Source organism: Lolium perenne, chromosome 4 (assembly GCF_019359855.2).
Source record: "Lolium perenne isolate Kyuss_39 chromosome 4, Kyuss_2.0, whole genome shotgun sequence".
Taxonomy (NCBI): domain Eukaryota; kingdom Viridiplantae; phylum Streptophyta; class Magnoliopsida; order Poales; family Poaceae; genus Lolium; species Lolium perenne.
This window is the reverse complement of record NC_067247.2, coordinates 169,269,790-169,341,878: the sequence shown is the minus strand read 5'-3', so window position 1 is coordinate 169,341,878 and position 72,089 is coordinate 169,269,790. Positions and strand designations below refer to the sequence as shown.

General features: G+C 42.8%; 2 protein-coding genes, 1 long non-coding RNA gene and 1 pseudogene across 3 annotated transcripts; 3 read left to right on the top strand and 1 right to left on the bottom strand.

Moving 5' to 3' along the window:
* The first annotated feature begins 12,349 nt into the window (after nt 1-12,349).
* LOC127347441 (protein STRICTOSIDINE SYNTHASE-LIKE 10-like) lies at nt 12,350-13,404 on the top strand. Its single transcript, XM_051373629.2, has one exon. It carries the CDS (start codon nt 12,367-12,369, stop codon nt 13,402-13,404), a length of 1,038 nt encoding a protein of 345 aa, XP_051229589.1. The 5' UTR covers nt 12,350-12,366.
* Nucleotides 13,405-23,564: 10,160 nt separating this feature from the next.
* On the bottom strand, nt 23,565-25,931 carry LOC127294745 (ubiquitin-like protein 5). Its single transcript, XM_051324627.2, has 2 exons — nt 25,536-25,931; nt 23,565-23,831 (listed from the first exon to the last, which is right to left on the bottom strand). The coding sequence occupies exon 1, from the start codon at nt 25,778-25,780 to the stop codon at nt 25,559-25,561; it is 222 nt and encodes a 73-aa protein (XP_051180587.1). The 5' UTR covers nt 25,781-25,931; the 3' UTR covers nt 23,565-23,831; nt 25,536-25,558.
* Nucleotides 25,932-26,386: 455 nt separating this feature from the next.
* LOC127347442 (uncharacterized) lies at nt 26,387-27,932 on the top strand (annotated as a pseudogene).
* A 4,165-nt stretch (nt 27,933-32,097) lies between these two features.
* On the top strand, nt 32,098-33,798 carry LOC127348799 (uncharacterized). Its single transcript, XR_011756618.1, has 3 exons — nt 32,098-32,668; nt 32,767-32,842; nt 33,685-33,798. It is a non-coding gene; the product is annotated as an uncharacterized lncRNA (long non-coding RNA).
* The last annotated feature ends 38,291 nt before the right edge of the window (nt 33,799-72,089 follow it).

The following is a 72,089-nucleotide window of genomic DNA, read 5'->3' as shown; positions in this document are numbered from 1 at the left end:
GATGTTTGGCAAATAATCAGTGGTGCATCAATTACCCTAGTACAAAAGTTTACAACATGCCACTGTTGACGCGTAAAGCACACGCCCGTTGGGAACCCCAAGTGGAAGGTGTGATGCGTACAGCAGCAAGTTTCCCTCAGTAAGAAACCAAGGTTTATCGAACCAGTAGGAGTCAAGGAGCACGTGAAGGTTGTTGGTGACGGAGTGTAGTGCGGCGCAACACCAGGGATTCCGGTGCCAACGTGGAACCTGCACAACACAATCCAAATACTTTGCCCCAACTTAACAGTGAGTTTGTCAATCTCACCGGCTTGCTGTAAACAAAGGATTAAATGTATGGTGTGGAAAATAATGTTTGTTTGCGAAGAGCAGTAAAGAACAATGTTTGCAGTAGATTGTATTCAGATGTAAAAGAATGGACAGGGGTCCACAGTTTACTAGTGGTGTCTCTCCAATAAGAAATAGCATGTTGGGTGAACAAATTACAGTTGGGCAATTGACAAATAAATAGGGCATAACAATGCACATACATATCATGATGAGTAGAGTGATATTTAATCGGGCATTACGACAAAGTACATAGACCGCTATCCAGCATGCATCTATGCCTAAAAAGTCCACCTTCGGGTTAGCATCCGCACCCCTTCCAGTATTAACTTGCAAACAACAGACAATTGCATTAAGTATGGTGCATAATGTAATCAACACAAATATCCTTAGACAAAGCATTGATGTTTTATCCCTAGTGGCAACAACACATCCACAACCTTAGAACTTTCTGTCACTGTCCCAGATTTAATGGAGGCATGAACCCACTATCGAGCATAAATACTCCCTCTTGGAGTCACAAGTATCAACTTGGCCAGAGCCTCTACTAGCAACGGAGAGCATGCAAGATCATAAACAACACATATATGATAGATTGATAATAAACTTGACATAGTATTCCATATTCATCGGATCCCAACAAACACAACATGTAGCATTACAAATAGATGATCTTGATCATGATAGGCAGCTCACAAGATCTAACATGATAGCACAATGAGGAGAAGACAACCATCTAGCTACTGCTATGGACCCATAGTCCAGGGGTGAACTACTCACACATCAATCCGGAGGCGATCATGGCGATGAAGAGCCCTCCGGGAGATGATTCCCCTCTCCGGTAGGGTGCCGGAGGCGATCTCCTGAATCCCCCGAGATGGGATTGGCGGCGGCGGCGTCTCTGGAAGGTTTTCCGTATCGTGGCTCTCGGTAAAAGGGTTTTCGCGATGGAGGGAATAAATAGGCGGAAGGGCAGCGTCGGTGGAGGCACAGGGGCCCCACACCATAGGCCGGCACAGGCCCCATGCTGGCCGCGCCACCCTATGGGTACGGGACCTCGTGGCCCCACTTCGTATCCCCTTCGGTCTTCTGGAAGCTCCGTGGAAAAATAAGACCCTGGGCATTGATTTCGTCAAATTCCGAGAATATTTCCTTTGTAGGATTTCTGAAACCAAAAACAGCAGAAAACAGCAACTGGCTCTTCGGCATCTCGTCAATAGGTTAGTGCCGGAAAATGCATAATAATGACATAAAGTGTGTAGAAAGTTTTGAAGCAACACAAAGGAAGATATAAGTTTCAGCAGTTGCTTTCAACTTCAACATGTATATCTCATGGATAATTGTCAACACAAAGTAATATGATGAATGCAAATAAGCAAGTATGTAGGAATAAATGCACACAGTTGACACAAGTGTTTGCTTCTAAGAGAGAAAGAATTAGGTAAACTGACTCAACATAAAAGTAAAAGAAAGGCCCTTCGCAGAGGGAAGCATGGATTGCTATATTTGTGCTAGAGCTTTTATTTTGAAAACATAGAAACAATTTTGTCAACGGTAGTAATAATTCATATGCGTTATGCATAAGACATCCTATAAGTTGCAAGCCTCATGCATAGAATACCAATAGTGCCCGCACCTTGTCCTAATTAGCTTGGATTTACATGGATTATCATTGCATAGCATATGTTTCAACCAAGTGTCACAAAGGGGTACCTCTATGCCGCCTGTACAAAGGTCTAAGGAGAAAGTTCACATTGGATTTCTCGTTTTTGATTATTCTCAACTTAGACATCCATACCGGGACAACATAGACAACAGATAATGGACTCGTCTTTAATGCATAAGCATTCGACAACAGATAATATTCTCATAAGAGATTGAGGATTAATGTCCAAACTGAAACTTCCACCATGATTCATGGCTTTAGTTAGCGGCCCAATGTTCTTCTCTAACAATATGCATACTCAAACCATTTGATCATGATAAATCACCCTTACTTCAGACAAGACGAACATGCATAGCAACTCACATGATATTCAACAAAGGTGTAATAGTTGATGGCATCCCCAGAAACATGGTTACCGCTCAACAAGCAACTTATAAGAAATAAGATACATAAGCGACATATTCTTCATCACAATAGTTTTTAAGCTATTTTTCCCATGAGCTATATATTGCAAAGACAAATAATGGAATTTTAAAGGTAGCACTCAAACAATTTACTTTGGAATGGCAGAGAAATACCATGTAGTAGGTAGGTATGGTGGACACAAATGGCATAGTTTTTGGCTCAAGGATTTGGATGCACGAGAAGTAATCCCTCTCAATACAAGGCTTAGGCTAGCAAAGTTGTTTGAAGCAAACACAAGTATGAACTGGTACAGCCAAACTTACATAAGAACATATTGCAAGCATTATAAGACTCTACACTGTCTTCCTTGTTGTTCAAACACCTCACCAGAAAATATCTAGAATTTAGAGAGACCAATCATGCAAACCAAATTTCAACAAGCTCTATGGTAGTTCTTCATTAATAGGTGCAAAGTACATGATGCAAGAGCTTAAACATGATCTATTTGAGCAAAACAATTGCAAAGTATCAAATTATTCAAGACATTATACCAATTGCCACATGAAGCATTTTCTGTTTCCAACCATATAACAATGAACGAAGCAGTTTCAACCTTCGCCATGAACATTAAGAGTAAAGCTAAGAACACATGTGTTCATATGCAACAACGGAGCGTCTCTCTCTCCCACACAAAGAATGCTAGGATCCGATTTTATTCAAACAAAAAAAACATACGGACGCTCCAAGTAAAGCACATAAGATGTGACGGAATAAAAATATAGTTTCACTAGAGGTGACCTGATAAGTTGTCGATGAAGAAGGGGATGCCTTGGGCATCCCCAAGCTTAGATGCTTGAGTCTTCTTGAAATATGCAGGGATGAACCACGGGGGCATCCCCAAGCTTAGAGTTTTCACTCTCCTTGATCATATTGTATCATCCTCCTCTCTTGATCCTTGAAAACTTCCTTCACACCAAACTCAAAACAAACTCATTAGAGGGTTAGTGCATAATAAAAAATTCACATATTCAGAAGTGACATAATCATTCTTAACACTTATGGACATTGCACAAAGCTACTGAAAGTTAATGGAACAAAGAAATCCATCGAACATAGCAAAACAGACAATGCGAAATAAAAGGCAGAATCTGTCAAAACAGAACAGTCCGTAAAGAAGAATTTTTCTGGGGCACTAAACTTGCTCAGATGAAAATGCTCAAATTGAATGAAAGTTGCGTACATATCTGAGGATCACGCACGTAAATTGCCAGATTTTTCTGAGTTACGTACAGACGGGTCGGCTCAATTTCGTGACAGTAAGAAATCTGTTTCTGCGCAGTAATCCAAATCTAGTATCATCTTTACTATCAAAGACTTTACTTGGCACAACAATGCAATAAAATAAAGATAAGGAGAGGTTGCTACAGTAGTAACAACTTCCAAGACTCAAATATAAAACAAAAGTGCAGAAGTAAAATAATGGGTTGTCTCCCATAAGCGCTTTTCTTTAACGCCTTTCAGCTAGGCGCAGAAAGTGTGAATCAAGTATTATCAAGAGATGAAGCATCAACATCATAATTTGTTCTAATAATAGAATCAAAAGGTAACTTCATTCTCTTTCTAGGGAAGTGTTCCATACCTTTCTTGAGAGGAAATTGATATTTAATATTATCTTCCTTCATATCAATAATAGCACCAACAGTTCGAAGAAAAGGTCTTCCCAAAGTAATGGGACAAGATGCATTGCACTCAATATCCAAGACAACAAAATCAACGGGGACAAGGTTATTGTTAACCGTAATGCGAACATTATCAATCCTCCCCAAAGGTTTTTTTGTATAATTATCAGCAAGATTAACATCCAAATAACAATTTTTTAATGGTGGCAAGACAAGCATATTATAGATTTTCTTAGTCATAACAGAAATACTTGCACCAAGATCACATAAAGCATTATAATCAAAATCATTGACCTTCATCTTAATGATGGGATCCCAACCATCTTCTAACTTCCTAGGAATAGAAGTTTCAAGTTTTAATTTATCTTCTCTAGCTTTAATGAGAGCATTTGTAATATGTTTTGTCAAGGCCAAATTTATAGCACTAGCATTAGGACTTCTAGCAAGTTTTTGTAAGAACTTTATAACTTCAGAGATGTGACAATCATCAAAATCTAAACCATTATGATCTAAAGCAATGGGATCATTGTCCCCAATATTTTGAAAAAATTTAGCAGTTTTATCACAAGCAGTTTCAGCAGTTTTAGCAGTTTCGGGCAGTTTTGTACGCTTTGCATTAGGAGTAGAAACATTGCCAACACCAATTATTTTACCATTGATAGTAGGAGGTGTAGCAACATGTGAAGCATCAACATTACTAGTGGTGGTAATAGTCCAAACTTTAGCTACATTATTCTCTTTAGCATTTTCTTCTCTTTCCCACCTAGCACGCAATTCAGCCATCAATCTAATATTTTCATTAATTTGAACTTGTATAGCGTTTTCTATAGCAAATGACTTAATATCTTTAGTTTCATTAGGCATAGCTTTCAATTTTAAAAGATCAACATCAGCAGCAAGACTATCAACTTTAGAAGCAAGAATATCAATTTTACCAAGCTTTTCTTCAACAGTTTTGTTAAAAGCAGTTTGTGTACTAATAAATTCTTTAAGCATAGCTTCAAGACCAGGGGGTACACTCCTATTATTGTTGTAAGAATTACCATAAGAATTACCATAACCATTACCATTATTAGAAGGATATGGCCAATAGTTGTTACTAGAATTATTCTTATAAGCATTGTTGTTGAAATTATTATTTTTGATGAAGTTCACATCAACATGCTCTTCTTGAGCAACCAATGAAGCTAAAGGAACGTTATTAGGATCAACATTAGATCTACCATTCACAAGCATAGACATAATAGCATCAATCTTATCACTCAAGGAGGAGGTTTCTTCAACAGAATTTACCTTCTTACCTTGTGGAGCTCTTTCCGTGTGCCATTCAGAGTAATTAATCATCATATCATCAAGAAGCTTTGTTGCGGCGCCTAGAGTGATGGACATAAAAGTACCTCCAGCAGCTGAATACAATAGGTTCCGCGAAGAAAAAATCAATCCTACATAAAAGGTTTGGATGATCATCCAAGTAGTCAATCCATGGGTAGGACAATTTTTCACCAAAGATTTCATTCTTTCCCATGCTTGAGCAACATGCTCATTATCCAATTGCTTAAAATTCATTATGCTACTTCTCAAAGATATAATTTTAGCAGGAGGATAATATCTACCAATGAAAGCATCCTTACATTTAGTCCATGAATCAATACTATTCTTAGGCAAAGATAGCAACCAATCTTTAGCTCTTCCTCTTAAGGAGAAAGGAAACAATTTTAATTTTATAATGTCACCATCTACATCCTTATACGTTTGCATTTCACAGAGTTCAACAAAATTATTAAGATGGGCAGCAGCATCATCAGAACTAACACCAGAAAATTGCTCTCTCATAACAAGATTCAGTAAAGCAGGTTTAATTTCAAAAAATTCTGCTGTAGTAGCAGGTGGAGCAATAGGTGTGCATAGGAAATCATTATTATTTGTGCTAGTAAAGTCACACAACTTAGTATTCTCAGGAGTACCCATTTTAGCAATAGTAAATAAAGCAAACTAAATAAAGTAAATGCAAGTAACTAATTTTTTGTGTGTTTTTAATATGAGGAAAACAAACAAGACAGTAAATAAAGTAAATGCAAGTAACTAATTTTTTTGTATTTTGATATAAGAAAGCAAACAAAGCAGTAAATAAAATAAAGTAAAGCAAGTCAAAAACAAAGTAAAGAGATTGGAAGTGGGAGACTCCCCTTGCAGCGTGTCTTGATCTCCCCGGCAACGGCGCCAGAAATTTAGCTTGTTGACGCGTAAAGCACACGCCCGTTGGGAACCCCAAATGGAAGGTGTGATGCGTACAACAGCAAGTTTCCCTCAGTAAGAAACCAAGGTTTATCGAACCAGTAGGAGTCAAGGAGCACGTGAAGGTTGTTGGTGACGGAGTGTAGTGCGGCGCAACACTAGGGATTCCGGCGCCAACGTGGAACCTGCACAACACAATCCAAATACTTTGCCCCAACTTAATAGTGAGGTTGTCAATCTCACCGGCTTGCTGTAAACAAAGGATTAAATGTATGGTGTGGAAAATAATGTTTGTTTGCGAAGAGCAGTAAAGAACAATGTTTGCAGTAGATTGTATTCAGATGTAAAAGAATGGACCGGGGTCCACAGTTCACTAGTGGTGTCTCTCCAATAAGAAATAGCATGTTGGGTGAACAAATTACAGTTGGGCAATTGACAAATAAAGAGGGCATAACAATGCACATAAATATCATGATGAGTAGAGTGAGATTTAATCGGGCATTACAACAAAGTACATAGACCGCTATCCAGCATGCATCTATGCCTAAAAAGTCCACCTTCGGGTTAGCATCCGCACCCCTTCTAGTATTAAGTTGCGAACAACAGACAATTGCATTAAGTATGGTGCGTAATGTAATCAACACAAATATCCTTAGACAAAGCATTGATGTTTTATCCCTAGTGGCAACAGCACATCCACAACCTTAGAACTTTCTCACACCTTGTCCTGCATTTAATGGAGGCATGAACCCACTATCGAGCATAAATACTCTCTCTTGGAGTCACAAGTATCAACTTGGCCAGAGCCTCTACTAGCAACGGAGAGCATGCAAGATCATAAACAACACATATATGATAGATTGATAATCAACTTGACATAGTATTCCATATTCATCGGATCCCAACAAACACAACATGTAGCATTACAAATAGATGATCTTGATCATGATAGGCAGCTCACAAGATCTAACATGATAGCACAATGAGGAGAAGACAACCATCTAGCTACTGCTATGGACCCATAGTCCAGGGGTGAACTACTCACACATCAATCCGGAGGCGATCATGGCGATGAAGAGCCCGCCGGGAGATGATTCCCCTCTCAGGCAGGGTGCCGGAGGCGATCTCCTGAATCCCCCGAGATGGGATTGGCGGCGGCGGCGTCTCTGGAAGGTTTTCCGTATCGTCGCTCTCGGTAAAAAGGTTTTCGCGACGGAGGGAATAAATAGGCGGAAGGGCAGCATCGGTGGAGGCACAGGGGCCCCACACCATAGGCCGGCGCGGGCCCCATGCTGGCCGCGCCGCCCTATCGGTACGGGCCCTCGTGGCCCCACTTCGTATCCCCTTTGGTCTTCTGGAAGCTCCATGGAAAAATAAGACCCTGGGCGTTGATTTCGTCGAATTCCAAGAATATTTCCTTTGTAGGATTTCTGAAACCAAAAACAGCAGAAAACAACAACTGGCTCTTCGACATCTCGTCAATAGGTTAGTGCCAGAAAATGCATAATAATGACATAAAGTGTGTATAAAACATGTGAGTATCATCATAAAAGTAGCATGGAACATAAGAAATTATAGATACGTTTGAGACGTATCAGCCACTAATCTACAATTTCAGTGATCATGCTCCCATTTTGCTCTCAACAAATGGTAAAGCAAATAACATCAAATCTCATTTCAAATTTGAAAATTGGTGGCTCAAAGAAGAGGATTTTCAATCTTATGCAAAAAATACACATGGCAGCAGTCTGCTGGAAAATCTTATCAGTGTAGAACCAGTAAATTGGCTAACTCTTTGAAAATATGGTGCAAAAAGAAAAAACCTTTGCAGGTAGAATTAAAGGAGCTGGAAGAAGATATATTAAAGTCGCAAAGTGCTCCACTGAACCAACAAGATCTTGCTAAGGAACAACAACTTGCTACCAGGTATGAACAAACAATTACTAAGCTAAATGACTTCTATGTGCAGAGAGCAAAGAAAAGTTGGGCCAAAGATGGAGATAGAAATACTGCTTTCTTTCATAGAGCAGTTGCAAGAAGAAGAAGAAATTCAATCATGTTTATACGAGATGAACAAAATGTTACTCATTTCATGCCTCACCAGATAGCAAACACTTTTGTTCTCTATTTCAGATCCATTTTTTCTTCTCAAACAGTCCAACAAGATGCCCAACGAATTCACACCTCACCTCCCCAAAGCAATGATTTCACGGATTCAATTCCGACAAAAGAAGAAATTTGGGAGACTCTCAAAGGTATGAAAAGGAATGCTTCACCTGGTCCTGATGGTTTTAATGTAGAATTTTACCTGGCTACTTGGGATTGGATAGGAGATGATGTGCATGCTATTATCCAAAATTTCTTTCACACAGGTGTTCTACCTCCTCATTCAAATAAAACTCATATTGCTCTTATTCCTAAAAAACTTATCTCTCAGGTGCCAACAGATTATAGACCTATAAGCCTTTGCAATGTTATTTATAAAATCATCACAAAATGTCTAGCTAATAGGCTTAAACATCATTTACCAGATCATATTCATCCTTCTCAGCAAGCTTTCATTGAAGGAAGAAGAATCAGTGACAACATTATAATAGCGCAGGAAATCACTCACTCTTTCCAGCTTTCTTCCTGGAACCAAAAGGCCTTCATGTTAAAAATTGACCTAGCCAAAGCTTTTGATAGATTGGAATGGAACTTCATTCTGTTAGCTCTTGCTCGTAAAGGGCTGCATGGTCATTTCATAAATCTCATCCAAACTTGCATTTCAACCCCCTCTTTCTCGGTTATTATTAATGGACAGTCTTATGACAATTTCATCAGCTCGAGAGGGGTCAGGCAGGGCTGCCCCATTTCTCCTTACATGTTTGTCCTAGCCATTAACGAATTATCGATTCAGCTCCAACATAGTCTTGCTCAAACAAATTTACATGGCATAATCCTTGGACCAAACTTTCCACCAATTCACTCTCTTTTATTTGCAGATGATTTATTAATTTGTGGTAATGCAACTCAGCAGGAAGGGTTAGCAATCAAACACATTCTCCAAAGCTTCTGTCAGCAATCAGGACAAATTCCAAATTGGGCAAAATCAGGTATTGTCTTTAGTAAATCAGTTGACACTAATACTCAGACCCAATTGAAAACAATCTTCCTTGTCCCTGATATTAATGAAAGTTTTATCCACCTTGGTCATCCTCTGATTCTTCCATCAAAAAATAGATCCGAGGCTTACAATTTTGTTCTAGCTAAATTCAAATCAAAACTTTCAACTTATAAAGCTAAATCTCTCTCACATGCTGCAAGGCTAGAACTTATTAAATCAGTTTTCTCCTCCATCTCGGTCTACTATATGTCCAATATCATTTTCTCAAAGAAATTCCATAATAAGCTTACAGCCATTGTGAGGAATTTTTGGTGGACTGGAATCAATACTGACCCTGATCATAAACTCAATACTGACCCTGATCATAAACCCTTATGCCTTGCTGCTTGGAAAAATATTTGTGCTCCAATTAAAGATGGTGGCCTGGGAATCAGAAACCTTAATGCTGTTAATCATGCACTCATTCTCACTTCTATCTGGAGAAAAGCACAAAACTCCCAGAGCCAAACTTTTCAAATTCTCAAGTCCAAATATTTCCATGACACTTCTATTTGGAGAGCAAAATCAAATGTTCCAAAATCAGCTTATTGGACCTCAGCCTTAAAAACTCTGCCAATTCTTCAGAAAATTCCTTCTATCAAATTTCCCAAGGAAACATTTCTATCTGGAGCTCTCCTTGGTGTAGCTCTTGGGAAAATATTTATGATGATCTTATCATACAAGACTCTCATTTCACTTACCCGGCAAAAGTTCAAGATCTTTGGATTCCCCAAACTAAAAGTTGGAATATTCAGCTCATTGACTCTCTTTTTCAAAGACGTACTGCAGATGCTATCAAGGAAGTCAAAATTATCCCTTACGATGAACCAGACATTCTATGCTGGAAACTTACCCCAAATGGGAAATGTAATACGAAATCTGCTTATAAAGCATGTCTGCAGGTTCTGTTTGATGCAGGGACTCCTAAGCCAGTACCACCTGATGACGCAGCGCTAAACCTTCTAAGCAAAGTTTGGGACAATAAGGAGATGTTGCCTCGAATCAAAACTTTCGCTTGGAGAATCATAAGGCGAGCCATTCCCACAGGAGAAAGAGCATCAAAGTATTCTAGGCATATTTCTAACATTTGCTGCAGATGTGGTCTTCAAGAAAATGATATTCACTTATTTTTTACATGCACCTTTGCTAGAGCTGCTTGGTTTCAATCACCTTGGTATCTTAGGATGGATTTAATAACCCATAATTCTCAGAATTTCCATACCACTGTCTTGCAGTTTCTAGCTTTAAATCACCCTCACATAAACTTAACAAATATCTTTACTTTCTTATGGTGCCTTTGGAAAATGAGAAATGAAAAATTGTTTAACAATTTGGAAGGACAACCTAGCCAAGTAATCATAAGAACAAATGCTTTACTAAACAGCTTGCAAATTCATAAGCATCCAACAGTGCCTCAAAAAACACATGAAACTCCCTCACAGCTGTTATACTCTGGCCCAAGAATTTTTGTTGATGCAGCCTGGAAGAAAAGACCAAATGGACAACCATCTAAAGCTGGAATTGGAATACACATCATTTGGAAGCAAGGACAACATTTCACTGATGTTTTCATTTCAGCTAAGACTGCACCAGTTTCGACACCACTGCAGGCGGAAGCAGAAGGACTTCTTATTGCGGCTAGAATTTCTTCTTCACTTCTTTTGCAGGATCCATATTTCTTCACAGACAATTTGGGGCTTGCAAAAGCAGTTCAGGCACGTGGAGGAGCAGATCCAAATGTTCTGTGGGAGATTAGGAGACAAGCTATCCAATTTCAGGAAATCATGCAACCACTTAGACCGAAGATCTTCCATATAAACAGAACTCTGAATGCTTTTGCTCATAGCTGTGCTCATCAGGTGAAAACTATACCTAGAGCTTCGCCTCTTTGCTCTTGTAGCAACTCTACTCATGCAGCTTTCTCGTGCCCTGTCTCTGTAGCAATAAACAGACTAAGATTGGCAGGACCAATGATTGTAACAGCTCAATGTCTATGAGTAACGAAAATCTAGGGTGCTCTGCACCCTAACCTTGTTCAAAAAAAAAGGTAGCTCTAGCTTCGTAACGCATTTCTCTGTCGCTTAATGAAATCAAGAACAACTGACTTTTTCTTCAAAACAACTAAAGGAATGTCCAGATCATAACTGAGTTAGATTTAACTAAATCTCAGTCAAGTGGCAGTCATCCAATTTTTGGTTACAACTTACAAACTAGCTGCAAGTTGCAACTCATGTGTAACTCATAAGTCTACACGAATCTCGAGGCAAATTTAACAGTCTGGACATTTTCTCAATTACAACCTAGGTGTTACTATGGAAATGTAATTACAACACACTTGCAAACGTCATATCAGGGCGCATGATCACGCGGCAAATCCAATGGCTAAGGAGTCATCTAAGATTTATTAAATCTGCGAATTAGCAATCCTGAAAAATAAAAGAGTGTTTCTAGTCCATGATGCACTAGGATTCTGATTATGCGGCAAATCTTACTCGTGTGTGGGTTGAACTCGGAGAATTAGCAATTCCAAAAAATAAAGAGTGTTCCTAATTCATGATGCACTAGGATTCTGATTGTGCGGCAAATCGTACTTGTGTGTGAGTTGAACTTGGAGAATTAGCAACTCCAAAAGTTATGCACTATGTTTCTGGTTGTGCGGCAAATCGTACTCGTGTGTGAGTTAGACTTGGAGGAGACTCGGTAGAAGGGAATAAACCGGACACCTCCACCGAGTCGGGTATGAGAAGCACCCATGGCTACGTACGGGCGGCGTGTATAAGAGCACGGCGCCTGCAGTGCTTCCGCCCCAAAACAAGCCATCGCAAGATCCCTCAGCCAAAACACTAGCGAGACTTTCTTCCAACAAAAAGAGATCGAGACCGGCTGAAGAGAAAACAGGTTAGCCAAACATGGGGTGCGCGATGAGCCGTCTCGTCAAGGCTACGATCGCCGTAGTTATCCTGGCGATGCTGTTCATGCCCGCTGCCATGGCGGCAACCGTCGCGAGCTTTGACGCCACCCAGAGCCAGCGGATACCGCTACCGGACGGATCCGTTAGAGGACCAGAGAGCGTTGCGTTCGACGGCAAAGGCCAGGGTCCGTATAGCAGCGTTTCCGACGGCCGTGTCCTGAAGTGGAACGGCGACGAGCTCGGCTGGACAACATACACCTCCAGCCCGGACTACAACAGCGATGCCTGCAGGTTTGCCAAGCTCCGCCCGGCGACCAACCCGGAGACCCTCTGCGGCAGGCCGCTCGGCCTGCAATTCCATCACAAGTCCGGGAATCTATACGTGGCCGACGCCTACAAGGGGCTCATGCGAGTCGGACCTGGTGGAGGGGAGGCCACGGTGCTGGTCAGCGAGATTGATGGTCTACCTCTCCGCTTCACCAACGGGATTGATATCGATCAAATCACCGGCCAAGTCTATTTCACAGATAGTTCCATGAACTACGACAGGTCGCAGCACGAACTGGTTACAAACACACACGACGCAACAGGCCGTCTATTGGTGTACGATCCCCAAACGGGAGATGTCCAGACTCTCCAAGCTGGGATGGCATACCCCAACGGCGTTGCTATTAGCTACGACCGGACACACCTCGTGGTCGCGTCTACTGGACCGTGCAAGTTACTTCGGCACTGGATCAGAGGCTCCAAGGCAGGCACAACAGAGCCCTTTGCCGACCTTCCGGGCTACCCTGATAATGTGAGGCCGGATAGGAAAGGTGGGTACTGGGTGGCGTTACATGGCGAGAAGAATGAGCGGCCCTTTGGCGTCGACAATCATCTGCTCGCTGTGAGGGTTGGACGCGACGGGAAGATAGTTGAAGAGATGAGAGGCCCCAAAAGAGTTAAACCATCCGAGATAATGGAAAGAGCCGATGGCAAATTATACATAGGAACTATGGATGGGCCGTACGTCGGTGTAGCTACACGGACATAGGAGTTGGCTGTCTAGTTTTTTTTTTTTTTTGAGAACACAGTACAACGCAGACGCTCACAAACACGCACGTACAAACACCCCTATGAACGCACGCACGCACACCCTACCCCTATGAGCACCTCCGAGGGACTGAGCCGGCATATCTTGAGGTTGACGAAGTCGTTACCCACAAATAGGAGTTTTCACTATATATCTTTTGTTCTTAGGCATTTTTTTAGCTTTTCTTGTGTAATCCTCACCTTTCTTAAGTGTATTTCAAGGCTTTTTCTTATGTGTAATGTCCACCGAATATGAATTAATTATATGTTATAATCGTCGGGCAGTGAATTCCCCACAATGGTACTTTGTCTTTGATCATCGTCCGAGCCCGAAGTGCCTCTACGTCAAATCCGCCCGCAAATAGAAGTTTTCACTATATATCTTTTGTTCTTAGGCATTATTTTTAGCTTTTCTTATGTGCAATCCTCACCTTTCTTAAGTGTATGTTAAGGCTTTTCTTATGTGCAATGTCCACCAAATATGAATTAATTATGTTATAATCGTCGGGCACTGAATTCCCCACAATGATACTTTGTCTTCGATCATCGTCCGAGCCCGAAGTGCCTCTATGTCAAATCCGGCCCGGTCTTTTGCCCGTCAACCAGCTCAAGCTTGATGTTCACCTCCAGGTCGCCAGCCACGCCCACCTCTGCCTGCGTCCCCTCTACCGGCAATATAGGGTCCTCACTTCTAAACAGTTTAGCCATGTTCGTTGTATAAAAATCAATCAATAGGCACACATTGCCTACCCTTTGGTGCCACAAAGTAGCAAGGAGAAACCAAGAGTTGTTCATGAAGAGATACAGAGATTGGAAGTGAATGATTGCTTTCCATTGTTGTGGACTGCGGGTATTTATATTACCTCAACAGTCGGGAGTACATGTCGGTTACAATAATTGTGTCTCTTTGGAAAGGACACAATTGTTCGCTTTACACAGCGATTGGACAAAACTCTAATATGCTAACTGCTATAGGGAATATTCTAAGGAATCTGCTAACTGCTAGATTAGCCTAAATCTAAAGCTAATTTATTCCTAACACTCCCCCTTGGACAACGCTGTCTTCAAAATCCATAGCGTCTTGAGTGCGAACGTCATGATAGTCCTTAATCTTGTAAAAACTTGATTTTCTTCAATCCAAGTATGTCCTCCAAAAATCCTGTGAAAAAATAAAAGGAGAATATAGGAATCCGATATACCGTTGGTATAATAATTGTATCATTAAAACCTATATGAGAAATCCGTTGGAGAACTCATAAGGAAAAATACAATTTATTGTTATCGGATCATAAATACTAAGTTCAGTCCTGGGAAATTTCTCCCCCTGAACTTTGCAAATTTCTAAATCGTCTCATACCAATACCATAAATGCATTTTTGAAATGCAGCTGCTGGTAAAGACTTAGTGAACAAATCTGCAAGATTGTCACATGATTTTGTTTGCAAAATATCAACTTCTCCATTTTTCTGTAATTCATGAGGAAAGAACAGATTTGGAGCAATATGTTTTGTGATATTACTTTTAATATATCCCATATGCATTTGAGCAACACATGCAGCATTATCTTCATATATAATAGTTGGTGATTCTAATGAACCTATACCGCATGAGGTCTGGATATGGTTAATCACTCTGCGAAGCCATACACACTCACGTGAAGCTTCATATAATGCAATTATTTCAGAGTGGTTAGTGGAAGTTGCTACTAGAGTCTGTTTAGTTGACTTCCATGAGATAGCAGTTCCACCGAATAAAAATACAAATCCAGTTTGTGATCTAGCATTATGGGGATCAGAAAGATAGCCGGCATCAGTATAGCCAGTCAAAGTCATATCTTGATTCTTCTTATAGAATAAACCAAGATCTTTGGTACCTTGTAAATACCTGAAGATATTCTTCACTCCAGCCCAATGGCGTTTTGTTGGAGCTGCACTATGTCTTGCCAGTAAATTTACTGCGAAGGCAATATCTGGCCTAGTACAATTAGCAAGGTACATTAGTGCTCCTATCGCACTAAGGTATGGAAACTCAGGTCCCAATACATCTTCGTTATCATCCCTAGGTCTAAAAGGATCCTTTTCCATATCAAGGGATCTAACGACCATGGGTGTTTTGGATGGATATGATTTATCCATATTGAATTTTTCCAAAACTTTCTGAATATATGCGGGCTGATAAACGAGTATTCCTGAGGGAAGATGCTCAAGTTGTAAACCTAAGCAGAATTTGGTTTTTCCCAAATCCTTCATCTCAAACTCCGTCATTAAATGATTGCGTGCTACGTATATATCCTGTCGCGTTACCAATGATGTTGAGGTCATCAACATAAACTGAGATGATACAAAATCCTTTTGAGGATTTCTTTATGAAAACGCATGGGCAATCATCATTATTTGAGTATCCTTTCTGAAGAAGGAACTCACTAAGCCGGTTATACCACATTTTACCCGACTGCTTTAAGCCATAGAGTGACTTTTGTAATTTTACACAATACATGTTGCGATTTATATTTGGATTAGGGATTTTAAGTCCATCAGGGACTTTCATATAAATATCCGCATCGAGTGACCCATATAGATATGCGGTCACTACATCCATTAACTGCATTGATAAATTCATTTGTACTGCCAATGATATTAAGTATCGAAACGTAATTCCACTCATTACAGGAGAATATGTATCGTCGTAGTCGATACCGGGTCTCTGCGTAAACCCTTGTGCTACTAGTCTCGCTTTATATCTCACCACCTCATTATTTTCGTTTCTTTTTCGAACGAAAACCCATTTAGCTCCCACAGGGAAGACTTTTTGAGGAGTAGGTATTACTTTAGAGAATACCTCTCTTTTATTAAGCGAGCGCAGTTCTGCCTCAATTGCCTCCTTCCATTTAGGCCAATCCGAGCGCTTCAGGCACTCTTTCATAGATTTTGGCTCTGGATCCAGTTGAAGGGTTTTAGCAATTTTAGAGGAGAAATATGTGTCGACAAGTGTAGTCTTTCTATTGTATGATTCTCCCGAATCGATATAGTTTATGGAAATTTCATTGATTTCTCCAGGCACCGTGTGATTTCCCATAACAACGGTGTCTGGTTGTTTCGATGTCCTAGCATTAGAATTTGCGTGCACAATTATGCTAGGTTCTTGATGTTAAACATCATCTTGGTGTCTATCAACTTCAGGTTGATTTGCATTTACCGTCATAGATTTCTTTTGTTTCCGCGGTGGCTTTGGAGAAGCCTTTTCCCTTGAGACCAGATTTCTCCCCCTTTTATTTGCAATTGGGAGTTGAGTAGTTTTATTTGGTACCTCTACTCGTTCTGGTGCATTGACTGCAGGGATATATGATTTAGTGACACCTTTGTGATCAGTAAATGCGTCTGGCAAGTTATTTGCAAAGTGTTGCAAATCTATTATTCTCTGAACTTCAGATTCAGATTCTTTAGTACGTGGATCTAAGGATTGGATGCCTGTTACATTCCAATCTATTTCCTGGCATTTTTTATGGTTTGTTTCTCCCCCTAATGCCGGGAAATGATCCTCATCAAAAATTGAATCAGCGTACCGGGCTGTAAACAGGTCCCCTGTTAGGGGTTCTAAATATTTTATAATTGACGGAGATTTATATCCCACATAGATTCCAATTTTTCTATGGGGGCCCATGGAGGTACGCTGCGGTGGTGATATCGGTACGTATACAGCACAACCGAATTTTCGCAGGTGGGAAATACTTGGATGATTGCCTCGTACTATTTGAAATGGGGAAGTTTCATGATATGCAGTTGGTCTGATTTGCATCAGATCTGCGGCGTGTAAAACCGCATGTCCCCAACAAGAGGTTGGTAAATTGCAATTCTGCAATAATGGTCTAGCAATTAATTTTACTCTTTTGATTAAAGATTCAGCCAATCCATTTTGAGTATGAACATAAGGTACAGAATGTTCTAGATGAATGCCTAAGGCAATACAATAATCATTGAATGCGCGTGAACTGAATTCAGCCGCATTATCCATTCTTATTGTTTTAATCCTGTGTTCAGGATGATTTGCTCTTAATTTGATAATTTGAGATATTAATTTGGCAAAGGCATGGTTACGTGTTGATAATAAACACACATGTGACCATCTCGTAGATGCATCAATGAGCACCATAAAGTACCTAAATGGTCCAGATAAAGGTTGTATTGGACCACATATATCTCCTTGAATTCTTTCAAGAAAATTAAGTGACTCATTTTTAACTTTGAGGTAGGATGGCCTAATAATTAATTTCCCGGTAGCACATGCGGTGCATACAAAATCTGATGACTTGGGAAATCTTTTAATTGGTAAATTATGACCAATAGAATTGCTTATAATTTTTCTCATCATACCTATTCCAGGATGACCAAGGCGATCATGCCAAGTCTTGAATTTATCAAGATTTTGAAAAATTATTTTGTATGCAACAAAAGGTACGGGTTTGATGTATGTAAAGTATAATCCGGATGAAAATGAAGGGAATTTTTCAAGAATTTGTTCCTCATATCCGATGCTTTTTGTTAAAAGCAAATATTCTTTCTTATCCATCTTAACAGTTTTAAGATGGAAATCATTTGATCGGATATCTTTGAAACTTATAAGGGTACGCGTTGATTCAGGATACAAGAGTGCATTCTGAATTACAATAGTAGTACCCATAGGGAGTGTGAATGTGGCTCTTCCTGAACCAATTATTGCTTTGTTACTCCCGGTTATAGTCATAACATCTTCCTTTCTCTTTGTAAGAGTTTGGAAGTATTTTGTTTCCCTTAAAATTGTGTTAGTAGTAGCACTATCCACTAAACATAATTCTTCTTCCATCGGATTTTTCCCGTAAATTTCTAAAAATAGAAAGAGAATATTTTAGAATAAATTTATTTTATTCATATATTCATCAAATTACATGCATAGTATTTATATTACATATTCGAAATATAAATACATTACAATATTATGTCTGATTCACATAATACAATATATGCAGTCTCAAATATTTTATTCTACTTATTGTTACACAATATATAACACATCGTAGTATTTGAGTAGCTAAGTGACATCAATTGTTTAGGAGATCAATTGAGGTCTCCAAAAACATCTTGGGTGTAGTCCACAAGCATGTCTTCATCGAGGATGATGTTGTCCTTTGGCTTGAATTCTTCAATAGCACTTTGAGAAGGACTAGCTTGAGGGTTGTCTTCAATGGCATTGAAGTGAGCTTCAGCCTTATTTCCATGAACTTGCTTCCCTTTTCCTCCATACTTCATGTATAGATCCACTAGGTGCTTGGGAATACGACATTTGGTTGTACGGTGATTCGCACATCCACACCTTTGACAAACTTGAGAGTTGTCATTTTGATCATTTTTCTTGAAATGACCTTTCCCCTTAAATTGACCATTGGTCTTTTGACCATTGTTTTTCCACTTTCCCTTGAATTTTCGGAAGTTCCTCTTACGGTTTCCGAATTTATTAGTAAAATGAGCATTAGCATGTGCTTCAGGGATCGGCATGGCACCCGTTGGGCGAGCATTGTGATTTTTCATGAGAAGTTCATCATGCTTCTCGGCCTGAAGTAATGTGTATATAAGCTCAGAATACTTCGTGTATTTGTGTTGACGATATTGCTGTTGCAATATCCTCATCGAGGGATGGAAAGTGCATAAGGTTTTCTCTATTAAATCTTCATCTGAAACTTGCTTATTACAAAATCTCAGTTTGGAGTTAACTTTATGCACGGCAGAATTATATGCCGCAACGGACTTAAAATCCTGAAACCTTATGAGAGACCATTCTCTCTCGGCTTCCGGCAACATAACCGCTCTTTGTTGGTCATATCTCTCCTTGAGGGAGTTCCATAAAGCTAGTGGATCCTCCTCCATCAAATATTCATTTTTTAAATCGGGATGGAGGTGGTGCCTTATGAAATGTAATGCCGCATACTTTGCCACTTGGGGTATTTCTGGAGCATTTTCGGGGGGTGTGATAATCACGGGACCAAGGCCACGACCATTTAAATTTATTTTCATATTCATGGCCCATGATAGATAATTACTTCCATCAACTTGTAGTTCTTGGAATTCTTTTTTACTGATGTCACCCATTTTTCCTGCATGTATGATCATGCATTTAGTTAATTTTACTTGATAGTAAAATTTATTTTGGTACATAACAAACATGTTCTAGAGGAACCGTTTGAATATTAGGCCATATATGTGTAGATCTTCAAATTTAATCGAGATAGTCACATATTTTGTTTTGGCCTTTTATCTCATATTTTATCGATGAGAAATTTTGCACAGAAAATGAATTCTCCAAGCGCAAAATAAATTTATTGTACCAAATAACATGATATAATATGCTAGAGGCTAATATATTGATAACATGTCTTTATTACACACTTGTGACTTTTAATAGAAGTAAGCTCTAGCATAGACGTATATACATCACAGTATACTGCTAATCTAAACAAAGAAGAAATAGATCGGAGGATCTAAACAGAATAGTCAATACTAGTACTACACACAAACAAAGATAACGGGAGTGAGCACATGGCCTGCAAGGCTTTTCAGTACACGGGCCTTGTCGGCACATGGCTGGATCAGAGCATCTCCACTCGTGCCCCCGTCGAGGCCCCCGGCGAGCGTTTTTTTCCATCCGGACGGCGTAATTCGGTCCAGTCGCGCCCCCGGTTCCTCGTTTTCGTCCGGATTTGGCCCTTCATCCATCCGGCGAGCCCACGCCACCCCCGGCCCCCCGGGGAGCGCTCGGGGACTCCGGACGAGTGAAAAGCAGGGAAGGGCCCGATCTGTCGGTGACTCGACGCACGAACCCCACCGCCACGTCGCTCAAAATCTCCCCCACCCCTCGTATCTCTCTCGCCGCCGGCACCACCCCGCCGGCTTGTTGCCCAGATTCCGCCGCCCCTCCTTCCCCACCTGCCTATATTCCGCCGTCTTTGGACGACGGCCTATCTGGCTGCTCTTCCGCTGGCCTGTTTTCCGGCCTGCTTGCTCCTCGTCGCTCGCGGCTCGGGTTGCCTCGCCCACGCCCGTCAGGTGTTCGTCCATTTGCCTCGCCGGCCATGGACTCGGACGAAGAGGAGGAGCAGATGTTCGTCGAGCTTATGCAAGAAGAGATGGCAGCAGCCGCCCAAGACGACGAGCACATGATGATCCTTGGTTGCTTGGCAAGCATGTACGCCGGACTGGCAACTGGTCGACGTGGTGGGTCGGCACGAGGTCGCCGGAAGTGCAAGCCGAGACAGCGAATGGAGGGCTACTGCATGTTGTACGCCACTTTGATCCCTACTTCAGATGCAAGGCGGATTGCACTGGTTTGGTTGGATTTTCGTCACTGCAGAAGTGCACAGTGGCTATGAGGATGCTGGCGTATGGAGCTCCCGGTGATACTGCAGATGACTATCTTCGGATGGCGGAGTCCACCGCCCTTGATTGTTTCTACCGGTTCTGCAGGGCCGTCATAGCAGTGTTCGGGGACTATTTCTTGAGATCACCCACTGTCGAAGACACTCAGAGGATCCTTGCAACAAATGAAGCTAGGGGTTTTCCAGGGATGCTTGGAAGCATTGGCTGCATGCATTGGCAATGGAAGAACTGTCCGTTTGCGTGGCAGGGAATGTACAAGGGTCACAAAAAAGGCTGCACTGTGATACTTGAAGCAGTGGCTACCCATGATCTTTGGATTTGGCACTCTTTCTTTGGTATGCCTGGATCCAACAATGACATCAACGTCCTAAACTGCTCCCCGGTCTTTTCCAAGCTTGTTGAGGGTCATGCTCCTCCGGTGGACTATGTGATCAATGGTCGGCACTACAACAAAGGATACTACCTTGCAGACGGTATCTATCCAAAGTGGGCAACATTTGTGAAGACTATCTCCAACCCTGGCACCCCCAAACTTTGCGAGTTTGTCAAGAAACAAGAAGCTTGCCGAAAAGACGTCGAGCGAGCATTTGGTGTCCTCCAACAGAGATTTGCTGTCGTCCGGTTCCCCGCTATGACTTGGTCCAAAGATCAGATGTGGGAGGTGATGAACTGCTGTGTGTGCCTACACAATATGATTATTGAAGATGAGCGAAAGCATCCGGTTCCTCTGGCTGAGCAAGAAGCACCATATGAGAGAGAGGGTCCTCTTGCACAGCCTAATCACCAGGTGCCTCCATCATGGGCCGCCTTCATTGCTATGCGCCAGGAGATTCGAGACTCTACAATGCATCAGGTGCTGCAAGATGATCTGGTGGAGCACATATGGAGGCTCCGAGGCAACGCCAACGTTTGAAAAATTGTGAAATTGTGTGCTTCATTTGTTTCAGCACTTGTTAAACATTGTACTGATTATCGCCGAATTTGTTTCAGCAATTTTCGTACTCTTGTTTGCCGAACTTGTTAAATTTTATGTTGAATTTGTTTGAAATATGTCAAATGGTCGAGGTTGGGGGTTTCCTGCCGGGGGGATGGCTGGAACTTCGGCGCTCCCCACGCCAAATCTTCATCCAATCCGGACGAAAATTTCGCCGGATTTGGGCGTGGGGAGCGCCAACGAGTGGGGATGCTCTCAGCATAAAGTGAGGGCTGGGAGAAGCGACTTGGGAAAACAAATCCCGTCGTCCTCCTCGCCTTATCCTCTACACAGTTCTGTCCAGCTTCATGCCAGCGGCCGTGGCCGGCAATTCAACGGCGGTCTGGTTCATCCAAGGAGGAGGATGGAAGGTGAGGGGCGGCCTCGTTGAGGCGGAGCTCCGCGACGCCGTTGGTGAGGCCGAGGGCCTCTGGGGACCAAGTCCCTCTGCGGATGCCGCCGGGGCGAGCCGCCATGGTCGAGGCGAAGCGGCGGAGGAGCACGCGCGCCTCCGGTGGCGGCGTTGGGAGGGCGAGCAGCGCTGCGGCGTCCTCGTTCTTCTCCTCTTCCACTTCCTGCGCAGGGAGGTTGAGGTCGGGCAGTGCCGTTGGAGGCGCGTCCACGGGAACCGCGACGGGCGGTTGGAAGAACTCCGTCACGTCGGCGTAGCCCGGCAGCGCGAAGTGTTCCGCGACCTCGTCGGAGGGCGTCGGGGACGGGAGGCGCGGCCTGTTCCCATGGCGCTCGAAGTAGCGCATCATCGGCAGCGGAGTCTCCAGTTCATCATCGTCGCGTTCGGGGTCGTCGACAAGCCACCCGGCGCTCGGCCCGCCCAGTAGCCATTCCATGGGCGGGAAAGTGAACGCGGGCGGAAGGGGCAGCAGTTCGTCTGCGTCCGCGGTGATGCTAGTGGCAGAGGCCTCATCCTCGTACACGGCGTCGACGATTTGGTCTTCAGCGACCTCCGGCACAGCGATGATTTCGGGCGCGGCTGCAGCCTCCGGTACAGCAGCAACTGCCTCTGGCATGGCCTGAACTTCTCCCCGGGGCAGTTGTGCCCTGGTACTTGCTCTTGGTGTTCCAGCGAAATTGCTGTTCTGCACACGGTGGTGAATATGGTTGTAATGCTGCCGATGGTTATGGCGGCGGCGGAGGCCACCACCAGGGCCGTAGCGACGGCGAGGGACACCGAGTACTGCTCTGCGGTGGCGGAGGCCACCGTTCATGCTTTGGCGGCGGTTGAAGTTCCGGTCGAAGTTCCGGCGGCGGTTGAAGTTCAGGCTGAAGTTCCGGCGACGAGCAGCGAGGGTTCGACGGCGACGAGTATGGAAGCGGCGCTCCTCTCGTGCCACAAAACGAGCGAAGGAAAAAGCCAAAGATGGCAGGGAATCCATCCTTTCTTACCTTTCTCTGTACTTCTCTCCTTGGCCTATTCGATAGGGTGAGCAAGTGCTGATGACGTGAAGAGATACAGAGATTGGAAGTGAATGATTGCTTTCCATTGATGTGGACTGCGGGTATTTATATTACCTCAACAGTCGGGAGTACATGTCGGTTACAATAATTGTGTCTCTTTGGAAAGGACACAACTGTTCGCTTTACACAGCGATTGGACAAAACTCTAATATGCTAACTGCTATAGGGAATATTCTAAGGAATCTGCTAACTGCTAGATTAGCCTAAATCTAAAGCTAATTTATTCCTAACAGTTCATAGCACAGATGGAGCAGAGCAAATGCCCTCACATGATAGCATGATGTAGCGCAGCCACTATCACACTCCAAGTAACACCGTTTACGTTATTTATAGCGTTGAGAGTAACAGCGCATTACATTCACGGGGTGACAATAGGACACAAAGTTCAAGCTGTCAACAGTCATGATGGGTACAATCATGCACTACTTACATAGTACTAGTAGCTTTTTTAGCTCACACATGAACTCTGACCACACTGGGACTGGAAAACAACCGAAGACATCATCGTAGGGATGGCTAGGGGGGATGCATACCAACCTGCAATGAAATGGAGCAATGGTTAGTGGAGGCGAAAACAAGCTGCCGATCTGTTCTGTTTGAAGCATTTGATAACTATCCAACTTCTAAAATTATTCCCGAACTCCAAATTGCAAGACAACACTTGTAAGGCAGCTGAACTTTAACCCGCAAAAAAAGGCAACTGAACTCAGATTTCATCAACAAAATATATTTTAGTAAATGAAGGTTCTACAGTGCCTTGAGTAGTTTGAGACAGATTAGCGTATTGTGACTTTGTGAGACAAACCATTCATGTCCTAATCTCGTGCTTTAGAGCCCAATTCTAGCCAAATAACAAGTTATTCAATGGTGTGTGGTTACAAATTAACTATTTAGCTACAATGCATGACCAAAGAAACATTACTTTTTCGTATACTAAATCAAAGATTACAGCTGTGATGTTCAGTACCGACCAAAACCAATCACACAAAGGTTACCTCTAATCAAGGAATATATTTCAAGGTTAAAAGATTCCCATGCTAACTATTGATCAAGTCATCGCATTGTCCAGGACTCAGAACCTATGAACAAATAAATAGCGAACAAAAATACCGGTATCACTAAGTAATCCCCGGGATTCTTGCCCACACTAAAATAACCGACAAGAAACATACAGGGCTAAACCTCGGCGGTCAACAAATCCTCTACCACCAATCCACTGTCTTATAACTACAACACACAAGCATATGATTTTCAATCAGCAAAGCAACGTTTCAATAGAAACTCAGGAGTAACAGAGTTCCTCGGCCTTAGTTGCTTCAAGAAACTCAGGAGTACAACAGAGTTTCTCAACCTTAGGTCATCGACATTCAGGGTAACATATGGCCATTCAACTCTGTGCAAAAGCTCAAATAGGTTACCTGATCTCCTAAATTAGTATAGCCATTAAAGACCCATTGTTATGAAATTCTTATCCCATGAACAAAATGCATTTCAGACAGTAAATGAAGCATAATGAATCAAAGACACCCGAAAATGAACTCAGGAGTAGTGGAGCACAACAGAGTTCCTCAGCCTTTTCCAGAAACTCAGGAGTAGTGGAGTACAACAGAGTTCCTCAACCCTAGTTTATCCACATTCAGGGCAACATATGGTCATAGCTCCAGAATTCAACTATGTGCAAAAGCTTAAATAGGCAACCTCTGATATCCTAACTTAGCATATCCATTAAAGATGCTTACTCTGAAATTCTCACCCCGTGAACAAAAGGGGATCATATTCAGACAGTAAATGAAGCATAAGGAAGCAAAGGCTCCCCAAGTTGAACTCTCTCTCCATGAATCAACCAATCAATCTCAGTAACCAAACAAATAAACCCCTGTAATCAAGAGAAAATCAGGAGTACAACAGAGTTCCTCAAGCTTATTTTATTGGCACTCCCTGTACGTATGGCCATAGTTGAAGAATTCAACTATGTGCAGAAGCTCAAATAGGCTACTCGTTGCTCTCGCTAACCGAGCATATCAATTGAATATACTTACTCTGAAATTCTTATCCCATGAGCAAAAAGGAATCATCATATTCAGACAGTAACTGAAGCATAAGGAAGCAAAGGCACCCCAAAATCAATCCCAGGAACCCTTCTAATTTGACTATTACGATCATTATCCCAATTTTATAGTAAAGGAAAATTAAACGAAACGATGAATAAAAGTGAGTGAGGGGGAAATTAAGTTCGCTTACATGGCCTGGGTAGATTGAATCGGCTAGTTGTAGTAGAGCTCGAGTCCCATTCCGTCGTGGATCTCGTAGTCGCCGAGGGTGATGTGGTCCTTGTAGATGGTGTACCACTTCTGGATGCGGATCTTCTCGGGCCTGGTCCCGGTCTGCGCCGCCACGAGCTTCTTGAGGTCGCCGATGGTGTCGTCCTCGTTGCACTTGACGCGCACCTTCTTCCCCAGACGGTCGTTGAGCACCACCTCGATCATCTTCGGTCGATCGCCCGGCCGCCGGCCTCCTCTCGACCAAACCCTAGCTAGCTCTTCTCGTTTCTTCTGGATGAGATGAGATTTGGGGGTCGCGAGAGAGTCGCCTTCGCCTTTCTTTGCGTTGAATCAGACGGCCTAGCTTCCACGCAACCGAGGTGACGTAAGCGCTTATGTGTACTCTTGATGAAAATAAGTTGGTACGACGCGCGGCAGGTGGGGTGGTCAATCTCAAAAGACAAAATAATTGCTCCGGCTCGGCCGACGAATAGTAGCGTCCAAAAAGCCGCATACTCGGTCATATTTTGATACGGGGTACCAAAATTTTTGGTACTCCACCTTTTTGAAAATGCGAAGGACCTTTGATTTTGCATAGTATTTACGCACTATTTTAATCACATTATATATTATATTATATCATAAGGGTGGAGCTAGAGAAGTGAGGATCAGCCCCAGTTGCCAAAAGAAAACTATTTAAGCCACAAATATTTGTTTCTTTTGAACTCCGCCTATGTTGTCTTAACATAGCCGGTCCCAAGCCCGGGTAAAGGAGGAGGGTTGTGATAGGCGGGGTGAGCCAACGTAAAAAACTCAGTCATTCTTATGGAGATGAAACCCAAAGGAATCTCGTTGGGGCGTAACCCTCTTAGCGACGCGCCACATCGGAACCCGGGTGTGGTGTCAAATGGGCAATGGCCGAGCCGTCACCCCCTTGGTGACGCGCCGTATCTTGATCTAGATACGGTGATAAGTGAGCAAGGGTCGGGTCACCGCATCCTTAGTGGCGCGCTGCACCGACGCCCCGGTGTAGTGAAAAATGAGCAAGGGTCTCCGCATTTGACTCGACGAGTGCGGATGGTAAGGAAGTTAGCCGAGCCTAGGAGGATACGCTTAGGTAGCTGGAACGTAGGGTCCCTGACGGGTAAGTTACGGGAGTTAGTTGATACGGCGGTGAGGAGGCGTGTTGATGTCCTATGTGTCCAAGAGACCAAATGAAAGGGACAGAAGGCGAAGGAGGTGGAGGATACCAGTTTCAAGTTGTGGTACACGGGGACAACTTCAAACAAAAATGGAGTAGGCATCTTGGTCAATAAGAGCCTCAGGGATGGAGTTGTGGACATCAAGAGGCAAGGGGACCGGATGATCCTTGTCAAGCTAGTTGTTGGGGACTTAGTCCTCAATGTTATCAGCGCGTATGCCCCACAAGTAGGTCACAATGAGAGCACCAAGAGGGAGTTCTGGGAAGGCCTGGAGGACTTGGTTAGGATGGTACCTATTGGTGAGAAGTTCTTCATAGGAGGAGACCTCAATGGCCATGTGGGTATATCTAACACAGGGTTTGAAAGGGTGCATGGGGGCTTTGGCTATGGCATCAGGAACCAAGAAGGAGGACGTCATGAGCTTCGCTCTAGCCTATGACATGGTCGTAGCTAACACCCTCTTTAGGAAGAGAGAATCCCATCTACTGACGTTCAGTAGTGGTCTACACTCTAGCCAGATTGATTTTGTCCTCTCTAGAAGAGAAGACAGACGCGCCTGCATTGATTGTAAGGTGATACCTGGAGAGAGTGTTGTCCCTCAACATAAGCTTGTGGTTGCTGACTTTCGCTTTAGGATCTGTGTCCAGTGGGGTAAGTGCGCCAAAGTCACTAGAACAAAGTGGTGGAAGCTCAAGGGTGAGGCATCCCAGGCTTTCAGAGAGAGGGTTATTAAGGAGGGCCCTTGGGAGGAAGGAGGCCATGCAAACATGATGTGGACGAGTATGGCGACCTGCTTGCGGAAGGTCGCTGTAGAGGAGTTTGAGGTGACTAAGGGAAGTAGAAGGGAAGCTAAGGATACCTGGTGGTGGAACGATGATGTCTAGAAGGTTATTAGGGAGAAGAAGGATTGTTTCAGATGCCTATATCTGGACATGAGTGCAGCTAACATGGAGAAGTACAAGGTGGCGAAGAAGGATGCAAAGCGGGCGGTGAGTGAAGCAAGGGGTCGGGCGTATGAGGACCTCTACCAACGTTTAAACACGAAGGAAGGCGAAAGAGACATCTATAAGATGGCCAAGTTTAGGGAGAGGAAGACGAGGGATGTCAACGAAGTCAAATGCATCAAGGACGGAGAGGATCAATGTGGTGACCCTGCATACCACTGTATGTTGTAGTATGCCAGTCGTTGATATAACATTCACGAAGTACCATTCCGCAAATATTACATCCCTCAGAGTAGTACAACAGAACATAGCAGGTCCATAACTCATACATTTATTATTATAAATATCATACACATATCGTCTCGGAGCTCCTCTTGGGTCCTAAGAGGAATACTCTTGGGTTCGAGGCGAACCCAACTTAGCTTACAATATAAGAGTCTCATTAAGTTATACATTTATTTTCTCGAGCAGCTAAATACTAAGAGTTCGGGCTGCTCGGTTACTACTACTACTGGATGTTTCTAGGCTTGATCTCCTCCGGAAGCCTCCCCGGTTCCGTAGACGATGAGGTAGTCTACGCCTTCGATACCTCCAGAGAGGTCTGGTTCTTCATAGCCGATGATCTCGGCTCCTTCATTGTTGTCGTAGTCCTCCTCCAGACGATTCAGACAATCTAAGCATGGGATTTTAGAGTGGTATGAGTACGAGCGTACTCAACAAGTTCATTATAGATAAGAGGTGTTTAATGCACTAGCTACGATATTAGACCAGAAAGTCTAATACCAATGCAAGTTTTGATAAACATTTCTTTAAGAGATTGCTTTTATTCCAAAGAGCTATGTCCGTCAGCCTTCACCGGTTTACTAGAACTTCATGGAGCTCCTTTCCGGCCGCGTTCGCAGTTCCTTATCCCGGAACAGGGAGTGACGGGTCACAGTTCTTTACACTCTGCAGAGGTGTGTTGCTTTACCCATAAGAGATCTTAACCTTGGTGCCAACCGGGCAGCTTTCCCGTCCACACTTCCTTTGGTGTGAGGCCCGGTATAAGGTCTAGCCAATCATGTTCCCCCGCTACCTCGAACACCCACCCTTTGTTGCATGCCCCGACCCTGGGTCCACGCCGGTCCCATTATTCCTGTAGATTTCAAGGTGGACCCCGACCACGACGACAGTGCTGGCTCTACCATACACTCCTACGCCGGTAGCTGTAACCCATCATAGGCCGCATTACCGTGGGGAAGGATCCCCACCCTCCGGTTGTTCCGCAAGACACAACTTCTACGGTATGCATTGCATTACCGTGGGGAATTAGAATGGGATCCCCACCCTCCGGTTGTTCCGCCAGATACAACTGCTACGGTAAGCGCATCCGTTGATGAACGAGAGGTGGAAACACTTTTGACTACTCCGTCCCACTCCGGATCTTATGGTTAACACGGGTATTACGGCACAAGAATCACTGGTGACATTTGTTGTTTAATCCTAGATGGATATAAACCCGTGCAATGGAACCTCCATCATATCCACACAATCCATGGTTCCATTGCCCACCACATAGTCATATTCATAGTTATGAAAGTAGTGGTTTTGATTTTTATGCAATAGTGATAACCATAGTACTTTGCAAGTAATTTGATAGAAATAATCAAATGACATGAGCAAGTGATGAACTTGCCTGAACACTGCAAAGTTTTGCAGTTGGAAGGTGTGGACTGACCCTTGTCCTCTGTCTCTGAAAAATAGCATCATTGCCCGATAAGGGCAATGGTTAAAGAAGCAATTATGCATGCTTTCCATTTTTTAGGGTTTGTTCCCCCCCCCTTTCCGATGACTTATTATTTTATGTGAGAGGTAATTACTAAGAATGGTTTGGAGATACTTATCTTAGGGTAAATACAATCTTGAAATATTGTCAAGATGTTTTTAAAGTCCAAATGCATTAATGGACTTATTTTCTTTATTGAAAATAATATGTGTGATTTAAATCCTTATTTAAATCCTCAAATTAAGACTTATTCTTATTTGTTTTCAAAAATTCTCTTTGCTATTTTATTTAAATAGAGAATTTTATACTGATCAATTTTCATATTTTTAATTATTTTTTAGAGCTTTTCTCAATTTTCTATTGGATTTTAAAGTTCCTGGTTTTTAATTGAATTGTGAAAGGTCACAATTGCCCCTGGGCCCACCTGTCAGTGGAGCCCAGTGGGTTGGGCTAGACCAGCTCGGGTCCAACCGACCCGAGCGGTCGCTCACTCCCTCACCTCCTCGCGCCGCCTCGACCTAACCCTAATTCCCCTTTCGTTCTCTGGCGATCTGTGTCGCCCTCACCGTCGCCGCCCGATTCCGGCGGTCTCCGGCCGCCATGGCCCTCGCCATGGGGCGCAATCGAACCGCCAAGCGACGGCGATCCGTTCCATCCGCGTCGATCTGGAGCTGACGCCGCTCCCGCTCGTCCTCGACCCGCTTCACCATGGCTAGGGTTGCGGGATCCGCGTGATCCCGCGGCTCCCCAAGCTCCTGGCGTGATGGCGCCGCCTTGGCTGTGCTGCCGTGATGGGGGTGGTGCTGTGGCGCCGCCATGGCCTGGCTTGGCCTGGCGCCGCCGCGCCACGCGTGTCTTGCCGCCGTGGCCGCCATGGTGGTCTGCCTGCTCGACCCTGGTACGTTCGCCACTTCTTCTTCTCTCTCATGTGCTTGTTCTTCTTCCTCTCTCCAGTAGTTCTAGCCATGGCTTGCTGTTCCTGGTGCCTATGCTGCTCTATGGCTGGCTTGCTGTCTTGTCTTTCTTGATGTCTTGCGTGTCTTTCGTGCTAGTTTGCTAAGCTATGCGCCTGTTAAGCTTGCAGTTCTTGCCAGACTTCTTCCCTGTGCCCCTGTCTTGTTTCTATGATTGCCTGACATTCCAGTATATTCATATGGCTTCAATGGCTTAATTGCAGTATGCAATTCTTGCAAATTTGCAAGTGCCAGAGCTCCTGTGGCTAGTTCTTGTGCTCAATTTACTATTGGCTTAACTGCATGATTTAGTGATTACTGGTATGTGCTTTAGTTGTTTAGCAAGATCCAGGGTTTATCAAGCTCTTGATGTGCTTCTGGATACAATCATATATCATCTATTTGGTTATCTGTGAAGCAACTGTTGATTATGTATGGCTATTTAATTATCTATGGTCAGTGTGATGCTAGAATTGGGTGCTAGCATGCTTTAGCAAGCTCTGGTGATCCAGTGATCATCAGCTGCTTGATTATTGCTTGCTTTACTTATTGCCTATGCATGTCTGGACTTATTCTGGTGACTGTGCATCACCATGCCTTGTGCTGGTGTGTGCTGTGATTGGCTCAGGTAATTGCTGTTGCTTGATGTGATCACTTGGATTCACTGCAAGGCTCTGGTGTGTGGATTTCTTGGATATTCATTTATCTGTGTTGTCTTGCTTGACTAAGTGGATAAATGAGATGAACTGCTTGCAGTGATGATTCTTATAATGAGTTGGATTGAGCTAGAGGGATGCCAACAGTGGTTGGGGACCCTAGCTCCTCTTTGAACTCAATCTGAGTAATGATACAATTGCTTGGCTTAATGTGTGGTTGTTTTTTATTTATCTATGCTTGTCAGTGAAGCTTGGCTTCCTATTTCTGACAATAGACATGATCTACTTGATACTGTAGTAGACTGGTGCATTCTATGCCCTATCTGGATGGAAACCAACATGTGTTGGAACCTCCTGTGATGCATGAACTCCTTGGAGTGATGATATGCTTCTCTTTTGGCTTTTCTGTGTGGCTAGGTAGTTGTTGTGACCCTAGCAATGCTTGATGTGCTAGTAAAGGTTGCTCCTACCTCTTCTGTATGCTACTGTGCAATATTACTGGTAGTCATATGGCTTCCAGTATAATTGATGTTGAAATGAAAATAGACATATAAGTGTCTATATTCTGATGGTCTTAGAAGGGCTAGTGTGGTCTGGTTGTACTTGGATAGTCTCTGGGATTGTTTACTTTCCTGTTTCCATTTGGATGATGCTACACTACAAGAAATCTGCCATAATATGACGTTTTTTTTATGACTGGAAATCAAAATGTCATAGCTTTATGACGTTCCTAGCTTTGACCGTCCTTAGCCACTCGGGGGGGGCAAAACCCTAGAAAATCATGACGTTATTGGGCAAAAACGTCATTGGCAATTTAGGTCAAAACGTCATTAGCAGGCCAAAAAAAATCTAGCCAATCAGAAGCCAGGAAACAACCTACCAAGGATCAGCCCCAGACTTAGATCTCAACCGTCCAATACATCCAACGCACCAAACATGAACCGAAATTGCTGCCCTGGATTTTCCCATTGGCGCCTAAAGATTTTGGGCACGCGCGCCACGACCAGTCCAAACCACTCCAACAAAACTGACCCAGACCGCCCCGCCAGCCAAAAACCCTAGCCATTTTCCTTCCGCCGCCCCTCCTCTCCGGCCTAGATCCCGGCCAACTCCGGCCCCTGAACCGCCTCCCCCCGCGTGCTCTCCTCCTCCGCCCGCACCCAGAAAGTTCCGCGAATCCCCACGCACGCGCGCGCCCGGTGACTGCCAGATCGGATCGGAGATGTGGGAGGCGGTGGCGCTCACGCTGGCCGGCGCCGCCGGCAACAGCATCGGCAACCAAGAGCGTCGACGGCCATCGACCCCTTTCCTTTCTCCCCCACTCAACGTCTCAACCAAACCCTTTAACCACGCCGTCGCCGCGGCCCTGCTCGCCGCCGGCGCGCACGTACATCCCTCCGCGGCGCTCCGACCAACACCCCAACCGCGTCGCGCACGCACGACGAGATGCCGCTCGCGACCTTCTTCCTCGCGCCGGTGCCCGCCAGATCCGCCGCCGCCGCCGACAGGGGTGCCTTCTCGTCCCCGCATCGTCCTCAACGACCAACCAGCTGCCTGCTACCTCGATCTCCTTCTCGTCCGTCTCTGTAAAATGTAAGCACCCCTTTCAAATCGATCTCTTGCTACTCCCTATAACCTGATCCTCGGATCCCAACGCGACTGTTTGCCTCAAATTCTAGTATTTTCCTCAGCTACACCGGACCGGGCCTGCTGCTCCAGCAGGGATCTGCACTCCACCTGCCGGCCTCAGGGCAACACCATCCCAAGGTCTGTCTCTCCATATCCCTACCATTACCCTTGATTGGACTGCACTGCGTCTATGTGTGCTCAAACGATTGACATGATTTTTCTCTATACTAGTACAAATCTGAACGTTTGCTCATTTCGAATAGTTTCCCAATCGATATGGGGCCTGGAGAGGGAACAGAAATCACGGTTTTTATCTAGCCACGCACACTATTTTAATCATCACCGGAACCGACTTCTACTGCACTTCATTCCTACTGCAGTAACGCTCTTGCTCATTCCTACTGCACGATTTTCATGCAATGGCGACGAGTTGGAAACAGAATCGAAACAGACCTTTGTTGAATCTAGACTTGATGTGCTCTGCCTTCTCTAACTTCAGGAGTCGGCGTTGGAGGGGAGGAGCAGAAAGTGGAAGAGATTCCCCTTGTCAGTATACCCTGGCTGGTGCTCTGCATTCTCATCTTGTTTGTAGGTACCACGCTCTCTGCTATGTACGCTGTTTTGCGTCCACTCAAGTTTTCTTTCCACAACACAAGTGTAATTTCTCTCACAGGAATTTTTGCACCCATTATGCTTATATTATGTTCAGACCCACAACCAAGAATTTTAGGCGTGCATTTACATCTGTACAACCTTTTTATTTTCATATACTCTTTTGTTACTACCTCCCAAGGGAAAACCTCTTACTAAAGCTAGGGAAGTGTTTAAACTGCTCTTCTCTTTCAACTAGTTCATTCCCATTTTGTTAAAAAACATGTCAAGAGAAGAACAGGTCATATTGTAGGGATTGCATTAGATGTTACTACCATAAATTTTAACTTGCAACTGACGGCAATTTCATATGGTATATGCAAATTAAGGTTCTGCTCAAAAATTGGCTTCATATGTACAAGAAGCAAAGGCGCGCGGTATATGCAAATTAAGCATCGACCCGGCCTCGGAGGCCAGGCTGCGCGCCTCCTACTGCGCCTACCGCGGTATTTGTCAACGTTTCAGTGATGTACTGTCTGATGCTCCCTGCGCTATACTAGGATTGATCCCGTGAGGAGTTTGAAATGCGTCATTTATTGCACATGCTATACTGTATTTTTCCCTTTTACTGAGTTGAGGAGCCATGTATCTCGTACATTTAAGATTGATATTAACCATGAAGTATCATGATAGTACTGCAGTTTTATATTCTATATCAGGACAGAATGACTGTCTACTAAAATTATATGTTTATCATCTATATCTTGACATTACTGCAGCACCAAAATACACCATGCCTACCTTTGCTTGCTCAGTTAGTGATCTTGCTCGTTAATTCATTGCACTTGATGCTGCCAGAAGTACTTTGTCCCTGTAACTTAATCTGGAACTTGATGCAAGCTATTTTCTTTCATCTTTGAGTCGATGTCTTATCAGAAGTACTTGTTGTTTCCCTGGCTCAGATTTTGCATTACATTTCTTTCATCTTTGAGTCGATGTCTTATCTTGTTTATGTATCACCAAAGTTAGCTAAAGATAATCTAACTTGAAAATGGGCGAGCAGGTGCATGTGGTGGCCAGCGACAAGCTCAGTGAGCAGGGATGTCGGTCTGCGAGCAGGAGCACGGAGCACCTACATGTGATGATTGGGGTTCACCCAAACCCACGGGTGGATAGTTGGGATACTGCTGGTGCGATGCTGCTGCTCCATGATATGAATATGAATATGAATCTGTTGTCTGTATGATACTGCTGGTCTTGCGATGGATGTTTTCTGTATGATATGAATATGAATCTGTTGTCAGTGTCTTTCTTGTATATATATCTGATTTCATGTATTCATGTGTTGATGTTTATATATTGTCTAATCTTGTTAATATAAACCTGACCAACCCAAGAATAAATGGATCGTAAAAGGCTAAGGCCCAAATAGAGAAAGGCTGGAAAAATGGTGAGGCCCAAAATAGAAAATGGTGCAAAATGGCTAAGGCCCAAAACAGAAATGGACCAAAACAAAGGCCAATGCTTACGGTAAAAGGCTGGAATTATTGGGCTCGGCCCATGTAGAATACAGAATTGGACTGGGCTGATTTCGAATTAAGACGTTTTGGTTTCGTCATAATTTTGCCACGTCGGATTGCCACGCTGGACTCGGGGGCAGGTGCCCATGACGTTTTGGGAACGTCATGCCGTCAGTGACATTTTAAAACGTCACAAAACTCTACGACGTTTTCAAGTGGAACGTCTTAAGCAGTCACTGCTGACTCCCAGCTTTCGACGTTTTGAAAAGCGTCACCGTAACGTCACAAGTAGCCATTATTGACGTTTCAGTGACACCTCTATTTTGTCAACTTATGGCAGATTTCTTGTAGTGCTACCACTATTCTGGTTGGCATAACCATGGGTATAGGTTTGATTGATCCCTGGTCCTTTCCACTTCTTCCAGGTTTCACTTGGTCTCTGACCAAATGATGATCAAAACAGGGTTACCCCACCCTTTGTGTGCTTGTGATCATGCCTGTGCAGTTTATGAACAAAACCATCTGGTTTGTTCATGATGATATGTATACCTCACTCCAGCTCCTAGAAATAGGGTTGGTGTAGAGGGTTTGCTTCTGGATGGATTGATGTGCTTGCCCTGCTCCTCCTTGCAAACCTTGATTCCTGATTTGTTTCTGGGTTTTGTGGAATGGTTGAACAGCAGTGGCTGTTCTAGCTGTTCTTGGTGTTCTTGGTGTTCTTGGTGGCTTACCAGTGCAGTTCTGTCGATGGATGAATCAAGTGACTAGGGTTTGGCTGTGAAAAGCTTTTATATGGCCAGCCATGGCTTCTTTGGTCGACAACACCACATCTACCATGGTGACTCACTGGTTGTGTGTGTTGCATGCACACATGCAGCAGGCCTTGTGTGCTGCCTGTGTGTGTGTGGCTTGGGACTTGGGCTGATGGGTTGGATCAGCTCGGCAGAACCTTGTTCATATCCACTCTTCACAATTTATTTGCTAACCTGCCAAGTGGCTTTGCCACTTGGCTCAATACTCTGATTGTTGTGTATGTGTGCAGGTATCAAGTGCTGATCAGGATGAACTCAAGATCATCTGGATCAAAGGATTCTTGAAGATCACAATGTAGTTTGGGTCTTTTAAATAACTTGTAATTTTCCTTTTACATTTTCTATTTCTTCAATTCTTGTAATGTGTTGTAATTCAATAATTCAATTCTGAATATTGTAATTGACATTGTATTATGTGTGAATATCAATAAAGCTCAAGTTTCTCTCTATTGAGCTTTATGAAATTGTTGTATTATTTATATTCTTGATTAATGATATTTGTTTGTTAAATTCTCCCAAGTTTGAATAATGTGAGAATCATTTGATGTTTGAATTTGAAATTCAAATTCAAATTTGGTTTGAATTTATCCCAAACAACTTAGCTTATAATTCAATCATGCAACTTATGATTTCAATGCAATTCCACTTCTCTCTTCTCAAAACCCTAATTTAGACAAGTAGGAACAAGTTCATCGCACTCTCGAAACCCTAACCCTGTAAGGTGTCGAGAGAGAAACCTGTCCCCCTTCGATGCAGTTTTGTTTTAAAAGCGCGAAATTTCCCCGGAATTTACAATGCAATGCACATCCCTTTCTAAAATCTACCCCTCGATCGCCTCTAAACCTGGGACATTACAGCCTTTCCCCCTTAAAGAAAACTTCGTCCCGAAGTTGTGGTTGTAATACCTGAAAAGTTCGGGGTATGTTTTCCTCAGGTCTTCCTCCTTTTCCCAGGTGGCTTCCCTCTCGGGATGATGCTTCCATTGTATCTTGCAATACTTTATCGCTCGATTCCTGAGTTGTTTCCAGTTCTCCTCGAGAATTTTTGCTGGCTTCTCGATGTATGTCAAATCTGGTTGTAACTCAAGCTCTTCATGTGATACTGGCTCATCTGGGGTCTTCAACCATTTTCTGAGTTGCGACACATGAAATACGTTGTGAACCTGAGATAACCTTCCCGGTAGTTCCAATTCGAAGGCTAGCCCTCGGTTTTGACTCAGAATCTTAAAAGGTCCGATGTACCTAGGGCTTAGCTTTCCTTTCACTCCAAACCTCTGAAGTCCTTTCATCGGGCTCACCTTAAGATATACCATGTCTCCAACTCGTGGCTCCCAAGTTCTCCTCTTTTGATCGGCATAACTCTTCTGTCGGCTTTGGGCTATCTTGAGCCTATCTCTGATAATGTCAATTATTTGTTGCTTTTCCTTGACATAATCAGGGTTGAACTCTTTGCTTGCTCCGGCTTCATACCAACATATCGGTGATCTACACTTCCTTCCATACAATGCTTCGAACGGTGCCATCTTGATGCTGCTTTGATAGCTATTATTGTATGAAAACTCTGCTAGTGGTAAGTGCTCCTCCCATGATCCTCCAAAATCTAGGGCACAAGCCCTAAGCATATCCTCTAGAATCTAGTTAGTTCTTTCCGTTTGTCCACCTGTCTGAGGATGATAGGCGGTACTATAGTCTAACTTGGATCCTAAAGCTTCGTGTAGTTGCTTCCAAAATGCTGACGTGAACACGGATCCTCGATCCGACACGATCTTCTTGGGCACTCCATGTTTACTCACGATCTCTTTGATGTAAAGATCGATGAGTTTCTCTCCTTTGTCCTGCTGATTTACTGCTAAGAAGTGTGCACTTTTCGTCAACCGGTCCACGATTACCCATATCATGTCCTTCTTTTTATTGGTCATGGGTAGTCCGGTGATGAAATCCATCCCTATCTCCTCCCATTTCCATTCTGGAATAGGTAAAGGTTGTAACTTCCCTGCCGGACTCTGATGTTCAGCCTTCACTCTTTGGCAGGTATGGCATTCCGCCACGTATTGCGCGATTTCTCTCTTCATGTTATTCCACCAGAATAGCTCCTTTAGGTCCATGTACATCTTTGTACTACCCGTATGAATGGAGTATGGTGTTTGATGGGCTTCCCGGAGTATTACTTCCTTGATTTCAGCAATATCCGAAACGCAAATTCTTTTCTGGAACCATAATGATCCCGATTCTCCACGGTGAAATTCTGATGGTCTTCCCTCATCTATTCTTCTCATCTCCTCCACGATGAATGGATCGTCTAGCTGACCCATCATTATATCATTCTTCAGGTTAACATTTAGCTCATCGGCTACTTGCAAAGCCGATAGTCCTTCATGAGCTTCCTTCTCCCAAAGTTGTATTTGGGCTTGACTTATTTCCTTCCTCAACTCCGGTGATATTTCTTGTTCCACTCCTCCGGTGCTCTTCCTACTCAAAGCATCTGCTACAACATTGGCCTTTCCTGGAGTATAATTGACGGTCAAATCATAATCCTTGATGAGTTCAAGCCATCTTTTCTGCCTCATGTTGAGTTCCTTCTGAGTGAAGAAATATTTGAGACTCTTATGATCTGTATAGAGCTCACACTTGGCTCCATAGAGAAAATGTCTCCAGGTTTTGAGTGCAATACAACTGCTGCTAATTCCAAGTCATGTGTTGGATAGTTTACTTCATGAGGTCTGAGTTGCCTCGATCCATAAGATATCACTTTCCGATCTTGCATGAGTACGCAACCCAATCCATGCTTGGATGCGTCACAGTACACGATGTAATCCTTGCCAACTTCCGAAACTGCTAACACCGGTGCCGTGGTGAGTTTCTCTTTCAGAGTTTGAAAACTCTTCTCACACTCCTCTGACCACACGAATGGTATGTTCTTTCTTAACAGCTTCATCATGGGTCCTGCTATCTTGGAGAATCCTTCAATGAATCTCCGATAATAGCCTGCCATTCCTAGGAATCCTCGGATTTCCTTGACAGTCTTAGGTGCTTCCCATTCTAGAACTGCTGCTACCTTGCTCGGGTTAACAGCTATTCCATCTTTACTAATAACATGACCAAGAAATTCCACTTGATCTAGCCAAAATTCACACTTGCTAAACTTGGCATAGAGTTGATGTTCTCTTAGTGTTTGCAACACTAAGCTCAGATGTTCAGCATGTTCGGCTTTGTCTTTGGAATAGATCAAGATATCATCAATGAATACGATGACAAACTTGTCTAGATATGGCATGAAAATCTTATTCATGAGATTCATGAAAATTGCTGGGGCATTGGTTAATCCAAAAGGTACTACAAGGTATTCATGATGTCCATACCTTGAAACAAAGGCAGTTTTCGGAACGTCTTCCTTCTTGATCTTTATCTGGTGATAACCGGATCTTAAATCAATTTTGGAAAAGACTCCCGCACCTCTAACTTGATCAAATAGATCTTGTATTCTTGGAAGTGGATACTTGTTCTTGATTGTGACGTTGTTCAGATTCCTGTAGTCTCCGCACATCCTTCTTCCTCCATCTCTTTTATCCACGAAGATTACAGGTGATCCCCATGGTGAAACACTCTCTTGTATGAATCCTTTCTGTTCCAAGTCATCCAGTTGCTCCTTAAGTTCTTTCAACTCCTTGGGCCCCATCTTATATGGTGCTTTAGCAATCGGAGCTGTTCCTGGAATTAGGTCGATAGTAAATTCTATCTCCCTATCTGGTGGCATACCTGGTAATTCCGCAGGAAACACATCCTGGAATTCATTCACTACAGGTATATCCTCTAACTTTACCTCCTTCACGCTGTTCAACTGTAGCTCCACTTCAATCTGTGTATGTTTGTCGCCTTGGTAGATCATTCTACTTCCATCGGGGCTTTTCAAGGATACCGTCTTGTTCACACAGTCGATCAATGCTCCATTAGCTTCTAACCAGTTCATACCGAGAATGACATCAATGTCCTTCATCGGTAAAATGAACAGGTCCGCATCAAACGCGCACTTATTGATCATGATGACTTGTTTTTGTTTGGTATGGGTTACTACTATCGTTCCCCCCGCGGAAAGTATAGTTATGGGTGTATCTAACTTAGTGCAACTAATCCCATGTTTGATGATGAATTGTTGAGAAATGAATGATGTAGTTGCACCAGTATCAAAAAGTACTTTGCCAGGATGAGTGAGTATCTGGAGCGTACCTATCACCGCCTGATCGGAGTTGACCACCTCCTCCCAGAGGGTGCGTTCAGCTTGCCGAAGGGCTTCTTATTCTTCCGATTCCCTCCGGTGTTTCCTCCTCGGCTTCCACCTCCTCCAGACTGACCTCCTCCGGTGTTTCTCTTGGGGCAGTCCTTCAGCATGTGCCCCTCATGGCGACAACCACAGCATATGATCTTTGGCGTCTTGCACTCCTTGGCAAAATGCCTGTGAATCACGGCTTACGCAAACTATTTGATTTGCAGTCTGGAATGCTTGGTTCTTCCTACTACCGTAGTAGTTGCTGTTGTTGTTGTTGTTGTTGTTGTTGTTGTATCTTGGCTTGAAACTCAAGCTGGTATTAGGCTTGTTACTAACAAACCTCTTAGGCTCAAACTTGGCCTTTTTCCTCTTTTCCTCTTGCAGTTGCTTAAAATCATCTTCCAGAGTGATGGCTGCATCCACCAATTCTTGGAACTCTGTTGCTCTCATCATACGGAGCTGTACTTTGAACTGGGGACTTAACCCCCTCAGAAACCTCTTCTTTTTCTTGTCCTCGGTGTTGACTTCTTCAACAACATACCGGGACAGTTTTGAAAATTCCCTGACATAAGTCAGGATTGCCTTGTCCTTCTGCTCGAGACTTTCAAATTCTCGACGCTTCAGTCCCACAATACTTTCAGGGACATTGGATTCCCTGAACTTCCTTGCAAACTCCTCCCAGGTAAAGACCTTTCCAGCCGGATAAACGGCTACTATGTTGTCCCACCATGAGGCTGCGGGTCCACACAATAAGTGTGTAGCATAACGGACCTTCTCCTGGTCATTGCAACCAACCGTGTTGAGCTTTCGCTCAGTGTCCATAAGCCAATCTTCCGCGTCCATTGGCTCGGGCGCGTATGCGAAAGATATAGGCTTGGTGTTCTGGAAGTCTGCTAAGGTGACTCCCGGATTCTCGGGTCTCTCTACCTGGTTCTGTTGCAGTAGCTCCTGAAAGAATTTGTTCTGCTGCTCCAACGTTACTCGTTGTCTTTCCTCCACCAGCTGCATATACTGGACGAAATTCTGCTGCGTCATGGGTGGTGGTGGTGGTGGAAACTGATTCCTGGCTGCTTCATCAGCCTCTTCCTTTTGCTTTGCTTCGCGCTCCATGTGCTGCGCTTCGGTCTCCTCTCCTAACGCTCCCGACATAACCCCCTAGTTCTGCAACACAAGATGATACTCATAATTACTCCATGCGCAAGTTTTCTGAGCTCATCTTTGTGCACAGAACTAGTCACGCAATGGAAATCAAGAAGCAAATCCAAATCATACAAAACATATACCATGTATATACATACTTAAGTGGTCTTATTACAATACTCAAGTTGATGTGAGTATGCAAACTCACTTATTAAAGTATATGTACAAATTTCTACAAATATTACATACTATAATACACGTGGTACTTGTGTATTATAGCCTCGCCTCCCTTGGTGGACTCTAGTCGATCTTCACTCCTGGTACATCCCAGGCTTCCATCCGGTCGAACGTGTCGTCCTCCTGATAGACCCTGGAACATAAGGTCTCCCCGTTGGCTGGTAGTCCGAATCAGATGATGATCCTAGGGAGAAATCAGTGTTCACAAATTGGTCATTAAGTGCATCGTAGTCCACCCATCGGGTGTACTCCCCTGTAGCTCCTCCATAGGTGTTTCCAACATTCGTATCCGACTCAACCTGTGTCGGATACCCTCCATCAACTCCTCCAGTACTAGGATAACTCTGGTTCTGGGTTGTGGCGTCATCATTCATCTCCCCGTCATAATACACTGAAGTACTATGAGTTCCAGTATCAGATCCCCAACGCCAACCCGTGGAATTTTCTATAGGAGTCTCGGAATGCCGATTGTTTCCGGATTCCTCTCCACCCTCATATCCCCCATAGGAACTACCCAGATAGTTCCCAGGTGTAACGGGTGTAGTTTCCCGCTCAAGAGGATCAACACTAATGTAGTGACCAGCTGAGTAAACTGGTGTGTGCACCTCATTCTCCATAGGTTCTTTCTCCCTAGTCTCCTCCTTGGGTTCAGTAAACTCCTCTAGCATCGTATCAATTGCTCCCGTCAGATGATGGTTCAACTGAAAGATCAATGATATAAAGTTGCGGCTATTATCCATGTATTTTGCAGCTGCTATTGGTTTGCGTTTTGCATATTTGTAGTGGTTAAGCATGGGATCCTCTTCCTCCTGATTATGAGGAATGTGGGTAAATTCGGAACCCATAAGCTCTTTCGTCTTATGCTCCCGAATATCAGTGATGGCCCTCATAACGGCTATATGGTAGGCGGTGTTGATAGTTCTGGCTTCACCTGCTGGCATTACTACGCTCATTCCCAAATATTCGGGAAGTCGCAGTCCTACCCTACACTTGGCCAATACAGTACCATCGTAGTACATGTATTTCTTTACTTGGATCTGGGGATCACACCCAAATTCAAGTAACATGGCTCGTAGAATATCTGCAAGTCCTCCTTCATATTCAATCAGTGTGGAATCCATCACTTTCACGTTTCGTCCCGGGCGTGAACTTGCCATGTTGGCTGTAGAAATAGAAAGATTATAAGATTAGTAATAATGCATCATAATAGAGATAATAAAGAATTATCACACTAAAAGATATGATTGTTGTATTCTCAATTGAATATACACCATATTTTTAGAGAATTCTTTACTAATCCTATTTGACTCCTAACGTTTGGTCCCATTTACTAGGTTCCAACCTAAGGTCAAACCTTTTGCTCTGATACCAACTGTGGTGACCCTGCATACCACTGCATGTTGTAGTATGCCAGTCGTTGATATAACATTCACGAAGTACCATTCCGCAAATATTACATCCCTCAGAGTAGTACAACAGAACATAGCAGGTCCATAACTCATACATTTATTATTACAAATATCATACACATATCGTCTCGGAACTCCTCTTGGGTCCTAAGAGGAATACTCCTGGGTTCGAGGCGAACCCAACTTAGCTTACAATATAAGAGTCTCATTAAGTTATACATTTATTTTCTCGAGCAGCTAAATACTAAGAGTTCGGGCTGCTCGGTTACTACTACTACTGGATGTTTCTAGGCTTGATCTCCTCCGGAAGCCTCCCCGGTTTCGTAGACGATGAGGTAGTCTACGCCTTCGATACCTCCAGAGAGGTCTGGTTCTTCATAGCCGATGATCTCGGCTCCTTCATTGTTGTCGTAGTCCTCCTCCAGACGATTCAGACAATCTAAGCATGGGATTTTAGAGTGGTATGAGTACGAGCGTACTCAACAAGTTCATTATAGATAAGAGGTGTTTAATGCACTAGCTACGATATTAGACCAGAAAGTCTAATACCAATGCAAGTTTTGATAAACATTTCTTTAAGAGATTGCTTTTATTCCAAAGAGCTATGCCCGTCAGCCTTCACCGGTTTACTAGAACTTCATGGAGCTCCTTTCCGGCCGCGTTCGCAGTTCCTTATCCCGGAACAGGGAGTGACAGGTCATAGTTCTTTACACTCTGCAGAGGTGTGTTGCTTTACCCATAAGAGATCTTAACCTTGGTGCCAACCGGACAGCTTTCCCGTCCACACTTCCATTGGTGTGAGGCCCGGTATAAGGTCTAGCCAATCATGTTCCTCCGCTACCTCGAACACCCACCCTTTGTTGCATGCCCCGACCCTGGGTCCACGCCGGTCCCATTATTCCTGTAGATTTCAAGGTGGACCCTGACCACGACGACAGTGCTGGGCTCTACCATACACTCCTACGCCGGTAGCTGCAACCCATCATAGACCGCATTACCGTGGGGAATTAGAATGGGATCCCCACCCTCCGGTTGTTCCGCAAGACACAACTGCTACGGTATGCATTGCATTACCGTGGGGAATTAGAATGGGATCCCCACCCTCCGGTTGTTCCGCCAGATACAACTGCTACGGTAAGCGCATCCGTTGATGAACGAGAGGTGGAAACACTTTTGACTACTCCGTCCCACTCCGGATCTTATGGTTAACACGGGTATTACGGCACAAGAATCACTGGCGACATTTGTTGTTTAATCCTAGATGGATATAAACCTGTGCAATGGAACCTCCACCATATCCACACAATCCATGGTTCCATTGCCCACCACATAGTCATATTCATAGTTATGAAAGTAGTGGTTTTGGTTTTTATGCAATAGTGATAACCATAGTACTTTGCAAGTAATTTGATAGAAATAATCAAATGACATGAGCAAGTGATGAACTTGCCTGAACACTGCAAAGTTTTGCAGTTGGAAGGTGTGGACTGACCCTTGTCCTCTGTCTCTGAAAAATAGCATCATTGTCCGATAAGGGCAATGGTTAAAGAAGCAATTATGCATGCTTTCCATTTTTTAGGGTTTGTTCCCCCCCTTTCCGATGACTTATTATTTTATGTGAGAGGTAATTACTAAGAATGGTTTGGAGATACTTATCTTAGGGTAAATACAATCTTGAAATATTGTCAAGATGTTTTTAAAGTCCAAATGCATTAATGGACTTATTTTCTTTATTGAAAATAATATGTGTGATTTAAATCCTTATTTAAATCCTCAAATTAAGACTTATTCTTATTTGTTTTCAAAAATTCTCTTTGCTATTTTATTTAAATAGAGAATTTTATACTGATCAATTTTCATATTTTTAATTATTTTTTTAGAGCTTTTCTCAATTTCCTATTGGATTTTAAAGTTTCTGGTTTTTTATTGAATTGTGAAAGGTCACAATTGCCCCTGGGCCCACCTGTCAGTGGAGCCCAGTGGGTTGGGCTAGACCAGCTCGGGTCCAACCGACCCGAGCGGTTGCTCACTCCCTCACCTCCTCGCGCCGCCTCGACCTAACCCTAATTCCCCTTTCGTTCTCTGGCGATCTGTGCCGCCCTCACCGTCGCCGCCCGATTCCGGCGGTCTCCGGCCGCCATGGCTCTCGCCATGGGGCGCAATCGAACCGCCAGGCGACGGCGATCCGTTCCATCCGCATCGATCTGGAGCTGACGCTGCTCCCGCTCATCTTGGACCCGCTTCACCATGGCTAGGGTTGCGGGATCCGCGTGATCCCGCGGCTCCCCAAGCTCCTGGCGTGATGGCGCCGCCTTGGCTGTGCTGCCGTGATGGGGGTGGTGCTATGGCGCCGCCATGGCCTGGCTTGGCCTGGCGCCGCCGCGCCCTGGCGTGTGCCGCCGTGGCCGCCATGGTGGTCTGCCTGCTCGACCCTGGTACGTTCGCCACTTCTTCTTCTCTCTCATGTGCTTGTTCTTCTTCCTCTCTCCAGTAGTTCTAGCCATGGCTTGTTGTTCCTGGTGCCTATGCTGTTCTATGGCTGGCTTGCTGCTGCTTTGTCTTGCCATGTATCGCGTGTCTTCTTTGTGCTAGTTTGCTAAGCTATGCGCCTGTTAAGCTTGCAGTTCTTGCCAGACTTCTTCCCTGTGCCCCTGTCTTGTTTCTATGATTGCCTGACATTCCAGTGTATTCATATGGCTTCAATGGCTTAATTGCAGTATGCAATTCTTGCAAATTTGCAAGTGCCAGAGCTCCTGTGGCTAGTTCTTGTGCTCAATTTGCTATTGGCTTAACTGCATGATTTAGTGATTACTGGTATGTGCTTTAGTTGTTTAGCAAGATCCAGGGTTCATCAAGCTCTTGATGTGCTTCTGGATACAATCATATATCATCTATTTGGTTATCTGTGAAGCAACTGTTGATTATGTATGGCTATTTAATTATCTATGGTCAGTGTGATGCTAGAATTGGGTGCTAGCATGCTTTAGCAAGCTCTGGTGATCCAGTGATCATCAGCTGCTTGATTATTGCTTGCTTTACTTATTGCCTATGCATGTCTGGACTTATTCTGGTGACTGTGCATCACCATGCCTTGTGCTGGTGTGTGCTGTGATTGGCTCAGGTAATTGCTGTTGCTTGCTGTGATCACTTGGATTCACTGCAAGGCTCTGGTGTGTGGATTTCTTGGATATTCATTTATCTGTGTTGTCTTGCTTGACTAAGTGGATAAATGAGATGAACTGCTTGCAGTGATGATTCTTATAATGCGTTGGATTGAGCTAGAGGGATGCCAACAGTGGTTGGGGACCCTAGCTCCTCTTTGAACTCAATCTGAGTAATGATACAATTGCTTGGCTTAATGTGTGGTTGTTTTTTATTTATCTATGCTTGTCAGTGAAGCTTGGCTTCCTATTTCTGACAATAGACATGATCTACTTGATACTGTAGTAGACTAGTGCATTCTATGCCCTATCTGGATGGAAACCAACATGTGTTGGCACCTCCTGTGATGCATGAACTCCTTGGAGTGATGATATGCTTCTCTTTTGGCTTTTCTATGTGGCTAGGTAGTTGTTGTGACCCTAGCAATGCTTGATGTGCTAGTAAAGGTTGCTCCTACCTCTTCTGTATGCTACTGTGCAATATTCCTGGTAGTCATATGGCTTCCAGTATAATTGATGTTGAAATGAAAATAGACATATAAGTGTCTATATTCTGATTGTCTTAGAAGGGCTAGTGTGGTCTGGTTGTACTTGGATAGTCTCTGGGATTGTTTACTTTCCTGTTTCCATTTGGATGATGCTACCACTATTCTGGTTGGCATAACCATGGGTATAGGTTTGATTGATCCCTAGTCCTTTCCACTTCTTCCAGGTTTCACTTGGTCTCTGACCAAATGATGATCAAAACAGGGTTACCCCACCCTTTGTGTGCTTGTGATCATGCCTGTGCAGTTTATGAACAAAACCATCTGGTTTGTTCATGATGATATGTATACCTCACTCCAGCTCCTAGAAATAGGGTTGGTGTAGAGGGTTTGCTTCTGGATGGATTGATGTGCTTGCCCTGCTCCTCCTTGCAAACCTTGATTCCTGATTTGTTTCTGGGTTTTATGGAATGGTTGAACAACAGTGGCTGTTCTAGCTGTTCTTGGTGTTCTTGGTGTTCTTGGTGGCTTACCTGTGCAGTTCTGTCGATGGATCAATCAAGTGACTAGGGTTTGGCTGTGAAAAGCTTTTATATGGCCAGCCATGGCTTCTTTGGTCGACAGCACCACATCTACCATGGTGACTCACTGGTTGTGTGTGTTGCATGCACACATGCAGCAGGCCTTGTGTGCTGCATGTGTGTGTGTGGCTTGGGACTTGGGCTGATGGGTTGGATCAGCTCGGCAGAACCTTGTTCATATCCACTCTTCACAATTTATTTGCTAACCTGCCAAGTGGCTTTGCCACTTGGCTCAATACTCTGATTGTTGTGTATGTGTGCAGGTATCAAGTGCTGATCAGGATGAACTCAAGATCATCTGGATCAAAGGATTCTTGAAGATCACAATGTAGTTTGGGTCTTTTAAATAACTTGTAATTTTCCTTTTACATTTTCTATTTCTTCAATTCTTGTAATGTGTTGTAATTCAATAATTCAATTCTGAATATTGTAATTGACATTGTATTATGTGTGAATATCAATAAAGCTCAAGTTTCTCTCTATTGAGCTTTATGAAATTGTTGTATTATTTATATTCTTGATTAATGATATTTGTTTGTTAAATTCTCCCAAGTTTGAATAATGTGAGAATCATTTGATGTTTGAATTTGAAATTCAAATTCAAATTTGGTTTGAATTTATCCCAAACAACTTAGCTTATAATTCAATCATGCAACTTATGATTTCAATGCAATTCCACTTCTCTCTTCTCAAAACCCTAATTTAGACAAGTAGGAACAAGTTCATCGCACTCTCAAAACCCTAACCCTGTAAGGTGTCGAGAGAGAAACCTGTCCCCCCTTCGATGCAGTTTTGTTTTAAAAGCGCGAAATTTCCCCGGAATTTACAATGCAATGCACATCCCTTTCTAAAATCTACCCCTCGATCGCCTCTAAACCTGGGACATTACAATCAACTTCTTGTGAAGGATGAGGCGATCAAGCATAGATGGCGGGATTACTTTGACAACCTTTACATTGGAGAGGTTGAGAGCTCTACCATTGAGCTAGACGACTCCTTTGATGATACCAGCATGTGCTTTGTGTGACGTATCCAGGAGTCTGAGGTTAAGGAGGCGTTAAGGAGGATGAAAGGAGGCAAGGCGATGGGTCCTGATGGTATCCCCATCGAGGCGTGGAGAGGCCTTGGAGACGTAGAGATAGTATGGCCAACTAAGCTTTTCAACCTCATTTTTTGGTCAAACAAGATGCCCGAAGAATGGAGGCGGAGTATTTTAGCACCAATCTTCAAGAACAAGGGGGATGTTCAAAGTTGTACTAATTACTGTGGAATCAAGCTGATGAGCCATACTATGAAGCTATGGGAGAGAGTCATTGAGCACCGCTTAAGAAGGCTGACAAGCGTGACCAAAAACCAATTTGGCTTCATGCCTGGGAGGTCTACCATGGAAGCCATCTTCTTGGTACGATAGCTGATGGAGAGATACATGGAGCAAAAGAAGGACCTTCATATGGTGTTCATTGATTTGGAGAAGGCCTATGATAAGATACCTCGGAATGTCATGTGGTGGGCCTTGGAGAAACACAAAGTCCCAATAAAGTACATTACCCTCATCAAGTATATGTATGATAATGCTGTGACAAGTGTTCGAACAAGTGATGGCGACCCTGATGACTTTCCAATTAGAATAGGGCTACACCAAGGGTCAGCTTTAAGCACTTACCTTTTTGATTTGGTGATGGATGAGGTCACAAGGGATATACAAGGAGATATCCCATGGTGTATGCTCTTTGCGGATGATGTGGTGCTAGTCGATGATAGCCGAACGGGGGTTAATAGAAAGTTAGAGTTGTGGAGGCGAACTCTAGAATCGAAAGGTTTTAGGCTAAGTAGAACTAAAACTGAATACATGAGGTGCAGTTTCAGTTCTACTAGGCACGAGGAGGGAGAGGTTAGCCTTGATGGGCAGGTGGTACCGGAGAGAGACACTTTTCGATATTTGGGGTCCATGTTGCAGAAGGATGGCGATGTCGATGAAGATGTGGGCCACCGAATCAAGGCTGGTTGGATGAAGTGGCGACAAGCTTCTGGCATACTCTATGACAAGAGAGTGCCACAAAAGCTAAAAGGCAGATTTTATAGGACAACTATCCGACCTGCGATGTTGTGTGGCGCGGAGTGTTGGCCAACGAAGAGACGACATATCCAACAGTTAAGTGTAGCAGAGATGCGCATGTTGAGATGGATATGTGGCCACACAAGAAAGGATCGTGTACGGAATGACGATATACGGGAGAGAGTTGGGGTAGCACCGATTGAAGAGAAGCTGGTCCAACATCATCTCAGATGGTTTGGACATATCCAGCGGAGGCCTCCGGGAGCGCCAGTGCATAGCGGATGGATAAAGCGTGCTGAGAATGTTAAGAGGGGTCGTGGTAGACCAAACTTGACATGGGAGGAGTCCGTTAAGAGAGACCTGAAGGTTTGGAATATCGACAAAGATTTAGCCATGGACAGGGGTGCGTGGAAGTTAGCTATTGATGTCTACTCACGCTTCTTTTCCTGTAGACAATGTTGGGCCTCCAAGAGCAGAGGTTTGTAGAACAGCAGCAAGTTTTCCCTTAAGTGGATCACCCAAGGTTTATCGAACTCAGGGAGGAAGAGGTCAAAGATATCCCTCTCAAGCAACCCTGCGATCACAATGCAAGAAGTCTCTTGTGTCCCCAACATACCTAATACACTTGTCAGATGTATAGGTGCACTAGTTCGGCGAAGAGATAGTGAAATACAGGTGGTATGAATGAATATGAGCAGTAGTAACGGCACCAGAAAATAGATTGCTGCTACAACTGGTGTGTGGTTGATGGTGGGAATATTGCAGGCAGTACAGATGCAGTAGAACAGTAAACAAGCGATGATTGCAGTATTTGGAAACAAGGCCTAGGGATCATACTTTCACTAGTGGACACTCTCAACATTGATCACATAATAAAACCACTCTACACTCTCTTGTTGGATGATGAACACCACTAATTGTGTAGGGCTACAAGAGCACCTCAATGCCGGAGTTAACAAGCTCCACAACATTCGATATTCATATTTAAATAACCTTAGAGTGCATGATAGATCAACACAATTATACCAAGTACTAACATAGCATGCACACTGTCACCATCATACTATGAAAGGAGGAATAGATCACATCAATAGCATCATAGTAATAGTTAACTTCATAATCTACAAGAGATCAGAATCATAAACTACGTCAAGTACTACATGATGCACACACTGTCACCATTACATCATGGAGGAGGAATAGAGTACTTTAATAACATCACTAGAGTAGCACATAGAGTAATAGTGATACAAAGCTCATATGAATCTCAATCATGTAAGGCAGCTCATGAGATCATTGTATTGAAGTACATAGGAGAGAGATTAACCACATAGCTACCGGTACAGCCCTTAGCCTCGAGGGAGAACTACTCCCTCCTCATGGGAGACAGCAGCGTTGATGAAGATGGCGGTGGTGTCGATGGAGATGCCTTCCGGGGGCACTTCCCCGTTCCGGCGGCGTGCCGGAACAGAGACTCCTGTCCCCCAGATCTTGGCTTCGCGATGGCGGCGGCTCTGGAAGGTTTCTCGTACCGTGGCTTATTCGTATCGAAGATTTAGGTCAGGGGGCTTCTTATAGGCGAAGAGGCGGAGTCAGAAGGGTTACAGGGCAGCCACACAGTAGGGGGCGCGCCCCCCCTTGGGCCGCGCCGCCCTGACGTCTGGTGGCCCTGTGGCCCTCCTCTGGTCCCTCTCGGGTGTTCTGGAAGCTTCGTGGAATTATAAGGTCCTGGGCGTTGATTTCGTCCAATTCCGAGAATATTTCCTTACTAGGATTTCTGAAACCAAAAACAGCAGAAAACAGCAACTGGCACTTCGGCATCTTGTCAATAGGTTAGTTCCGGAAAACGCATCAAAACGATATAAAGTGTGAACAAAACATGTAGGTATTGTCATAAAACAAGCATGGAACATCAGAAATTATAGATACATTGGAGACGTATCAGCATCCCCAAGCTTAGTTCCTACTCGTCCTCGAGTAGGTGAACGATAACAAAGATAATTTCGGAAGTGACGTGCTACCAACATGATCTTAATCATACTATTGTAAAGCATATGAGATGAATGCAGCGATTCAAAGCAATGGTAAAGACAATGATTAAACAACTGAATCATATAGCAAAGACTTTTCATGAATAGTACTTTCAAGACAAGCATCAATAAGCCTTGCATAAGAGTTAACCCATAAAGCAATAGATTCTAAATAAAGGCATTGAAGCAACACAAAGGAAGATTAAGTTTCAGCTGTTGCTTTCAACTTTCAACATGCATATCTCATGGATAATTGTCAACATAAAGTAAAATAATGTAATATCCCAGGCTTAGAGGCAATAAAATGAGAGAACACCAAAGTGTGCATTGCATTCATGCATAGAAAATCCGGGGAATTTTCGCGCTTTCAAATAAAACTTACCACAGTAACTGAAGTTTCACTTGACTTGCTGGAACTGAAGTAGATTGATACGTCTCCGACGTATCGATAATTTCTTATGTTCCATGCCACATTATTGATGTTATCTACATGTTTTATGCACACTTTATGTCATATTCGTGCATTTTCTGGAACTAACCTATTAACAAGATGCCGAAGTGCCGATTCTTGTTTTCTGCTGTTTTTGGTTTCAGAAATCCTAGTAAGGAAATATTCTCGGAATTGGACGAAATCAAAGCCCAGGGGCCTATTTTTCCACGGAGCTTCCAGAAGACCGAAGAACACACGAAGTGGGGCCACGAGGTGGCGACACCACAAGGCGGCGCGGCCCAGGGGGGGCCCGCGCCGCCCTATGGTGTGGCGCCCTCGTCTGGCCCCCGACTCTGCCCTTCCGCCTACAAATAGCCTCCGTGACGAAACCCCGCATCGAGAACCACGATACGGAAAACCTTCCAGAGACGCCGCCGCCGCCGATCCCATCTCGGGGGATCCAGGAGATCGCCTCCGGCACCCTGCCGGAGAGGGGAATCATCTCCCGGAGGACTCTACGCCGCCATGGTCACCTCCGGTGTGATGTGTGAGTAGTCTACCCCTGGACTATGGGTCCATAGCAGTAGCTAGATGGTTGTCTTCTCCCCATTGTGCTATCATTGTCGGATCTTGTGAGCTGCCTAACATGATCAAGATCATCTATCTGTAATTCTATATGTTGCGTTTGTTGGGATCCGATGAATAGAGAATACTTGTTATGTTGATTATCAAAGTTATGCTTATGTGTTGTTTATGATCTTGCATGCTCTCCGTTACTAGTAGATACTCTGGCCAAGTAGATGCTTGTAACTCCAAGAGGGAGTACTTATGCTCGATAGTGGGTTCATGCCTGCATTGACACAGGACGATGTGAGAAAGTTCTAAGGTTGTGTTGTGCTGTTGCCACTAGGGATAAAACATTGATGCTATGTCTAAGGATGTAGTTGTTGATTACATTACGCACCATACTTAATGCAATTGTCTGTTGCTTGCAACTTAATACTGGAAGGGGTTCGGATGATAACCTGAAGGTGGACTTTTTAGGCATAGATGCAGTTGGATGGCGGTCTATGTACTTTGTCGTAATGCCCAATTAAATCTCACTATACTCATCATGATATGTATGTGCATTGTCATGCTCTCTTTATTTGTCAATTGCCCAACTGTAATTTGTTCACCCAACATGCTGTTCGTCTTATGGGAGAGACACCTCTAGTGAACTGTGGACCCCGGTCCAATTCTCTTTCTTGAAATACAATCTCTTGCAATACTTGTTCTACTGTTTTCTGCAAACAATCATCTTCCACACAATACGGTTAACTCTTTGTTACAGCAAGCCGGTGAGATTGACAACCTCACTGTTTCGTTGGGGCAAAGTATCTTGGTTGTGTTGTGCAGGTTCCACGTTGGCACCGGAATCACTGGTGTTGCGCCGCACTACATCTCGCCGCCATCAACCTTCAACGTGCTTCTTGACTCCTACTGGTCCGATTAAACCTTGGTTTCTTATTGAGGGAAACTTGCCGCTGTGCGCATCACACCTTCCTCTTGGGGTTCCCAACGGACGTGCCAACCACACGCATCAAGCAAATTTCTGGCGCCGTTGCCGGGGAGATCAAGACACGCTGCAAGGGGAGTCTCCACTTCTCAATCTCTTTACTTTGTTTTTGTCTTGCTTAGTTTTATTTACTACTTTGTTTGCTGCACTAAATCAAAATACAAAAAAATTAGTTGCTAGTTTTACTTTATTTGCTATCTTGTTTGCTATATCGAAAACACAAAAAAATTAGTTTACTTGCATTTACTTTACTTTATTCATCATGTTTCCTTTTAATTTTACCACAAAAAACATACCGGTAGGACGTGGGTCTATAGTTGGGAGAAATAATATAGAAGAATTTTTCAATCATGTTAGTACTATTGAAAATTTTGAAGATAGACACTTGGTAGACCTTGCGCCTACTTATGAAATTGCTGCTGCGCATTTAGTTCGCCTGTTGGAAACTAAATTTGTTAATCTTAATCCTATAATCCAACACATGTTTTTCACACTTGGCGATATGGAAGAAGGGGAAAAGAAAGATTTTGTATTAGAAACCCTTCTTAGAGAATTTGGTGGTCTAGCAAGAGAAGCTAGAAAGGTGTTTGCTAAATTTAATATGCTTGGTTCTCCTACTAATTTTGTTAGTCTCCTTGAAAAGATGGATATGGATAGAATAAGATACACTAATAATATTGATGATGGAGGGGAGATCAAAGCACCAATACCATGTAAGCTCTTAGCTATGAATGATGCATTAGAAAATAACTATGCTTGGATAGTTCCTGAAAATTTGTTTGATGAGAGTAGCACGCCTAAGACTAATGAAAAGGGAGATGCTGAAACTTATGTATCCAATATAATATGCCTGGTTGAGAAAAGCCCACACCCCACTGTAGATGCACCACCCTTCGATAATACTTGATACACACTTTCTGCGCCTAGCTGAAAGGCGTTAAAGAAAAGCGCTTATGGGAGACAACCCATGTTTTTACCTACAGTACTTTGTTTTTATTTTGTGTCTTGGAAGTTGTTTACTACTGTAGCAACCTCTCCTTATCTTAGTTTTGTGTTTTGTTGTGCCAAGTTAAGCCGTTGATAGAAAAGTAAGTACTAGATTTGGATTACTGCACAGTTCCAGATTTCTTTGCTGTCACGAATCTGGGTCCACCTCCCTGTAGGTAACTCAGAAAATTAAGCCAATTTACGTGTGTGATCCTCAGATATGTACGCAACTTTCATTCAATTTGAGCATTTTCATTTGAGCAAGTCTGGTGCCATTTTAAAATTCGTCAATACGAACTGTTCTGTTTTGACAGATTCTGCCTTTTATTTCGCATTGCCTCTTTCGCTATGTTGGATGAATTTCTTTGATCCACTAATGTCCAGTAGCATTATGCAATGTCCAGAAGTGTTAAGAATGATTGTGTCACCTCTGAATATGCCAATTTATATTGTGCACTAACCCTCTAATGAGTTGTTTCGAGTTTGGTGTGGAGGAAGTTTTCAAGGATCAAGAGAGGAGTATGATGCAACATGATCAAGGAGAGTGAAAGCTCTAAGCTTGGGGATGCACCCGGTGGTTCACCCCTGCATATATCAAGAAGACTCAAGCGTCTAAGCTTGGGGATGCCCAAGGCATCCCCTTCTTCATCGACAACATTATCAGGTTCCTCCCCTGAAACTATATTTTTATTCCATCACATCTTATGTGCTTTTTCTTGGAGCGTCGGTTTGTTTTTGTTTTTGTTTTGTTTGAATAAAATGGATCCTAGCATTCACTTTATGGGAGAGATACACGCTCCGCTGTAGCATATGGACAAGTATGTCCTTGGTTTCTACTCATAGTATTCATGGCGAAGTTTCTCCTTCGTTAAATTGTTATATGGTTGGAATTGGAAAATGATACATGTAGTAATTGCTATAAATGTCTTGGGTAATGTGATACTTGGCAATTGTTGTGCTCATATTTAAGCTCTTGCATCATATGCTTTGCACCCATTAATGAAGAAATACATAGAGCATGCTAAAATTTGGTTTGTATATTTGGTTTCTCTAAGGTCTAGATAATTTCTAGTATTGAGTTTGAACAACAAGGAAGACGGTGTGGAGTCTTATAATGCTTTCAATATGTCTTTTATGTGAGTTTTGCTGCATCGGTTCATCCTTGTGTTTGTTTCAAATAAGCCTTGCTAGCCTAAACCATTGTATCGAGAGGGAATACTTCTCATGCATCCAAAATACTTGAGCCAACCACTATGCCATTTGTGTCCACCATACCTACTTACTACATGGTATTTTCCAGCCATTCCAAAGTAAATTGCTTGAGTGCTACCTTTAAAATTCCATCATTCACCTTTGCAATATATAGCTCATGGGACAAATAGCTTAAAAACTATTGTGGTATTGAATATGTAATTATGCACTTTATCTCTTATTAAGTTGCTTGTTGTGCGATAACCATGTTTACTGGGGAACGCCATCAACTCATTGTTGAATTTCATGTGAGTTGCTATGCATGTTCGTCTTGTCTGAAGTAAGGGCGATCTACTCTGAGTTGAATGGTTTGAGCATGCATATTGTGAGAGAAGAACATTGGGCCGCTAACTAAAGCCATGTTCCATGGTGGAAGTTTCAGTTTTGGACAAACATCCTCAAATCTCTAATGAGAAAAGAATTAATTGTTGTTGAATGCTTAAAGCATTAAAAGAGGAGTCCATTATCTGTTGTCTATGTTGTCCCGGTATGGATGTCTAAGTTGAGAATAATCAAAAGCGAGAAATCCAATGCGAGCTTTCTCCTTAGACCTTTGTATGTGCGGCATAGAGGTACCCCTTTGTGATACTTGGTTAAAGCATATGTATTGCGGTGATAATCCAGGTAGTCCAAGCTAATTAGGACAAGGTGCGGGCACTATTAGTACACTATGCATGAGGCTTGCAACTTATAAGATATAATTTACATGATGCATATGCTTTATTACTACCGTTGACAAAAAATTTTCATGTTTTCAAAATCAAAGCTCTAGCACAAATATAGCAATCGATGCTTTTCCTCTATGAGGACCATTCTTTTACTTTCAATGTTGAGTCAGTTCACCTATTTCTCTCCACCTCAAGAAGCAAACACTTGTGTGAACTGTGCATTGATTCCTACATACTTGCTTATTGCACTTATTATATTACTCTATGTTGACAATATCCATGAGATATACATGTTACAAGTTGAAAGCAACCGCTGAAACTTAATCTTCTTTTGTGTTGCTTCAATACCTTTACTTTGAATTATTGCTTTATGAGTTAACTCTTATGCAAGACTTATTGATGCTTGTCTTGAAGTGCTATTCATGAAAAGTCTTTGCTATATGATTCACTTGTTTACTCATGTCATACACATTGTTTTGATCGCTGCATTCACTACATATGCTTTACAAATAGTATGATCAAGATTATGATGGCATGTCACTCCAGAAATTATCTGTGTTATCGTTTTACCTGCTCGGGACGAGCAGAACTAAGCTTGGGGATGCTGATATGTCTCCGACGTATCGATAATTTCTTATGTTCCATGCCACATTATTGATGTTATCTACATGTTTTATGCACACTTTATGTCATATTCGTGCATTTTCTGGAACTAACCTATTAACAAGATGCCGAAGTGCCAGTTGCTGTTTTCTGCTGTTTTTGGTTTCAGAAATCCTAGTAAGGAAATATTCTCGGAATTGGACGAAATCAAAGCCCAGGGGCCTATTTTTCCACGGAGCTTCCAGAAGACCGAAGAACACACGAAGTGGGGCCACGAGGTGGCGACACCACAAGGCGGCGCGGCCCAGGGGGGGCCCGCGCCGCCCTATGGTGTGGCGCCCTGCCCGGCCCCCGACTCTGCCCTTCCGCCTACAAATAGCCTCCGTGACGAAACCCCTCACCGAGAACCACGATACGGAAAACCTTCCGGAGACGCCGCCGCCGCCGATCCCATCTCGGGGGATCCAGAGATCGCCTCCGCACCTGCCGGAGAGGGGAATCATCTCCCGGAGGACTCTACGCCACCATGGTCGCCTCCGGTGTGATGTGTGAGTAGTCTACCCCTGGACTATGGGTCCATAGCAGTAGCTAGATGGTTGTCTTCTCCCCATTGTGCTATCATTGTCGGATCTTGTGAGCTGCCTAACATGATCAAGATCATCTATCTGTAATTCTATATGTTGCGTTTGTTGGGATCCGATGAATAGAGAATACTTGTTATGTTGATTATCAAAGTTATGCTTATGTGTTGTTTATGATCTTGCATGCTCTCCGTTACTAGTAGATACTCTGGCCAAGTAGATGCTTGTAACTCCAAGAGGGAGTACTTATGCTCGATAGTGGGTTCATGCCTGCATTGACACCGGGACAAGGACAGAAAGTTCTAAGGTTGTGTTGTGCTGTTGCCACTAGGGATAAAACATTGATGCTATGTCTAAGGATGTAGTTGTTGATTACATTACGCACCATACTTAATGCAATTGTCTGTTGCTTGCAACTTAATACTGGAAGGGGTTCGGATGATAACCTGAAGGTGGACTTTTTAGGCATAGATGCAGTTGGATGGCGGTCTATGTACTTTGTCGTAATGCCCAATTAAATCTCACTATACTCATCATGATATGTATGTGCATTGTCATGCTCTCTTTATTTGTCAATTGCCCAACTGTAATTTGTTCACCCAACATGCTGTTCGTCTTATGGGAGAGACACCTCTAGTGAACTGTGGACCCCGGTCCAATTCTCTTTCTTGAAATACAATCTCTTTGCAATACTTGTTCTACTGTTTTCTGCAAACAATCATCTTCCACACAATACGGTTAACTCTTTGTTACAGCAAGCCGGTGAGATTGACAACCTCACTGTTTCGTTGGGGCAAAGTATCTTGGTTGTGTTGTGCAGGTTCCACGTTGGCGCCGGAATCACTGGTGTTGCGCCGCACTACATCTCGCCGCCATCAACCTTCAACGTGCTTCTTGACTCCTACTGGTCCGATTAAACCTTGGTTTCTTACTGAGGGAAACTTGCCGCTGTGCGCATCACACCTTCCTCTTGGGGTTCCCAACGGACGTGCCAACCACACGCATCATAGATCATCAAGTCAAGCGCTATAAACTTCATTGTGATCTTTGTTAAAACCTTGTTTTGGGTAGAGATGATTTGATCTATGGATTAGGTCAAATGGAATTATATTTACAGCAACACATTCTTTAAGAATCAAACCTTAACTTATTAACACTTAAAAGTTAGCAACTACCTTTGTGTGTAAATTAATTCACTTCTAAACTTATTACCAAATAAGGTATACCACAGGGTCTAAAGTGCATAAAAGCCACACATTCTTATTTAAATCATAACTTACTAAGTATATGGAATATCATAAAACTAAATCCATTTACATTACGATTTATAGTTCAAACTATTTGAATCAAACTGACTATGAGTATTTTGAAACTCATATGATCATGCCTTGGTGAAATCAAACACCAACTATCCAAATTTGAGGAATAACCTTCAACCTTGATCTTCTGATCAATATTATAATATAAATCCAATCCAATATGATATAGTGACTCATCCACAATAATAAAACCATCCACAAGATATTTAGTAACAAATGCCACTTGGCTATCCAAAAATAAATCATATGAGAGGATAATGATCTTGCCACATAGGATGAAAATATCTACATGACTTGCTTTCCAAGCTATGCCACCTCATGCTCAAAGGATTGCTATGGATGAGGACATGACACCCAAGCACCTTACTCATCAAACCAACACAAGAGTCACCACCTATGTGTCATGATACTAGAGCTTGCCCAAGCCTATAAATAGAGCCACACCCTTGATCCATATGATCACCTTGTAGCATGATACAAGGAAACCAAACACTTGAGACCTTCCATATGAATTAGATAGGATCAAGATGAAGAAGCTAGGAGGTGGAGGCATACCACAAGATGCAGGTTTATCAGATTTCCTGAAGAACAAGCTACAAAAGATACCAAGGTAGTATTCCTAGGCAAACCATATATTTGGAGGATCATATCATCATCTCTTGAGTAGGACCTTAGGACCAGGACATTGAGAAGTGAGAGAAGTTATAGTACTAACCATAGCCATGTTCATACAAGAATATTAGAGAAGTACTAATCCTAGTTGTTCAAGTCAATATTGGATCTTGGAAGTGAGAACCCTATTCCAATAGCAATACCTTAGGAAACCAATTCCATAATCATCACAACTTGGTATTAATTATAAACCCTAAGACTCTAGGATGAGTGTGATGAGAGGAACATTAAAGAGGGATTAGTGAGGAATGCATGAATCTTGTCTAATGCATGATCATACCTTGTAGACATAGATGATAGGTTAAACCATATGATTACTAGATCTCATCTATCACATAACATAATAAGTATATCACTAGTAGTTAAACCCAAACCAGTCCTCATGCCTTGTATGGGGGAATAAGGGCATTAATAAACCTAAACCTTGTTTATCCAACATTAGAAACAAACCTAGCATTGCCTTTATGCATGAGTCCTAATTAAGTGAGGAGGAACCCTAGCCAATTTAGCATAACCCTAGCTTATGCTCATATCCTAATTCTAGTTGTGTATCACTTGGTGATCACAACTAAAACCCTAGACTACCTTTGCATTTCAATACAAGTATAATTTAGATTACAAATAGAACCCTGACATGCCTCATGCCTATTTTTATAATTCAAATAGTGAAGCATCACTAAAGAAGAGTATGTAAAACCCTAAACCTTTCACATAGGATCCACTTCACATAAAATGATAGGACCTAATTTGTGTATCATGAATTAACCAATGATGAGCTTAGGAATTAGTCTAGGTAATTCAAGCTAGAAGTTGCTAAGCAAGATTATTAAACATAGAGTTTATCCAACCATATGCTTAAACCCTAGAAATAATTCTCCACATAAATCATGATCCCATTTCCATCCTCATTAACAACTCCTTTAATTACTAGCCATAATAAAATGCATGTGAACCATCAATATTGTTAAGCACCCTAGTAAAAAGTTAGTAATATGCTTACCATACACATTTTATCAAATTCCAAACCATTTAAATAAATTTGGTTTCTAAATAAAAGAGAATTGAGGTAAATACTTAAACCTATTTCTACTCTACTCAAATCTCCCAAACTATAACCAAGATTGCAATACTTGTTTAAACAACAACATAATGCAGTAAGCATCATTATCAAATTATACTAATGTTCAAATTATTTAGGACCTGCAAAAACAAACAGAAATCAATTTAAGTTCAAATAACAAATTCAAAACAGAAAATAAAACAGAAACAGAAAAGAGAGAGAGAGGGGCTTACCTGTCCACCGAAGCAGGCCGAAGCAGCCCAGCACCTCTTCGGCCGAAGCCTAATAGCAGCCCAAGTTTCAGCCCAGCCCACCGAGGAAAACGAACCAACGCCACCGTATCGCTTCGTTGAGGAAGAAAAGAAGCCTCGTCTTCTTCCTCAACGACGACAGCGCAGAGGAGCTCGGCCACGTCTCTCGCCGTGGATAGGGATGACCCTGGATGTCGCAGACCATCTAGAACCTCGCCCAATCTATCTCGCGTCCAAGCCTATCCATTAGCGCCAAGATTCGTGCCCCAGAGACCTCCATTGTCGGCGAGGCATCCCGGCCATTGCCGCCGGTGAAATGCTGATACGAACCTCGCCGTGCTCTATAAATTTGCCAGTAGCTTCGCCATGGAACCCTAATTCTTCGCCGCCCTTCCTATTCCTCTCTTGTTCTTCCAAATCCTCGCAATCATCATTTCACTGTCACCGGAGTCGATCAAGAGCTCGACGGAGGAGGTCACCCCAAGATCGATGGCGTGGTCCAGGAGAAGCGCCTGGACTCAAGGATCATCCTGATGGAGTCAATCGTCCAAGGGGAGCTCGGGATCAAGCGAATTTTGAAGTTCCCTTTCAAGCAACTGGTATGGTATCAGCGAGGTGGAGCTTGATACCGTGCACCATCTTCACCGGCGAGAAGCTCCACGCGTCGAGGGTGAGCTTGCGCATCTCAGGAGCCCTTATTTGTGTCATTTCATCCACCGTAGCTTGAGTTAGCCATTTGGCCGGAGTGCGCCGCCGCGGTACCTCGTTGCCGATGAAGCTCCGGTGAGATTTTCGGTAATCCATCACCACAGTAGTGCTCAGTAGGTCAAGGGGAATCGATTAGTGTAGGCCACGCATCTACGGAGACCCTAAATCGACGGCGCCGCTCTCGCCTGGTCGCCGGCGTCAAGCCGTCGGCGAGGTGAGCATGTCCACTGCCTCGTCAGCAGTTGTTGACTGGTCTTTGCCCGCGTGGCAAGTGACCCAGTCAATGGCCCCACCAGTCAGTCTCTGAGGGTATAAGTGAACCGGTATCTTTAGTATTTTTGTTTTATTTCAAATTCCAGAAAAATGTTGAAACTTTGTAATATCATACAAAATTCATTTCAACTCAGAAAAAGATAAATAATATATCAAAATGCTCACAAAAATAAACTCTATTCAAATAAAATATAAAACAAAAATGTGTGTCAAAATAAAAATCCATTTATTTTTAACCTTATTAATTATGCCATTTCAATTATTTAAAATACCATTTGAAACCAATAATTAGTGAAATTTAAAAAATTAAATTTTAACTATTCAGTAACTAAGTAAAATGTTAAGATTAATTTTATTTATCATATTTGCATTAACTTAATTATTAGTGGTAATTCATAAACCCTAATTTGCAAATTACCATTTACCATTTTCTTTAAATAGTAATAACTCAAGAAAATATTAAAAGCCAATATTATTTTGGTAGCCCAACAATTGTTTACTTAAACATCTTAAGTTAACAAGTTAAATACTTTAAACCTAATGACAATTATTAAACCCTGATTCTTAATTAAACCTAAATAAGAATTACTCTAATTATTAAATCTTGTAAAAATTAATAAAATGTTAAACCATTACTAATTGTGATTCAAAGTAATTAGTAACCACAACTCTATTACCACTCATCATTTTAGGAGTTGTACCATAATTTAGAAAACTTAGTTTCAATTTGAGTAAGACCTGGATCCCATTATTTTACGGGATCATGTCAAAATGTTAAACCCTAAAACCCTAGTTGCTTATCACATGTGATCATGTGAATTTCACTTTACATAGAGAACCTTATTATGTGTCCAACAAATACAAGTCATGATCCACCAACATAGAACCAATTCACATGAGTCATCATTTCATGTCTTTATTCCCAATTTAAAATCCTATATGATTCACTAGTATCACCTAGGTATAAACCCTAGCTTGTTAATATATTAGCACCACTGATTATCATACTTAGTATCACACTATTAGGATCAACTTCAATCATCAAACCCTAGTTGAACTATAATAATGAACCCTAGTACCAATCTTGTGTAGTAATTCTCATCACATGCTCCTATTCAACTAAACCCTACTTAGAAAGTAATAACCACTTAGTTTAGAAATCATTAGTGATTACTTAGTAAAGCAATGGTGAAACCATAGTAAACCCTAATAGCTAATTTATAGAACCATCTTGATAACCATCCTTTGATATGATGCTTAGAATAAACCATAACAATAAACCTATCAATACTTGTTACATATAGACCAATTCCAAGTTAAGAATCAACTAGTTCTTATTAGTGAAACTAAATGAATCCAATAGTAAACCCTAGAAAGCCATAACTCCTATACATAGTAGTTCATATTCTTATTTAACCTGTTCTTCAAAAGTTATTCTTTTGAAGTACAAATGTCAATCAAACCTTAGAAGCCTTAATCCTTCTTTGAAATATTCATTATTTCTTAAACAACATGTTCTTCAAAAGTTATTCTTTTGAAGTATAGTATAAGTAATCATCAATCATGATCTGTAAAACTTAAAATTGACAACTGTTCTTTATATATTATTCCATCACTATTCCTTATGTGTATGATTGTTATGATGTCTTATATCACTTGGTTATGATGCTAATATAACCAAACCCTAATAAGAACCTTGTTTGAGAACCATTCTAAAAGTCCAACCAACCCTAAAGAAATATTTACAACTTATACATCCTAAAGCATCGAGGTTAGGTTACGCTCGGGACGATTGCATCTCATACTATGCATTATAGCATCTTTGCCAGTTCTTTAAACATTGTCCTTACCGGACGATGATGGTATTTCAGAATTTGGAGTTATCACGTATCGAAGCTTTTGCCTGCATAATCTTGCAGTCAAGAAAGGCAAGTTCATCACTTGCTCATGTCATTTGTTTATTTGTATCAAACTATATGCAAAGTACTATACTTATCACTCATGCATTGAAAAGCAAAGTATTATTTTACAATTATGAATATGACTATGTGGTGGGCAATGGAACCATGGTATGTGTTGATATGGTGGAGGTTCCATTGCATGGGTACTACTCATCTAGGACTAAGTACCAATGCCGTCCAGTGATTCTAGCGCCGTACAAACCGCGTTGACCATGAGATCTATAATGGCTCTGGGGAAGCCAGCCGTATCTTTTCCCTTCTGCACGCCAACGGATTGGTAGAGCCGGTGGGGTGTTGGAGGCACTGCCGCAATAGGTTGGGAAATCCTTTTAAATCCCCATCCATTAGTGATGATAAGCTCTACGATCTATGATGGATTGTCCGGAGTACACCGTGAGTAAAGCCGTATTATCGGGAGAAGTCTACTGGGGGTGTACGGTTGGACAAAAGGGTGGGTTTGCAGTCGCGGAGAAGGCGGTGTGGGCTTGGATCTTACACCTGGCCTCACACCAAAGGAAGTGTGGACGGGAAAGCTTGCACCTGGTTGGCAACAAGGATAAGGTCTCTTATGGGAAAAGTAACGCACCTCTGCAGAGGATACTGAATTGTGACTGTCACTCCCTGTTCCGGGAAGGAAGCTATGACAGCGGGCAGGAAAGGAACTCCACGAAGTTCTGGTCAACCTGTGAAGACTGACGGGCATAGTTTTCAGAATAAAATAAACCTTTTGAAGAAATGTTTATGAAAACTTGCATTGGCCTATGACTTTCTGGTCTATGGCTGTAGCTAGTGCATGATACACCTATTTCTTAATATGAACTTGCTGAGTACGCTCGTACTCATTCTATCCCATTTGAACCCCCTTCTTAGATCAAGGCACTGAAGGAGAAACTACCGTGGAACTTGAAGACAAAGAAGTCAACTGCAACAAGATGAAGAATCCAATCAAAGAAGTCAATGGAGTCAACTTCTGCATCAGCTATAATGGAAACCTAGACTAGTAATAGAAGGGAAACTTTCCCTAATCCTAGCACCTTAGTAGCTAGAGTTCTATAGCCAGCCAATTAGCTCTTTAACTTGAGTTAGCAATAAGATAGACTACGAGTCGTTCTTCTGGAGCTTTATTTGAAGTTTTACCTCACTGTAAAGTAGGAGGCTGTGTTGATCTTATGTAAACAGCTCGTGTGTACTTCTATAGACATACCTTGGACTCGCATATGTTTCTGTTGTACCACTCTGAGAGATGTAATATGAGTGGAACGGTGTTTCACTTGTGTTATATCAACGACTTGTGTACTACACCATGCAGTGGTACGCTGGGTCATCACAAATAATAAGTGCAATAAGAAAGTATGTAAGAATCAATGCACACAATTAACACAAGTGTTTGCTTCTTGAGATGGAAGGAAGTAGGTAAACTGACTCAACATAAAAGTAAAAGAAAGGCCCTTCGTAGAGGGAAGCATCGATTGCTATATTTGTGCCAGATCTTTTATTTTGAAAACATAGAGAGAGCATAAAAGTAAAGTTTTGAGAGGTGTTTGTTGTTGTCAACGAATGGTAGTGGGCACTCTAACCCCCTTGCTAGACAAACCTTCGAAGAGCGGCTCCCATGAAACATTTTTATTTTTGGGTGGCACTCCTTCCAACCTTTTATTTCACAAACCATGGCTAACCGAATCCTCGGGTGCCTGCCAACAATCTCATACCATGAAGGGGTGCCTTTTTATTTTAGTTTTATTTAGATGACACTCCTCCCCACCTTTGCTTTCTCAAGCGATGGCTAACCGAATCCTCGGGTGCCGTCCAACAATCACATACCATGGAGGAGTGTCTATTGTTTTGTAAAATTATGAAGGTTAATTAATTTGGGACTGGGAATCCCATTGCCAGCTCTTTTTGCAAAATTATTGGATAAGCGGATGAAGCCACTAGTCCATTGGTGAAAGTTGCCCAACAAGATTGAAAGATAAACACCACATACTTCCTCATGAGCTATAAAACATTGACACACGTAAGAGGTAATAACTTTTGAAGTGTTTAAAGATAGCACTCAAGCAATTTACTTTGGAATGGCGGAGAAATACCATGCAGTAGGTAGGTATGGTGGACACAAATGGCATAGTTATTGGCTCAAGGATTTTGGATGCATGAGAAGTAATCCCTCTCAATACAAGGCTTAGGCTAGCAAGGTTATTTGAAGCAAACACAAGCATGAACCAGTACAGCAAAACTCACATAAAAACATATTGCAAGCATTATAAGACTCTACACTATCATCCTTGTTGCTCAAATCCTTACTAGAAAATATCTAGACTTTAGAAAGACCAATCGTGCAAACCAAATTTCAACAAGCTCTATGTATTTCTTCACTAATAGGTGCAAAGTATATGATGCAAGAGCTTAAACATGAGCTATAACAATTGCCAAGTATCAAATTATTCAAGACATTTTACCAATTACCACATGTAGCATTTTCCGTTTCCAACCATATAACAATTAACGAAGCAGTTTCAACCTTCGCCATGAACATTATGAGTAAAGCCTAAGGACATATTTGTCCATATGCAACAGCGGAGCGTGTCTCTCTCCCACACAATGAATGCTAGGATCCATCTTATTCAAACAATACAAAAAAATAAAAACATAGAGACGCTCGAAGTAAAGCACATAAGATGTGATGGAATAAAAATATAGTTTCACTAGAGGAACCTGATAATGTTGTCGATGAAGAAGGGGATGCCTTGGGCATCCCCAAGCTTAGATGCTTGAGTCTTCTTGAAATATGCAGGGATGAACCACCGGGGCATCCCCAAGCTTAGAGCTTTCACTCTCCTTGATCATATTGTATCATCCTCCTCTCTTGATCCTTGAAAACTTCCTCCACACCAAACTCAAAACAACTCATTAGAGGGTTAGTGCATAATCAAAATTCACATGTTCATAGGTGACATAATCATTCTTAACACTTCTGGACATTGCACAAAGCTACTGAAAGTTAATGGAATAAAGAAATCCATCAAGCATAGCAAAACAGGCAATGCGAAATAAAAGGCAGAATCTGTCAAAAACAGAACAGTCTGTAAAGACGAATTTTTACGAGGCACCAGACTTGCTCAAATGAAAATGCGAAAATTGTATGAAAGTTGCGTACATATCTGAGGATCACTCACGTAAATTGGCAGATTTTTCTGAGTTACCTACAGAGAATTCAACCCAGATTCGTGACAGCAAGAAATCTGTTTCTGCGCAGCAATCCAAATCTAGTATGAACCTTACTATCAAAGACTTTACTTGGCACAACAATGCAACAAAATTAAGATAAGGAGAGGTTGCTACAGTAGTAACAACTTCCAAGACACAAATATAAAACAAAAGTACTGTAGCAAAATAACACATGGGTTATGTCCCAAGAAGTGCTTTCTTTATAGCCATTAAGATGGGCTCAGCAAATTCAATGATGCACTCCCAAGAAATAAGAATTGAAGCAAAAGAGAGCATAAAAAACAAATATGAAACACTTTTAAGTCTAACCCACTTCCTATGAAAAGGAATCTTGTAAATAAACAAGTTTATGAAGAGCAAAGTGATAAGCATAGGAAGATAAAACAAGTGTAGCTTCAAAAATTTCAGCGTATAGAGAGGTGTTTTAGTAACATGAAAATTTCTACAACCATATTTTCCTCTCTCATAATAACTTTCAGTAACATCATGAACAAACTCAACAATATAACTATCACATGAAACATTCTTATCATGGGCTACATGCATAAAAGTATCATTACTCTCCACATAAGCATAATCAATTTTATTAGTAATAGTGGGAGCAAATTCAAAAAAGTAGCTATCATTATTATTCTCATCATCAAATATAGGAGGCATATTGTAATCATAATTAGATTTACTCTCCATAGTAGGTGGCACCAAAAGACCACTATCATTATAATCATCATAAATAGGAGGCAAAGTATCATCAAAGAAAATTTTCTCCTCAATTCTTGGGGGACTAAAAATATCATGCTCATCAAAACCAGCTTCCCCAAGCTTAGAATTTTCCATATCATTAGCAACAATGGTGTTCAAAGCGTTCATACTAATATCATTGCTACTAGCATGCAAATAAGGTTCTATAGGTTTTTTAATTTTCGCATTAAACAATCCATGTCTTAACTCAGGAAATAGATTAAAAAGCTCACAGTTGTTTTCCATTATGCCTTACTAGTGTAAAACAAGAAACAAAAAGATGCAATTGCAGGATCTAAAGGAAATAGCTTCGAGCACTTACAACGGCAACAGAAAATAACTTAGTTACCTGGGACCGGAGTGTGAGTGCCTTTTACCTTTCCTCCCCGGCAACGGCGCCAGAAAATAGCTTGATGTCTACTCACACTTCTTTTCCTGTAGAGATGTTGTTGGGCCTCCAAGAGCAGAGGTTTGTAGAACAGCAGCAAGTTTTCCCTTAAGTGGATCACCCAAGGTTTATCGAACTCAGGGAGGAAGAGGTCAAAGATATCCCTCTCAAGCAACCCTGCGATCACAATGCAAGAAGTCTCTTGTGTCCCCAACACACCTAATACACTTGTCAGATGTATAGGTGCACTAGTTCGGCGAAGAGATAGTGAAATACAGGTGGTATGAATGAATATGAGCAGTAGTAACTAGCACCGAGAAAATAGCTTGCTGCTACAACCGGCATGTGGTTGATGGTGGGAATATTGCAGCGAACTGATGCAAAAGAGAACAGTAAACAAGCGATGATTGCAGTATTTGGAAACAAGGCCTAGGATCATACTTTCACTAGTGGACACTCTCAACATTGATCACATAATAAAACCACTCTACACTCTCTTGTTGGATGATGAACACCACTAATTGTGTAGGGCTACAAGAGCACCTCAATGCCGGAGTTAACAAGCTCCACAACATTCGATATTCATATTTAAATAACCTTAGAGTGCATGATAGATCAACACAATTATACCAAGTACTAACATAGCATGCACACTGTCACCATCATACTATGAAAGGAGGAATAGATCACATCAATACCATCATAGTAATAGTTAACTTCATAATCTACAAGAGATCACAATCATAAACTACGCCAAGTACTACATGATGCACACACTGTCACCATTACATCATGGAGGAGGAATAGAGTACTTTAATAACATCACTAGAGTAGCACATAGAGTAATAGTGATACAAAGCTCATATGAATCTCAATCATGTAAGGCAGCTCATGAGATCATTGTATTGAAGTACATAGGAGAGAGATTAACCACATAGCTACCGGTACAGCCCTTAGCCTCGAGGGAGAACTACTCCCTCCTCATGGGAGACAACATCGTTGATGAAGATGGCGGTGGTGTCGATGGAGATGCCTTCCGGGGGCACTTCCCCGTCCCAGCGGCGTGCCGAAACAGAGACTCCTGTCCCCCAGATCTTGGCTTCGCGATGAAGGCGGCTCTGGAAGGTTTCTCGTACAGTGGCTTATTCGTATCGAAGATTTAGGTCAGGGGGCTTCTTATAGGCGAAGAGGTGGAGTCGGAAGGGTTACAGGGCAGCCACACAGTAGGGGGGAGCGCCCCCCTGGGCCGCGCCGCCCTGGCGTCTGGTGGCCCTGTGGCCCTCCTCTCGTCCCTCTCGGGTGTTCTGGAAGCTTCGTGGAATTATAAGGCCCTGTGCGTTGATTTCGTCCAATTCCGAGAATATTTCCTTACTAGGATTTCTGAAACCAAAAACAGCAGAAAACAGCAACTGGCACTTCGGCATCTCGTCAATAGGTTAGTTCCGGAAAACGCATCAAAACGATATAAAGTGTGAACAAAACATGTAGGTATTGTCATAAAACAAGCATGGAACATCAGAAATTATAGATACGTTGGAGACGTATCAGCTATCTACGTTCCGGAATCATGACTTGGCTTCGAGATCTTATGGGTTTCAACTCAAGCCTACCCCAACTTGTTTGGGACTGAAAGGCTTGGTTGTTGTTGTTGTTGTTGTTGTTGAATGGAAAGGTCCCGAAGGATCCAGAGGTGCGATAATTAATCCAAGCGGTGGTACAAGTTACATGTAGGGCCTCAACGCAGATAAAAAAATTGCTATTGGGTCTTGGAAATACACATAGAGGGCCTCAAAAAGATTTTTTCAAAAGCGACCGGGTCCTTTTGCCTCACCGTCAAGCCACGGGGATGGATGCCAACGCCAACCACTGTCTTCCTCGCCTAGACGAAACCACTTGGACAGAACATGGTGTAGAGAATCACCGCCGCACCATCGAATAAGGGCCTTTGTGATGACCCAGCGTACCACTGCATGGTGTAGTACACAAGTGTTGGAGATATGCCCAAGAGGCAATAATAAAAGTGGTTATTATATATCTTTATGTTTATGATGAATGTTTATATACCATGCTATAATTGTATTAACCGAAACATTGATACATGTGTGATATGTAAACAACAAAGAGTCCCTAGTATGCCTCTTAACTAGCTTATTGATTAATGGATGATTAGTTTCATAATCATGAACATTGGATGTTATTAATAACAAGGTTATATCATTGTATGAATGATGTAATGGACACACCCAATTAAGCGTAGCATAAGATCACATCATTAATTTATTTGCTATAAGCTTTCGATACATAGTTACCTAGTCCTTATGACCATGAGATCATGTAAATCACTTATACCGGAAAAGTACTTTGATTACATCAAACGCCACTGCGTAAATGGGTGGTTATAAAGGTGGGATTAAGTATCCGGAAAGTATGAGTTGAGGCATATGGATCAACATTGGGATTTGTCCATCCCGATGACGGATAGATATACTCTGGGCCCTCTCGGTGGAATGTTGTCTAATGTCTTGCAAGCATATGAATAAGTTCATAAGAGACCACATACCACGGTACGAGTAAAGAGTAATTGTCAGGAGACGAGGTTGAACAAGGTATAGAGTGATACCGATGATCAAACCTCGGACAAGTAAAATATCGTGTGACAAAGGGAATTGGTATTATATGTGAATGGTTCACTCGATCACTGAAGTCATCGTTGAATATGTGGGAGCCATTATGGATCTCCAGATCCCGCTATTGGTTATTGGTCGGAGAGAGTACTCAACCATGTCCACATAGTTCGCGAACCGTAGGGTGACACACTTAAGGTTTGATGTTGAAATGGTAGAACTTGAATATGGAATGGAGTTCGAAGTATTGTTCGAAGTATCAGATGGGATCCCGGACATCACGAGGAGTTCTGGAATGGTCCGGAGAATAAGATTCATATATAGGAAGTCATTTTATAAGTTTGAAAATGATCCGGTGATTTTACGGAAGGTTCTAGAAAAGTCCGGAAGGAATCACTAAGGAAGGAGGAGTCCCGGAGGGACTCCACCTCCCCATGGCCGGCCAACCCTAGAGGGTGGAGTCCAAGGTGGACTCCACCAAGGGGGCCGGCCACCCCCCCCCCCCACATGGAAGGGGGGAATCCCACCTCAAGTGGGAGTCCCACCTTGGGTAGGTTTCCCTACTACATGGAAGGTTCTTGTGTTGGGGTCTTATTCGAAGACTTGTAGTCCAACACTTGGGGATCCACCTATATAATGAGGGGCATAGGGGAGGGGGCCGGCCACCACAAGCCACCAAGCAGGCCGCACCCCTTGAGGTCGGCCACCCCTCTCCCAAACCCTAGCCGCCCCCTCTCTCCTCTACCTCTCCCGCACGCTTAGCGAAGCTCCGCAGGAGATCTCCACCGCCACCGCCACCACGCCGTCGTGCTGCCGGATTCAAGGAGGAGCTACTACTTCCGCTGCCCGCTGGAACGGGGAGAAGGACGTCGTCTTCATCAACATCGAACGTGTGACCGAGTACGGAGGTGCTGCCCGATCGTGGCACCATGATCAAGATCTTCTACGCGCTTTTGCAAGCGGCAAGTGATCGTCTACCGCAGCAACAAGAGCCTCATCTTGTAGGCTTTGGAAATCTTCAAGGGTGAGTCTCGATCATCTTCTCGTTGCTCCCGTCTTCTAGATTGCATCTTGGCTTGGATTGCGTTCTCGCGGTAGGAAATTTTTTGTTTTCTATGCAACGAATCCCTACAGTGGTATCAGAGCCGTGTCTATGCATAGATGGTTGCACGAGTAGAACACAATGGTTTTGTGGGCGTTGATGCTTATGTTGTCTTTAGTTTGAGTACTTTGCATCTTTGTGGCATAGTGGGATGAAGCGGCTCGGGCTAACTTTACATGACCGCGTTCATGAGACTTGCTCCTCGTTCGACATGCAACTTGTATTGCATAAGAGGCTTTGCGGGTGTCTGTCTCTCCTACTATAGTGAAGATTCAATTTACTCTTCTATTGACAACACTAGTATCACCATTGTGGTTCATGTTCGTAGGTAGATTAGATCTCTCTCGAAAACCCTAAACCACGTAAAATATGCAAACCAAATTAGAGACGTCTAACTTGTTTTTGCAGGGTTTGGTGATGTGATATGGCCATAATGTGATGATGAATATGTATGAGATGATCATTATTGTATTGTAATAGTTGCTACATGATGTGAACAACCATGAAGACGGCGCCATGGACCTTGACGCTACGCCGACGATGATGGAGATCAATGCCCGAAGATGATGGAGATCATGTTCGTGCTTTGGAGATGAAGATCAAAGGCGCAAAGACAAAAGGGCCATATCATATCACATATGAACTGCATGTGATGTTAATCCTTTTATGCATATTATTTTGCTTAGATCGCGACGGTAGAA

Excerpts from the sequence above, each read along its gene's own strand:
- LOC127294745 (XM_051324627.2), bottom strand. The coding sequence starts at position 25,780 with ATGATCGAGGTGGTGCTCAACGACCGTCTGGGGAAGAAGGTGCGCGTC.
- LOC127347441 (XM_051373629.2), top strand. The coding sequence starts at position 12,367 with ATGGGGTGCGCGATGAGCCGTCTCGTCAAGGCTACGATCGCCGTAGTT.